Source organism: Diabrotica undecimpunctata, chromosome 2 (genome assembly GCF_040954645.1).
Source record: "Diabrotica undecimpunctata isolate CICGRU chromosome 2, icDiaUnde3, whole genome shotgun sequence".
Taxonomy (NCBI): domain Eukaryota; kingdom Metazoa; phylum Arthropoda; class Insecta; order Coleoptera; family Chrysomelidae; genus Diabrotica; species Diabrotica undecimpunctata.
Window position 1 is genome coordinate 151,233,309 of NC_092804.1, and position 72,089 is coordinate 151,305,397.

General features: G+C 32.3%; 3 protein-coding genes across 3 annotated transcripts; 1 reads left to right on the forward strand and 2 right to left on the reverse strand.

Moving 5' to 3' along the window:
* Positions 1–6,307: 6,307 nt before the first annotated feature.
* Positions 6,308–14,674, reverse strand: LOC140435050 (cathepsin L-like proteinase). Its single transcript, XM_072523738.1, has 4 exons — positions 14,563–14,674; positions 12,203–12,541; positions 11,474–11,756; positions 6,308–6,650 (listed from the first exon to the last, which is right to left on the reverse strand). Exons 1-4 carry the CDS (start codon positions 14,641–14,643, stop codon positions 6,382–6,384), a joined length of 972 nt encoding a protein of 323 aa, XP_072379839.1. The 5' UTR covers positions 14,644–14,674; the 3' UTR covers positions 6,308–6,381.
* A 10,086-nt stretch (positions 14,675–24,760) lies between these two features.
* LOC140433955 (uncharacterized) lies at positions 24,761–31,442 on the forward strand. Its single transcript, XM_072521926.1, has 3 exons — positions 24,761–26,288; positions 26,391–29,132; positions 30,577–31,442. Exons 1-3 carry the CDS (start codon positions 24,761–24,763, stop codon positions 31,440–31,442), a joined length of 5,136 nt encoding a protein of 1,711 aa, XP_072378027.1.
* A 3,815-nt stretch (positions 31,443–35,257) lies between these two features.
* On the reverse strand, positions 35,258–50,213 carry LOC140435049 (cathepsin L-like proteinase). The gene is made up of 5 exons (XM_072523737.1): positions 50,188–50,213; positions 45,907–46,006; positions 38,762–39,100; positions 38,382–38,673; positions 35,258–36,046 (listed from the first exon to the last, which is right to left on the reverse strand). The coding sequence occupies exons 2-5, from the start codon at positions 45,994–45,996 to the stop codon at positions 35,781–35,783; spliced, it is 987 nt and encodes a 328-aa protein (XP_072379838.1). The 5' UTR covers positions 45,997–46,006; positions 50,188–50,213; the 3' UTR covers positions 35,258–35,780.
* Positions 50,214–72,089: the final 21,876 nt, after the last annotated feature.

Consider the following 72,089-nt stretch of genomic DNA (forward strand, 5'->3'; position numbering starts at 1 on the left):
TAATAAAATATCAGTCAAAAATATTCAACAATCCAGCAGCGTGATAGAATATTAAATAAAAACAAGAAATGCTTGGAAGAAAAGACTATGTGTGCCTTAGTATTTCTCGATATTCAGCAGGCTTTTGATGAAGTCTGGCTCAACAGTTTGCTATATAAATTAAAATCTTTACTGCCTAGCGATATTTATCTTATCCTGAAGTCATGTAATAACAAACGTTCGTTCCAAGTAAAAATCAATAATGATTTTTCAGCCTATCACTTAATCCAATCCGGAGTTCCTCAGGGAAGTATGCTTGGTCCCTTCCTGTACTTAATCTTTACTGCTGACATACCTAAACATTAAGTACCTATGCCAATAAAAATTATTTAAATGTACTTAATAACTTATTATCCTACAATATATTTTTTACCTAAACAATAGGCTATATTCATAAATACATTATTTTCTATGTAATTAAATATGTCATAATATAGTCAAAAGTCATAAAGTCAGAAATATCAAAGATATTTCTTTTGTTTGTATCCAGATTTAGCCATTTACACTCCCTCTAAGGGGAAAATTTACTTATCCCAGACACCTACGGTATCAAAAGGATTGAGCTCTAAAGGGGCTCTTTCCGTATTATCGAGCACTAGGTGAATTGGTATGCTTACCTAAACAATAGGCTATATTCATAAATACATTATTTTCTATGTTATTAAATATGTCATATTATAGTCAAAAGTCATAAAGTCAGAAATATCAAAGATATTTCTTTTGTTTGTATCCAGATTTAGCCATTTACACTCCCTCTAAGGGGAAAATTTACTTATCCCAGACACCTACGGTATCAAAAGGATTGAGCTCTAAAGGGGCTCTTTCCGTATTATCGAGCACTAGGTGAATTGGTATGCTAGATTATCTCCCCAAAATTTTCATACACATCTGGACGTCGAGAACATTTTAGCTTTCTGCAAGATCTTATAGAAATGTTCATTCAGACCTAGCGTTTTTATATTTTCTAGGTGTTCTTCAGAATGACTCTAGTAGTAGAAAAAATAATAGGTATCGTTTGGGTACTTTTCATTTTCCATTGTCTCCTTATTTGTATTTGTAGATCTCTGTATTTGGCGATCTTTTCGTTGTATTTAACAACCACATTGAATTACTTGACGCTATATTGTCGATATTATTTTGACTGAATTCATTGGGATGTCGCCCGTGCAGAGGTTTACGCATCCAAGTGCCCTTTTTCTAGATTAGATCTAGAATTATGTAGGCGTTAAATATTGGAAAAACAAACAATTTTACTATAATTAGATATATACAGGATAGTTTAACAAACCTCTTTTCACATAAGCCCATACCAGTGAACAAAAGAGTTGAATGTTCTCAGATGCATATATATTAAAAGCTGCTGCTAATTTACAGATTTTTTAATCCTAACTTAATTCTTTCAACCTGTCTAGCCCACAAGATATATAGAATTGTATGTACAATTCTACTTCAATATTAAAACCGCAAATATTTTATTAACGTTTCATCTAGAAAATCAATTTGAAAACACAATTGACAAAAATGTTTCTAAAACAGTTTGAAAATGATTTTCGAGCTGATAATCAACATACAGATAAATAAAATTTTCCGTACTAAAAATTGTGGGTAGTTTCCATTTTCATATTAATCACAATAGATTTTAGTTATTAAATATGAAGACCACACTCCAAAAACAATTACCTTTAATATTACAAAAAACCAAATAATAAACAGGATCTGTGCAAAAACTCATGGAATTTTATGTGGTAAAATTATTCCGCTACAATATCAAGATAAGTAGGAAATATTAGTGAAATAAAAATGGTTCTAATTTGCAGCAAGGATCAGAGCGCTGTCTGGTAAAACAAGAACGATCAGATGTGATCATTATTATTATAATTATTGAAGACGTTAGCTGATGCCTGGTTACGTTTTATGTTAAAGAATTAAAGTCCAGGAAAAGAAAATGACTTAAGAATGTAACATTGGATAATAAAGCTAAAAATATGAATATACGAATAGTACGAGGAGTACGGATAGTACGAATAGCACGAGATAAGTCACCAAATTGACGAAGAAGTATTGGCAGACCAAGAAAAAAAAGGTGCGATAATTTAAACAATTTAGGAGGCTAAAATTGAAGAAGAAACAGGCCTTAAAACCTACATACAAGAAGGAAGAAAAAGAAGAAGACTTGTAATGCAAAAATGGTACCAGACCCTAAAATACATATGGCAGGTATTTCAAAGTGCGAGTGATTCAGGGTCGTATTTCAAATATCTGCCAATGGTGATATCTAGATATCTAATATCAAAGATCTTTGATATTAGTCTTATTTTGATAGCATTTTGATGTTTTTTATGTACATCATCTCTAATATGCATATTTTGTTGTAGTTTTATTCTTTTTTAAAAATCTGTATATTTTCAAAATCAAACCAGGTTAGTACCGTTGATAAATTTTTCCAATCTATAGTTTGGATTATTCTCCACATAATCTTTGAAAAACATAAACAAACAAAAGTTCGAGTATTAGCAGTTTGTCTTTCAGAATAAATGATAAACATATCACGATAGTCACGAATCAAAAACATTTTCGTGGTGACACTTAACACGATTGTTTGAAAATATCTGTTTACAAAATTGTAACTGTCTACGTTTAGATTTTCGTACTGCATGTAGTTGACAGATTTCTTTTTGCATACTAAAAAATGTACTTTCGTTTTTTGGTCAAACGGTTGAATTTAGAAAAAAATGTTATAAGACTTTTGCTCTACATGGTGCCTTCTACCTATACCTTTAAGGACTGTTAACAGTTCTGATGATTTTAAAATACTATTTTCTTATTTCAGGTTAGTCCATCGTCACGTGATAAGATTACAACACGCAGATCTGGTAAAGTATTTATATTAATTTTGTAGCGATGAGGAGAAAAAAATTTTAGCACACTGTAGAAGAAAACAAAATTTGAAAGTCAACATGTTTGATTGTTTAACATATTGTCTTCTTAACTTGATATAATTTGAAGAAGGAGAATGAGAATTTCCTAACTAAATAAAACAAACCAAAAATCACTGAGTTATATCAACAAACTTGGAATAATATAGCACTACCGCCATGAGGTACGAAGTCAAAAAACACCAACATCCTTGAAAACCGGAGGGATATAGTTACCGTGTTACTAAGGATCACAGTATTTATTATCTTCCATTGGGCATACTTCTCCACAGCCCTACCATAGTCACTGTTTCCATATTCCACAATTAAGTTTATATGTTATAATTAGACTTCGGCAAATATGCAAATAAAAATGTAGAAAATAAGCGCATAAATATGCACGTGTTTACCCGAAAATATGCAAATATTTTACAAAATATGCATACAAATAAATAAAAAAATCGTAAAATAGTAACAATTTTATTTAAAAAAAAAGTGTACATAACTAAATATTTCCTACTATTCATTAAGATTTACATTTATTTTAAGTAACTACATCATTTTTAAGTATGAATAAACTTATTTAGAATTATGGTAACAATAAATGACCAAGTGGTGTTCAAAATTTTCTAACAAAAACTTGTGGCTTCTGTCTGAGTACATATATTTATATATGGAAAAACTTCGTTCAACATCAACTGATGTAACGGGAGCATTTTTCAAACTAACCAAAATATTTGGTTCTAAATTAATTGTTTCCGAAATATTTCCAGCTAGAACACTGACTACTTCAGAAAGAATATGGTAACCTTTATTTTTTTCCATAGTAGCTTCAAATTTTTTTAAAATATCTTTTCCAATATTACCTCTAACGTTCCGAAAACATGACGCAAATTCTTTTATTAATGCTGTACTTTCGAACAATGACAGTTTTGGTGATTCTAACTGAGTAATTGTTTTTTGAACAAAACTAAAATTTGACTTTATAAATGAAAGTTCTTGTTGAAGCAAGTTACTCTGAAAAGTTTGTTTAGAATCCAAAAGAGATTGGGAACTTTCATCTGTTAACGTATCAATTATGTTCTTTATTTTAACAAAATGATCTGCATAAAAATTAGCTGCTTCTAACCATGTTCCCCATTGCGTTAAAATAGGTTGTGGTGGAAGAGGAATGTTAGGTAGCATTTCTTTATAAAGTTGAATTCTTATAGGAGATTTAGGAAATACTTTTTTGACACTGGATATCATGGTATTTACAAGAGGAAACTTTTTTCGTATTTCCTCTGCAACTCTGTTTAATCCATGCGCTACACAAGTAACATGTATTAAATCTGGGAAAAATATTTTTAAATTTTGTCCTGCTTTCACCATATAAGGAGCAGCATCCGATAAAATAAGCAGTAATTTATTAGAAGGAATAGTTGTCGGAAGAAAAAAAGTTGCTAATGTTTCTTGTATAAAACGCGAAATTGTTAAAGCATTTGTTTTCTCAAGTTGCTGGCATGAAATAAGATGAGATTTTGGTAAGGTATCTTCTTTAAGAACACCAATCAATAAATGAGCAATATACTTTCCTGAGGAATCAGTGGTTTCGTCTACAGATATGTAAAAATAATTATCTGCAATTTCTTCCTTAATATTAATTAACACCGACGAGTATAGCCCGTTCACATTATTTCTTCTTAGAGACCGATCACTTGGAACATTAAGTTTGCAATATTTTTTTAGAAACGAACTAAAATTTACATTTGCTAATTTTGAAAGCGGTATGTTTGCAGACACTAATGCGCGACACAAGTCTTCATTAAAAGTTTCTTGCTTATCTAATTTTTTTGAAGTAGATTGGAAACATTTAGCCATTGAAGTTTGATGTTTTCCTCCTATTTTTCCTTTTTTTGCAATGTGTGAAGCAGTTCTCACATGTTGGTCTATCTGAAATTTCTTCTCACATGCTATCTATAAATAAAAATAAAAACCTTTATTTTAACCCAACCTTTAAAATATAAAAATATACAAGGTGTTTTTAGTTAATCAAATAACTGGTTTGGAAAAACAAACACTCGCTAAGTGTTTTAAATGCAGTAATAATCCACAAATTAGTTTTTGTTACTAACCATTAGTACATCATATAACTTATTTTAAAATTCAACAAAAGTTTTTTTTTTGTTAATTCAATTACAATAAAAATAATTGTGTTTTAGAATAGCTGACTTCATAAAAAAAAGTAAAGGTGAAAAATTTTTCTAAATACACACCATTGTATTGTACCATGGACAATTTTTTCTCACTAAAGAAAGCTATTTTTCATTTAAAAACAACCCACGAGTACTAAATTTCAAGTAAATACGTTTATTGGTTTTAAAGTTATTGTTGTTATTAACTAAAAGAATTTAATTTTTTTTAATTTTAACACCCTGTATCTCGAAAAGTAAATAAGTTTGACCCCTGATTAACTATATCGTTTTGTTCAATTTTTCGAGAAGTATCTACAGTCAAACGTTTTAAGTGTCATTTGGAAACACCCTGTATGTATGAAATATTAGATATTTAATAGAAAATATTAGATACTTACAATTTTGCCACAGACTGAACAGTAGATTTTTCCCATATCCATAGACAGCTCTTTATAAGGTTTAATCCAAGTTGAAGCACTGGTTGTTTTAGGCATTATAACATCACAATCTTCCTTTTTGTTACGCACAACGAGTGTTTACGCTTTGAATATCAAAACAAAAATGATTTACAAATCTGAGCATCAAATTAGAAATGTTTAGGTACCTAATTCAATAAACTGGGAGATTTTGGAAAATCCCTAAATTAGGAACAAAACTATTAGCCGTTTACCTGCTGTTAAGATATAATAAATTGTAGATAGATTTGGGGATTAGATCATAAAATGCAAATGAGCGAACCCTTAGCGATTATCCAATAACTGAATGCCTCAGTGACCGAGACTTTCTAAGAATGTTGAGGGCTACTTAAATTGATCTTCATTGAAATTGTAAATGTTTTGTACCTGTAGAGATTACGTACTTAGATCATTTCTTGATTAAAATGACTACAAAATTTTATACAAGAATTGAAATAAATTGGTATGTTTAAAAATTTTCAAATACAGTATAAAAATCTGAACTTTTATGCACTTTATGCAAACTTTTATACAAATATGCCAAAATATGAAATATTTGCATAAAATATGCACAATATGCAAAATATGCAATATGCATATTTGCCGAAGTCTAGTTATAATATATAAATTCCACTCAATTTTTATATTCTTTCTATATTCTATATTTTATTGATATCTTCTATATTTCAAGTATTAACATTAAATTTTGGCAAGAAAATTGAACATTTGTAAAACAATATATTGAGATACTAATAAACATTACTGCAGAAATATATTTCATTTTTTTAAGTAAGAGTTTCAAAATTCTGGGTAGCAAGGATCAACGGCGATGCCACAAAGATTTTTTCCTCTTCTCATTCTGATATAACCTTGTTCGCCAAAGCCGACACCCCAAGAATTTTTGACAATCCAGTAATCAAGTCCATTTTCGCTACCATAACCAACAGCCAGTACTGCATGATTTAAATCACCATCACCATTTGGACAACCATCAACATCAAAAATTCCACCTCCATAACCAACAATAGGTGGTGCATTAATTCCTACACTAAGGGGACCGACAGTTCCTTAAAAAGAATACAAATAATTAAAATGAGTTATAAGGCAAAATTAATAAAGCATTTGTATCGATAAACAATATATATATATAGTGTCTCTTTAAAATTGGCCACCCACAATATATTTTCTAAACCATCTTCTTCTGTTAATGACATATAGGTACCCCTACATTGGCAAGTATATTGGCGAGTTATTCGCGGTTTGTCTAATAAGATATTCGGAATTGCGTATTTCTGTCCAATCGCAAATCTTATTTAGTCATGACGTCTGCTGTATTCTAATTCCTCTATAAGCGTCAACTTTACCTTTCATTAGATGCTGAATTATTATGTATTGACATCCTCTAAGAACATGCCCTAGCTATGTTGTCTTACTTATCTTTACTGTTTTAAATAATTCACGAACGACCTTTCTTTTTATGATGGCTGTTCATTACGGATGTTGGACACTAACATGGGTATTTTGACTTTCTTGGCTGTTGCCCTAAAATGTCCGGTAGTGGTCAAGTAAAACCATTTTTGTAAGTTGTGCAACTAGGATGTTCTTCTTCTTCCTGTGCTTCTTTATTATGCACCTTAATCTTCCTTAACATTCGTCTATAGCACCACATTTTAAATGTTTTAAAGTCTCTTTAGTTAAGGTCCGTGACTCCACTCCATACAGAGGAACTCCGAATACGTAGTATTTAAGGAAACGAACTGTTATTTTTATTTAACTACATTAGACTGCTTTATTTGATATGGCTTTGTTAGTCTATATAGCTATTCAGTGTATTTGAAGCAATATTCTATGCAACTACATCGCAAACTCTTCTAAGCAATTAATTGTATCCACCGTTAGAATTTACATTCCTGTGCCTTATAAAAACAGATGCCAAAATTTAACATTTGGTCATTATTTGATGCAGATCAATTGTTTTAGGGACTAAGCAGCTTAAGTGTACAGCTTGCGTTGACGTAAGTCTTGGAAAGAGTGACTCACGAATTTAAGACTTGTATAGTGTCAAAAGAACAGCTAGTATTTTGAACATTTTAAGTGATTTTTGTAAATTATTATCCTCATATCTGTCTTACTAAATAAATTTACCTATTCTCAAAATGTTGAGTTTTTTATTTGACATCAATATGATGTTCCCATTATTACAGTTTAGTCGATAAGACCAATAAGTAATTTAATTCTAGCTGAACTTAACTAACAGAATCTATTACTACTAAGTTACACTCTTTAGCGTTTTTAGTTTTAAAATCTTAGTTTGGTACACCACTTAACGTGTACCCTTTACACCGCACCTTTTCGTACTTTAGTTAAACACTCACTTTGTTAGATCAAGTGGTTTCGTTCGTTTTAGTCGTCTAATCACGTTAGTATTATCTAAGATTTAACGAATTTCTAAATTTACGTGCTAATGAAGATTTTTTTCATGGCGCTTAACTTTTTTTTTTATTATCTAGATGACGGTTGCTATATTTAAGTATTGGTGGAGGTTATCGTTACGAAGCAGGGAGCATGGACTATGCCTCGAAGTACTTTGTTCTCGAATCTTTGTATGAGACTTACACTGCTTGTACTGGTACATCCCCATAATTGGATACGGTAAGTCTACACTTGTTTGAGGACTTATTGAGAGATCAGAAGCCTATTATATACCGAGCAGATCAAACATGATATAAACCCAATAACCAGTACATTTTTTTGTATTTCAACTTAATTTCTTTTTGCTTTTATATATGTGCTGATTTTAGTTCATTTAATTAAAGACGCTATTTGTTTGTCCACTTCTCCACTTTGGCAATTGCATTCTATACCTTTTCTGTTGATTCAATTACGTTATTACCAACAGCCGTAATTGCAGAATGAAGTTAAATGTGTCGATAGCAATTAAAGTAAATTGTATACTCACGCTTAATCAAGCCATTAAGAGCGATGCTGGGAATATTTATATTCCACTATGCATCAACAATTTACCCATATAAATTACCATCTTTCTTGTACTCATTGCGTCGAGTAAGAACGATAAATATACGAAAATGGTTGCGTTTCGATTTAATTTGAGTTTCTCACCACTCCCTAATACGTGTTTCTGGGTCTACCCGTCATCAGAGAGAGTTTCAAACTCTCTCTGATGACGGGTAGATCCAGAAACACGTGTTAGGGAGTGGTAAGAAACTCAAATTAAATTGAAACGCAACCATTTTCGTATATATAGCCGTAATTGCCGTATCATCAGCAAACATGGCTACAACATTTTACTCTGAAACTAGAAGGAGATATTGGAAGGGTCTCAGTACACTTCTCTCCTGTAATAATTGTCCTTGGTTCAGAATAAACATCTTCCTGCTTAATCCTGAAGTATCTCTGTAACAAATATCAAATCAAAATCTTTGAGTATTGGGCAGGAAGGGCCATTTTTATCTTATGCTCCAATCCTTCGTGTCAGAACCTGTCGAAGGCCTGTGCTACATCAAAGATAATGCTAAACAAATCTTTTTTTCTTTAAGTGATTTTTCTATCACGTCCGTAATTCAGTGGACTTCATCAATTGTATAGTGCTCATTTCGGAATTCGAATTGGTGATCGAGGATGAGTCGTCTTATTTCGATAATGGGTTTCAGCCTTTTAAGCAAGAGCTTTTGCTTGGTTTTGGGATCGTCATGATCTCAGCTACGTTCCATAGTTGTAAAATATAATTTAACTGAAACGATGCGTTAATTATATTGGTAAATTTAACCAGAACTTTTCCAGTTAGCTCCTTAAGGATCTGTCCAGTATCAGTGTCTATTTCATTTTAAACTTATTTTGGTGCGGTTGAAGAAATAACCACATTATCTTGTCGAATAACCTCTATTATTTATCTGTGACATTTATCTATGTCTACTATATATGGTTGGACAACACTTTTGAGATAGTTTGCAAATACGAATGCTTTTTGTTCGTTGTTTTTTGTTCTTTAAATTTATAGTGGCTTTCCATAGTGAGCATTCAGTACTAGAATCATTTGTCAAATGTACGAGGAGTTCGCTAATCTCTTTTTTTAGTTTTGAGGCAAGTTGGTTCAAACGTATACCTTGTTTTACGGTCTTGTGGTGCTCTGATTAGTTGCCATTTTTTTCTTGCTTTTCTTTTTTTAGACTAGTTCTAAGATCTCCTTGGGGTAGTTTTTTCGTTTAATCTTCTCAGTAGTTCAGAGGTATTGTCCCTGGCTGAGTATTATTAGATTCCGTTTCCCTTCTAGTCTTAGTACCTTTAGCAGTCTGTGTCTTATTAGCTCCTACTATTAAGGATTTTATGTTTGGTTATTCTCAGAATTTTTATTAGTATTTGTTCTAGCTTTTTCTCCTGATTGCTCTCGGATTATTTGTAGTATTTTTAGCTCTTTTCTTTTGAACATATTGGGTAGGACTTTTTGAGCGATTTATTTTAATTTTTTTGTAGTTTCTTCGCCACTTTGTATCCTCAAGAGTAACCGAGGTGAGGTTCTCCTCGGTGAACGCATTTAGGCTTCTGGTTTACGGGTTTACTACATTCGCTTGTGAGGTATTTACAGGCACATTTGACAAATCTAAGCGGCTAAACACAATAGCGCCTTGTGTTACCGTAGCCTTGGCATTTTTGGCACCGAGGAGTCAATTTTAAATTCTTAATTGCATTAATGGTAACTTTAGTTCCTAAGATATTGGTAGTCTGAAATATTTTGTCAATGCTTTCTTTATTTTCAATTTCCAGCCTAACCATATTTAGTGATTCCTTAGTTTTTCACTTAAGTTTGCTTACAGCTTAAGTTATTTTGAAGCCCTTTTTGCGCAGGTCCTCAATCCTCATCTTATTTGTGCTACATGTCGATTTTTTTGCCATTACCTTTATTAGCCTTGCCTGTTTGCTTTCAAATAAGTAATATGGAAGGGTTATTTCATTCAATATAGATATCAATTTTCTTCAACATATTTTATACTATCTGTTACAATAATTTTAGTGCTATTATTATTTAAGATTTTAAATTGATAGCTAACAATTTCCATGCTCATCTCTTTATAAAGTGCGTTAAAATTTTCCACTACATCTACTATAACAGCTGCTGGTTGTTTTTGTCTTGGCTTATTAGCCACTTTATTTTGTTGAATGTTTTGGTGAATTCTTCCAATTCTGCTAATTGTTCCCTTATTCGTGTGGTATTCTATTGATTTCTCATTTTCTTTTTACTTATTTACGATTTTTTCCAATTGAGCGTTTTTAAAGGTCAAGTTCCTTATTTCGTTGAACATTAAATTAAGCTCGCAGTTAAGCTTTTCACATTCTTCTGCCAAGTTATCATTTTGACTCTTTGTTTGTCTCTATGTCGCGAATAATTGCTGTTCGTTATTTGATCTTGCAGGATTTTTCTGGAACAATTTATTGTTCCTTCGCATTATTGTTAGTGTTTAAGGATTTATATCTCGTTTTAACAAATTTTTTCTTCCAACTTTGGTATGCATCAATTTCAAATGAAAAGTTCTTTTAAAATCTCCAAAATACAGGGTGTCCCATGTAAATTAATTAAGCTAAGGGTATTTCCGGTAAAACTAGAAGTAAAGTGGTAATACAGATTCATGAATATCGTGTTTTTGTTTAAAGATATTTAGTTGTAGTGTGTGTGTGTGTGTGTGGTGTGTGTATATGTGTGTGTATGTGTGTGTTCTGTTCGTAAACTATTGCGGTGATATATTTCGTTTTAGTTGCTAAGCATTATTATTTGGAGCTTTAAAAAGTTAAACTGGTACACAATAACTGTTTTATCAATCATGGTGTTGATACTATTTTTGAAACTCTTAAATATTTATAAAATAGAAGAAATTACCTGAAGCTTGTAGCATATCCCATTCATTCATTCTCTGAACATGAGTTTGACCACTGATTCTAGTAACAACTCTATTTGCGTCATATCTGCAATTTCCTTGTGTAGCTACATAAGAATAATCACCCTCTGACATAATACCGTTATCACGAATGTAATTCAACGCATTGTTGACCCAACCCCCATTGCAACCGTTGTCAGATCCAGAACAGTCCACTAGTTGTTGTTCACTTAGAGAGATTTGCATGTTCTTCTTAAGAGCAATTTGTCCTTCTACAGATCCAGTCTGTAATATAAATATTAATTTATCAAATATCAAAATTTGTACAGCGTCTTGGTTTCATATTAACATTTAAGTAAAAAAAGCTACTTTTTCATTCATTTTAATATTGTGAAAAAACTACGCATCGTGGTTAAAAAGAATTGCTCTTTAAAACGAGATTTTCTAAATTAAAAAATGTTTATAAACAAAAAAGTTTTTGCTAAACGATAAAAATATTTAAAAAATATTGCACTACGTCTGTTTTTATGTAGATAATATACGCACAGAGAAAAAAAAGTCATTTTCAAATGACCTCTAAATCTTCAAATAATAGTGTGCCAGAGCTTGACTTCAATACCGAACTAATAAATATATTTTTTATTACATTAATAGGGAATTAGGTTTTCTATCTAAACTTATTTCATAAAAATGCCCATTTTTCAATCTTAAATTATTTCCTATATACTTACAGTGCTGAATGACCAACAGGATCCACAATTACCTTGATCCTTCACTTCGCGAACAGCATTGTGTTGTCTCCAATCCATCGAGTCTGGAACCTTAAGATTTTTTGGAAAAGTAGCGTAGGTTACGTTGGTCAACTTTGGTCTGCGTGTTTTTTGATTGTTAAAAAAATGGCGAATTTCTCCTTCGGTCCAATCTGAGAAACGGTCTACTTTCATGAACCAAGTTACCTCACCTTTTTCATATCGGGCATTGTGTTCTTCAATTTTTTGCAAATATTTTTGAAATACTTCAAAACGAAATGCATCTTCTTTCACATTTTGGTAAACTTTGTTATGCGTCGACTAAAAGTTAAACCATATTTAAATTAGCTGAAGGAAAATGATGAAATAATTATGAATTAAATGAAAGAATACTATAGAATATTGGTCATAGTCCTATTATGTCAAGTTTCGATACATTTTATGGTATGATCAATAATAAAAGAACTTTCTATCTTTCTATTAAACTTTATTATTGGGTATTAGGTATGTAAAAGTATGTATTGTATTGGCTAATTTCGAAATAACATTAGCCTAAAACGCCTTGTCCTTTGTCAAAAATTATTTTTATTTTATTGATCTTTTGAAAAACATTTTTATAACACAAAGGTGCCTCAATGGGATCCCCCCTCTCTCCCATGATATCTGATTTCGACATGGAATATTTCAAATCAACAGCCATGTCCTCATCAAATCTCAAACATACCTGCTGGTTATGATACGTTGATGACACCTTTGTCATTTAACCCCATAGTAAAGATACATTAGATCTCTTCCTCTTCCACCTGAATGGAATACATCTTAGCATTCATTTTACGATGGAAGTTAAGTTTGAAGCGTCTGTCTTTGTCATGTACCAGAAACCTAGCCATACAAACCTTTATCTCAATGCTGTCACCTCAATACCCCGCCCAACTCAATTCAGTTATCAACACTCTTGTTTCCCAATCCATAAGACTTAGCGACAATAATCACAGATGCTCCAAAATAACTTCAATACCGCAAACACTCTTACAAAACGGCTACCAGAAAACCTAAATCAATGGCAGCATTGTAAAACATCTAAACGACAATCCATAAAAAAATCCTTGCCTGCTGATCAACCCAAAATCTTTCTATTTTTTGTCAATGGTGTCACTAACAAGATCAGTAGAACTCTTAATCCTCTGAACATTAAAACCTTCACTACTTACTCCAAGTTGTGCAATCTCGTCAGATCCGTAAAAAACCAAGTCCTCAATGAAGACCACAGTGTCTACGAGATACCTTGTTCCAGTTGCTCACATGCATATATAGAACAGATAAACCGACGAATCCATAACCGTATTTACAAACATTCTATATCTGTAAAACATTCCGATACTACTTCAGCCCTAGCCCAATATCATATTCAGACAGGCCACAAAATAGGTTCGAAAAAGCACAAACCATAGATCCCATCCGTTCTCTTAAATCGAGCATTATTCGTGAAGCCATCGAAATTGAAAGACGGCCCAACAGCTTAAACACGCGCGATGGCGCTAAAACTCTACCGGCAACTTTGCGACCGCTGCTTCAGCCACTCCCTGCCCCAACCCATCCCTCTCAGACCGTTTCCGCAAATACTGTTCCCATGCATACTGAGAGACCATAAGACTGGTCGTCACTCGACACTAAGGAGTAAGCAGATTGAGACTTCATTGCCGTTTGATGGTTGTTGTCTTTCTACAGAGCAAGGTATTGATACGTCAGGAGTGAGGGAAAAAAATGTCTCTTTTCACAGACCATATCTCACTTGGTATTGTATCTAGAATAATTTTTAAAAAATAAATCTCTAAATAAATTTTTGTTCAAAGTTTTATTTTTTTAAACATAGTCTTTAACTCAAATGATCTTTTTTAATTTATTTATAAAAACCCGTTAAAAACCTTGAAATATTTCAATGAAAATTCGCTGTTTTTACTTATGAATAGCTTAAAGACTACTAATTTATCTGAAAAAACTCTATAAAATAAAAGCTACTAAAAATTTAATTCTCTGCCGATTTCCGTGATTACTTTGAGCAAAAGAATTTACACCCTTAAGAAGGAGTGGCAACCAACCCTTTTTCCTAAGCACATATCGGCGTTATATAATTTTGTTGTATAACACCGGTATATCGGTGTTGCTTAAGCACTTGCCCATCAACTCAAAAAATTTTAAGTAAATCGGTTTGGTCCGACAAAATTGAGGGGTGAGTAACAGGAGTGACTGAATTATATGTATCTATCGAGCCTTTCATTGTCTTCTTTCATGGTTTTAATCCAGTGCTACCAGTTAACAAAAAAAAAACTTTTGTTACTTACCTTAAAACTATCCCATTGTCCTTTTTCAGTCAAGGCATGAACAGCCAATAAAGTTACCATAAAAACTAGGATTTCTCTCATGGTAAAATATCTTAAAATAATACAATTAAAAAATGTAGTATTTATTAAATATTAAACTTATTTTTATTGTTGCAGTTTAAAATGTAAAAAATATCTTTTTATAAAGAAACCAACAGATTGTTGAAATCGTATCCTTGTCGGTCGTTATGTCTATCTCTGTGTCACACTTCGTTTCTAAAATAATATCTCAGATAATCATGTAACAAAGCACCCCAGCAGTTTTCCTATGTAAAAGTGGTTTCAGTAAAAATGGTTGAAAATTTGCAGAGAGGTAGGTTTAGTCATTCTGATCAAAAGTTTTTTTATCCTAAGCCTCAAAAGTCAATTCTTTATGAGTTACTGAGGTTTAAAGGTCAATTTTTAGTTTATTTGGATATTATAGTAGGATCGTTTTAGCCTGTCGCATAAGTAATAAAAGTGTCTGTTCAGATTTGCCTTAGGTAGTCAGCGGTTCTCAAATTAAAAATGTACGGTTTTCTTAATTTGATAATGCGACATTGGGGATTTTTTTAATAAAATAACGTTGTATTATGTTGTATAATAATTGAATATCATAATGTAAATTAATAAACATTGAGTATGAAGTATACAGGGTCATTCACGAAACATGTTGGTTAAAAGTTTTTAAAGTTCTGGTCGTGACTGTTTTTTGCAAACTTGGTATAATGGGTTATGCAAAGCATTCTTCATTTTTTAAATTATTGCATTCTTCTAGCACTTCCGGTTGTACCGGAAGTCGCCATTAAGTTTCTTATTTTAAATAGAAACTGTGCCTTTTGTTATTTTTTTTAGAATCTACGTAAAATTACGGAACGATTTTTATTGGGATACCATTCTCGAAAAAATAGCCGTTTTTGAGATATTTAAAGTTTTTGAAAAATTTTTCATATTACACATGCAACTTCAAAAATTAATATTGTGGTTAATATTAATGCTGAAAAAACCAAAATTCTTTTTCAGCGTGTACTAAACTCTATTTTTATTCAAGCATAAAAAAATTTGCCAATGTTAATACTGGGTGTTCAAAATTTTGTATTATATTTTTATTTTTATATATTTTATAAATATATCTATTAAAATATATATCTATATAAAACAAAGACTTATTCCTACTTCCCACACACACCTTCCCAAACCCACCGAGGTAGGTTGTCCTCCTGCGGTACAATCAGTCCCGGCTTTCCTCCGCCCCCTTGTCTTTGGAGTCAGGTCTCGACTATTTCGCGGTATCCCCCGTCAGGCAATGGGAGATTTCCGTGTATTTACATTTAAGTGGTAGGTTAGCCCATTTGGCTTTATCACTACCGGTCAAAGCAATTGTTCGGCGATCTAATGATGGTTGTGTGTGCCGATACTTGCTTTCCCTAGAGCGAGAAAGCATCGAATCCTTTCATCCGTCGTCTAATACCCAGTCATTCGTCCAGTCATGTCCTTAATCTACCTTACTTGCTAATCTAATTTTTTTGGTGCTTGCATTCAAGAGCGTCGTGCGGCGTGCCTATGGCTCTCTCCTGCATGCGGTTTTTGTTTTATTTTTTTTTGTTTTTTTTTTTGGTGGTTAATACCCTTTTGTGTTAATTTTTCCATCTACGTCTTAATCTATACAGGCATCATCACTATCTGACTCGCTATCCGATTCATCTGAATCTTCATCATTACGAATAATTATAGTGCTTACTTCATCAATAACTTGTTCTATTTCATATGACTCTAAAAATTTTTTTTCAGTATGCCCAATACATTTCCGCCATTGTTCCTCATCGATTTGGTTTAGTGCATCTTGCCAGAGTTGTAAAACGCTGGCTTCGTCGGTGGTCTTACATGCCTGTTTATGATAGTAGTTTTTTGTGATGCCCCACACCAATTCAATTGGATTGTACTGGCAGTGATATGGTGGTAGTCTTAGGACCTCATGACCATATTTTAGTGCCATTTGGTCAACGATAAATTTTTTCTCAGTAATATGTTATTTGCACTTATTTAATAATTCAGCTTTTAAAACCAGATGTTCGTGTTCTATATTTTTCTCCGACAGCCACTTTCTTAAGTCTTCTTTTTTCCAGCTGCATGTGTGAAACTTTTACTTCTCTCTGGTGTGATACGAAGCATTGTCTAAGACTATTAATGACGGATTTTCCAGATTTTTTAATAATTTTTCCTCAAACCAATGTTCAAAAATATCGGCGTCCATATTTCCGTGGTAATCATCAGTTTTTTTTTGTCGAAGAAAATATAAGAATAGCATTGGGTTTTGCAATAGCAAAATTGTTTTGGTAGCGCTGATTTATCCTCAAGTACTACAGCCGACCAGTAGGAGGTTCGGTACCACAAAGAAGGTAGAAAAGGGAAAGCATAACAGAGTGGCTGTAACTAGAGTCATAAATTATTTTTCGGGCGTTAATCCGAAATACGACAGGGTAAAACGACTTCACAAGTGCAAAAAACTTTAGGGGCTGATTTTTCATGAAACATAATGACAGTTTGCTATATAAACATAAAATATATCCACAAATGCTTCATTTTCTAAGATACAGATTTTAATTTTTTTTACAAACTGACAAAATTTATTTATTGCCACGGAACCGATTGCGATACGAAAATGAAATTTTGTGGGTTTTAAGAGGTAGTTATTACCCATTTTTTACAGTAAAACTAAGAATTTTATATTTATTATTAAAAATTGCTAGTAACAGATTTTTAGATAGGGGCAAAGAAACGTGACACAATATTCAATTATTCAACTTCGCCTTATTAGTTCTCGTATTCGTTCAAATATTGTAACGTTTGAAGTGTCTTAAATTTAAAACTTTTGACGGTTTTGTATTGAAATATTTCGTAACAGGTTTTTATATTTTTTGTATTTTCAGCTTCCGCTATAATAAATTGTGCCTGGGTTATTACGTGCATACTTACCCCGGAAAACGAGCAGTTTTCATCTTAAACACTCAACTATAATCCTACCCATAATCTCCTTTAAAATTAAATTAGCTTTGGCTATAATGAAAGTTAAAATATTAAGATTCTCTCATGGGAACAGAACAAACACTTTTTTTAATTAGCTCTGTTCGAAGTTATAACAGAAATAGTACGACTTATCTTCGGTCAACCAGTTTTAAGTCTTTCATCGAAATGCATACTGAAGTAAATTTACGTTTCTTTAATTGTGGTAAAACCCACATTTTTGTGGTAAGTTTGAAAGCTTTTTCATCTCAAGTTAATTTAATTAAGCCCGATATTAAGAAATATTGTTCTTTTTGCATAGAGTCCCACTGGAGGCCTCTTTTTATCACTTTTTTTTTTTTTTTTTTTCACTGACGGCCTTCAGTTTTCGCCCTTTTCTACTATCTGATTATTGCCAACGATAATATGAAGAGAATTTGAGAGCATCAACTCTCATCCCTTTTCAATAAATTAGAGTATTCACGTGTTTTTGGTCGTATCAGATGGCCTTGTAATCGAATGTTATTAAACTATTATGTAAGTTTTCAATAGTTATTGACTATACATATTTGTTTATATTTTTTAAATATCAATAAACAATTTTTTGAGAATTATAAAAACAAAATTTTAAATATTTTATTGAAGATGTAACCTTTCTTATAGATTATAGGTATATATGTCGATGTTTATAGTTTTGTATTGATAATTCTTGGAAATGTTAATCTAATGTTTAATTACGTTAATCTCCAGTCTTAAGTCTCAGGCTAAGACTTATTGGTGTCGTTTTTATTTTTCAGTTTAGGTTTATTCAGTGTTTCTGGTTTTTATTTTTTTGAAAACGTTATATAATTATTATTTATCGTTTATCTATCTCTCATTTATATATCTGTTACTTCTCTCATAATTGCATCCCTACCCACCCCAATAAAGATCCCGAATTGAGCAACGTCTTTGTAAATCTTTTGTGGACGAACAGCTTTTCATCATTTTCTGTTGTTAGCTTTTTCTATACAATATTCCTAGTATATTTTTTAGTTACTTATGCAAATTGGTGTTAGTTTAATTGATTGAAACTTTGAGGAGTGGCTTTGGTCATGTCAATCAAAAGTTCTAAGTAACGTTAGACTCAGAACTCAGAAATCAATTGTTTCTGAGTTTCTGACCATTTTTCAAAATCTTGATCAACATACGATCTCACATTCAGTATACGGCAGCCGATTCTCAATAATCAGGAGTATGATATCGGAATAATATTTCTTCATGTTTTACTATTTAAAACAAAGTTAAATATCCTGGGTAGAATATCCATAAAGATATATTGATGGATTATATTATAATATATAATTTTTTTACCATCTATCTCTTTTAGTGTTAGAATAGATCAACATCAATCTTATATCAAAAATAAAGAATTTGGTAGATCTCAAATAAAACGCATGGTAAAGTAAACGTGCATAGGAAAACGAACATAGGGTGCAATAAAAAGATTCATAGCAATCAAGGTACCAGATGATATCTCTTCTTCATAACATCCTAGGTACAGATTATCTCAAACTTGACCTTTTTGAGGATTTGGAGATCGTCAAGGAAAAGAAAAATAGTCCCAATTGTGTTAATCGTCACACCAGCCTCAATAGAGACTTCGTCCCACTACATCGACACTTATTCTCCTGATCTAACTTTCTTTCTTTTAACTACACATCCAGTTTTACTTACTTCTACATTGCCTTCTCTTTTCCCATAGCTTAATATCGCCCTATATAATCTGTCATACTAACACTATTCTTGTCACCATTAATACACTAACATCCTTTTTCCAATATCCAATTCTCCATCCTCTCAAATAATTCCCATCCTAACTAATCACACAGGTTTTCTTATAAATACTCACTTTACATCTATCATTCCCTTATCACAGTCAACTTCAGTATCCCCAGCTTACATCTTCACATACATCTCCTATTTAATTTTCCTTGATTCATCTTCCATAATTTTCAAATCAACTTTTATCTTTACTTACTTCATACAATGAAACAATTAGGTAATAACATTCTTTTTTCACTTTTGAAATGATTTATTAATTTTCAACTACCTAACTTAAATTTTGTCTTACCCTGGTACACCAAATTTATTTTAGATCACAGTCACTCATTGTTTGACATTCTGCCCTCTTTTTTAAAAGTACATACCAAAATTTGCTATTGATCCTACTACACACAAAACACAATTCTTCACTAAAAACGGCCTATTCACAAACGGAAGCACAATGACTTTTGCTCTTACTACATCATTCCACTTGACATTGACGGGTACTGACTGATTTTTCATATCATCTTTCTATCAGTTAGCCCTAGACTCCAGCACAGATCAGAGGTAATTTAAGTCGATAAAATCTCACCAGCTCTGGGGGTCATGTAAGATGCCCCCATGTTTAGTTTTTATTAATTAACGAAGTTAACAGTCTATTGCATTTACCTTTGTAAATTCCATGAGGATTGTTTGTGTTATTGATGTCCTTCCAATCTTTTTCTGTGGCCAGACAATGTTTTTTAACAACTTTTTATGAAAGTAGTAAAAAACCAACGTGTTCTTTCTATATATTTAAATTTAAACTTACGTGTTTTTTTAATATTGGTAATTTTACTCTCTCTTTAAGTAAACTGATGATGGAATGATTCAATTACGAAAATATCTTCTTTAAAATAAAAGTTTTAAGCTTTTAATAAGCATTTTTTTATACCTTGATACACACGAACACCACGTGCTTTGTATTCAACAGGTATACTAGCCACTCCTGGATATCTCCACTTCATGGTTTTGTTCCAGTTTCACTTTTAATTGAAAAGATTCATGTATAGTCCTTGAAAACATAAACAGAAAACTTGAAACAAATGATAAAAAGAGAAAAATCTAGAAAGCTGATCTTGTTATTTATTTAACAAGGAATTCCTGGGCTAAATTCAATAGAATCTGGTATCAATAATGAAAGAGGAGATCAATAGAAAGAAAATACTACTATTAGTAAGTCAATAACATATAGATGATACGTAATTTATGTTTTAAAGTACCATACATACCATACATAAAATAAGAGTTTGATATTGATTGCCACCTTCGTAACGTTAGTCCCGTATTATTGCAGAGTCCGCAGCTTTGATCAGTCCTCTCCACCTGGTTCCATCCAGACCGTCATCTAGCGTGTCATTGACGGTTTTTTATGGCTATGTTAGTTAATTTTAATTAAACCAGCAATCCTTTATCTCCCTTGTGGTCGATGTCCTTTAAAGCTTAGCCGCATTGCTGTTCTTGCCACGGAATTATCGCCACTTACCACTACATATCCATATCACTTTACTAAATTTTCCACATTTTGTCTATAATTGACACAACTTTCATTCTTTTCCTGATATCTAGTTCTTGATATATCACTGCGGGATATGCCTAACATCCATCGCAGCATCATTATTTCCATGACATGCATAGACTATTCTTGTTTTGCTGTGACTAGCCATCGTTCTGTTTTGGACAACGGTTATGCATATTTTTTCAACGACCACACGTCCCAAGTCCAGTTACTAGGTGCCATTTTAGCCATGTTGCGTTAATGCCGATTTAATGCCATATGGCATTAATATGGCAATTTTAATGGCATTTTAATGCCAATAAAGATCGTTTGTCGACGGTTGTGCTTCTATTGGTAGAGCACAGATACTTTTTGCCATTGGCTTGGTATCATTGGTTAATAATCTACATTCCACATACTCAGGCATGTTAAATTGAGGTCATATAATCGAGTGAATTATGTATCTTAGAATAAAGTCGTCCCAGGAACGCAACTCAAGAATATTGATAATATCATTGAAACTACTATATTTTAAAATGTATAACATGTATCTAAATTACTGTCAATATGAATAAGTAAAAAAAAATTAAATGGTTTTGGAAGAGTTTTTTTACCTAGTAACAAATACACAATTTGTTTAAGTAATTTATTCATATTTTTGAATTCCAGAATGATTTTAAAAATGGAAATCGAACATATTTTTAACTAAAATTGTGGTTTATTCCCTCTATAAATATTAAATTGTATTTAATCTTATGGCTAATATCTAATATATTAAGAATTTCTATTATACTCGGTTCGCTATCTCCAGTCCGAACTATCTAGTGAATTTAGTAATTATTTTTTGCGAAGTTAGTTACTTTTTGACAGACTCGAAGTGGCTGGAAATTACTATACAACCAAGCACACGTACTTATAGCCAATATTAATAGTAAACAAACTAAATAGTATATAAAATAGAACTTTACAAATTACCAACAATCAATATTTATTTATTTGCACCATATATAATAAATAGTTATGTTAAATTTTAACAACTAAAACATATCTTTTAAATATATACTACCCAAAATGTTATGGGTTTAGTATACACTTCCACTATTTCGAATAATTCTTCTTTTTTCAAAGAAAGAAGTCTGCAATAGTAGGATACTTGAGCTATTAATACTGAGAAGTAGGAATTGTTGTGTTGTAGGTTTTCGACAATGAATCTGTCAAAATGTGCCCAAGCTAAGCGAATGAAGTATAACTCTCCGTTTATATTTGTAAAAATAGACGGTAATTTAAGGAAGTTTTAACTGTTCTAAATAAGGTTATTTATTAGGAACTGAAGTACGAGTAAAATAAACTTTCTATAAGAAGATCCCACTATACCAGAATTAAATATTTTAAGTGCAACACCAACAAATATTAAAATAAAATATTGCAAACGATTTTATGTAAAATGTAAATTATGCAGAATATACACTATTTTGTAATTTTATTTTGAATTATGTTTAACAGTACAAATAAAACAGCATCAACTGCTGGCTGGGTTTTTAAATTTTATTTTGTGTTTTATGGTAAAATTCAGATAAAATATAAAATGGTTTTACTTAATATATATACGGAATATTGTTGAGTGTACATACCTGCCTAATATTATATTAATAAATAAAAAATGCAATTGTTCCTTAAATACTTGAATTCATTTAGATTAAAATTATAACGTACGACAAACGTTATTGTATTTAAATTTCTGTTTTATGATCATACGATACTTGAGCATTTGAACGTGATATTTATTTGTAGATTTTCGTTAAAAAAACATAATAATTAAAATTAATTTAAGCATTTAAGATGTTTTAAATATGTACTTATTTTAAGATATGAAAAAAATTATTTAACTTGAGAAAGGGAAAAATAATTCCGCTTATTAAGTACCTTAACTTTGAGATACTCATAATTATTAATATTATGCATCGTGAGTATTAAACACAATATCGTCATATCCCGGCGAAAAGTCACTAACTGACATTTTGTGAAAAAACTCATTAACTTCGCCGATCACATGAAATTCATCATATCTTTCCATTTTAAAAGTCACTACTTGCTAAATGTGGTTCTAAATGGCTATTTTTGTGTGTTAAAAAATCACTAACCCGTTAATACAGAAAATATTAAGCAGCCAAAAATACCTAAGTGACTTGGTAACTTTTTACATACGAACAAATTGTAGAGATATGCGTTAAAATTCATTAATGGTACTTAGTGACTTTTTCCAGAATAATAAATCACTGCTGTGTTTGATTTTGCACTTCTACTTCTCAGTTATTGATATGCAGTTAGTGATTGAACACGTATTATTTCGCTAAAATAATATGGATTATGTTTTATCTTACTCTCTATTTTATTATTGGACGTGTGCCGTTGGTTGCTTTTACTTGGAGGGTGAAAGTCACCTCTTCTCGGGGGTGAAAAATATACGTTTAAAATAGTCGTGGATAAATTGACTAATTCTAAGTAACTTTGCTCTATAGAGTTTTTTAACTGGCAATCATTTTTCGAGTTGTTTGTGAGTGAAGATGTTTATTTTTCAACAAAAAGAAACTCGTTTTCAGGCGGTTTTTGGCAAGTAAATCAAAAAGTAAGCATATTATCGAAAAAAATATTCTTAGCAAAAATATAGCTTATTATTACACGGTATCGCCGTATTTCATGTTTACTTACTGGGTTATTAATGTTTTCACTGACTTAGGTGAAATCTATTATTTGAAATATAATTTCTGCTGTTAATTTAGTTTCAAAAACAATAAGTAATAAATACTTATTTGTAGGATGAATCAGAAGACGACTACGTTAAAGATAAGGACTGGGTTCAAACTGATATCTCAAAAAGTAATAATGAGTCTATACAGTATGAAGAATTAACTATATAACATATGAAAGGAACAAGCGACATAAATAATTCTGTTGGGAATAATAATGAGAATACACCTCTAAAGAAAGTTTCTTCTCGATGTAGAAAATGTGATCCCTCTAAATGGTCAAAAAATATTGGGATGAAAAATAAGTTTAACTGTTTGCCCTATAAAACAAAAAAAGGTATAAAGCCAGCAAAGATTACACGACCAGCAAACTGTCAATCTTGTAAATTTAAATGTGGTCAAAATTTTTCGGAAGTGGATAGGATCAGCATTTGTAAAAAGTAATGGTCTCTTTCTAATTATAAGAGACTGTTAGGACATTTTTAGAAAATTAGTTTAGTGCGGCAACATAGAGCCTGTCATATGTCCGTGCGTTTTATGTTCAAGATCAAACAATCTGACGGGATCAAGTCGGCAATTGACAATTTTGACATTAATCAAATAATTTCCAAGAAGACGCCACGTTTTTCCAGTATTTTCACAAATTCACATGTTATAATAATTAGTTTGTATAAAAAGTTAATAAATAATTCTATTTACTCACACAGAAGATAATTTACAGTCCACACCTTTAATTAATATTATCTACCATAAGATAATCCAACATATTTTGGTCAATTCTAGCCGGATAGTGTGAGTAAAATAGAATCCATAGTTGTAGCTAGAGGCTGTTCAGAGGTCGAAGACAGTCCCATTTACCATTTAGAGGATCCAAATCCATCAGTACATGTGAGTTTGTTCCATTTCTATTATCTTTAAGATTTGATCAAACAGTGTATTTGAATTTAAATTACCATAAGCAGATTTTTCCATATTTTGATTGTATAACGCCATAGATTATCAATCAGCTAGTATTAGTATTCTAGCAAGGTATTTCTAATTATTATTCTTAAGTGTTGTTTTTGAAAGATTGCCATAAATCTTAAAAATGAGTAGCTTAGCCAACAATATAAGAATCAGAGGTTCTTATAAAGCCAAACTAACAAGTTTAGAGAACTTTGTGAATATATTAAAAAATGCTACACCATCTAGCAAACCTGAAATATCAGAAGTTCAGTTAAGACATGACTCTGGTAGCAATTTGTTAGTTGAATTTGATCAGATCCAACTACAAATTGAGATTGCTACCAGTGAAGATAAACTACAAGAACAAGTTAATGAAAGAGATGCTTTTGAAAATAGGTATTTTAAAGCAATTAGTTTTTTAAAAGATTACATTAACACTAATACAGTAATTAATACATTGCCTCCTAGTTCTACACCACATGTAGACTCATTAAATCATCTCTTGATGCCAAAAATGAAAATACCTGTTTTTAAAGGTGATTTTGAACAGTGGTTGGAATTCAAAGCCACATTTACCAGTGTAGTTCATTCAAATACCACACTTCCAGATATTCATAAATTTCAGCTCTTGAGACAATCTGTGGATGGATATGCCAAACGTATTGTAGATAAAATTGAATTCTCAGGAAATTATTATCAGACTGCATGGGATGCACTCTGTATGCGGTATGATAATAAAAAATTATTAGTCAATAAACATATTAAAGCCATTTTCAATTTAGATTCCATCCAAAAAGAATCACCTAAACATTTAAGGCATTTATTAGATAGTGTCTCAGATAGCATGTCATCCATTGACAGTTTACAGATTACAAAAAGTAGTTTAACTGACCTTTTATTGATTTATATTATTTCCAATAAATTAGATAAACAAAGTTATAGAGAGTGGAAGGAATGTCATATTAAAGAAGAGCTTCCTACTTTAACTGAATTTTTTAATTTTCTAAAAGTAAAAGTGGACACTTTGGAAGAAATTCAAGACCAAAGTAGTCAAAAACCTAATAACAATTATAGTAATAATTCTGGTTTTAATTATAAACATGCAAACCGTGATAGTCGAGGTGAATATCAAAAAAGAGTTTTCCAAGTTAATGTTGCAGAAAGAAAGTCTTGCGTTTTGTGTAAAGGTAACCATTTAATATATTCATGTATTGAATTCCTAAAATTAGATACAAAAAATAGATTGTCTAAAGTCAATAATTTAAAGTTGTGTCATAATTGTTTGAGACATGGACATAAAGCTGCTGAATGTACTTTAAGACCATGTATAAAATGTAATTCCAAACATAACTCATTAATACATTTTGAAAATAGTCAGCAACATTCAACTGACACTGCTTTAAAATCTCCATTAGATTCATCATCAGTTAACTGTGTACAAAGTGATGAGATGCCACCAACGGTAACCCATCAGTTTTCTGCACAAACAATGAATATTAAACATACCCAAGTTCTTTTATCAACAGTGGTTTTTAATGTTAAATCCAATAATCATGAATTAATTCCATGTAGAGCAATTTTAGATAGTGGTGCTCAAACAAACTTAATAAAAGAAAGTTTTTGTAAAAAATTAAATATGTCCATGATTCCTACTAACCTAGCCATTAGTGGTATAAATCAAACAGTATCAAATATTACCAAAAAATGTCAAATTACAATATGTTCCAGAGTTAATAATTTTAGTATTTCATCCATATTTTATGCTGTACCAGCTATTTCAAATCAAATTCCTTCAACCAGTTTTGATATTAAAAACTTTAATATCCCATGCAATATTCAATTATCTGATCCTTTGTTTAATGAATCTGGTAGCATTGATGCTATTATTGGTGCCCACCTATTTTGGGACCTCCTTTGTGATGGAAAAATCAACCTAGGAAAAGGTTTGCCAAGTTTACAAAACACTAAATTGGGTTGGATAGTAAACGGAGCTGTCCCCTATGAGACAACTCATGCAGTGTGTCATTTCACTAGAACTATAGCCGAAGATGAGCAGTTAAAACTATTTTGGGAAATTGATTCAATCCAAGATCCCATACCACCATCAAAAGATGATATTTGCTGTGAGCAAATATTTGAAACCACTACCACTCGATCAGAAAATGGACACTTTATTGTTCAGCTTCCATTTAAGTTTTCACCTGAATTATTAGGAGAATCCTTAGATACAGCAATTAGCAGATTTTTGTTACTAGAAAAAAGATTTTCGAGAAATAGGGAACTTAATGATTTGTATAAACAATTCATTAAGGAATATCAAGAACTAGGACATATGGTTAAAGTTAACCCCACTGTTAGCTTACATCCTTCTAGAAAATCATATTTTTTACCCCACCATGGAGTACTAAAAGAAACCAGTCTTACCACAAAACTAAGAGTAGTTTATGATGGTTCATGTCCCACTACATCTGGATGGTCTCTTAATGACCTACAGTACACAGGGCCAAAAATCCAAAATGATATTTTTGACATCCTCATTAGATTTCGGCAGTACACATATGTGGTGTCTGCAGACGTGTCAAAAATGTATCGACAAGTAATTGTACATGAAGAGAATAGACCACTACAACAAATTGTCTGGAGAGACAATCCAACAGATAATATTGACGTGTATCAATTAACTACTGTAACCTATGGCCAAAAATCAGCTCCATTCTTGGCAATGAGATGCATGCGTCAGTTAGCCTTTGAACATGAATCTCAGTTTCCTTTAGCTGCAAAATCCATATTAGAAGATTTTTATGTAGATGATCTGTTGACAGGATCAAACAATTTACAAGAGTTACAAATGAGATGTAATGATATTTTTAAAATTTTAGAGTCTGGAAAATTTATTTTGAGAAAATGGATTTCCAATAATCCTGAAACCATTCTTAACATTAATTGTAATGATATTTCCAACAATGTTATTAACATAGGAGATTCTGATAGTTTTAAAACTCTTGGAATCCAATGGATGAGTCAACAAGATATTCTTTGCTTCAAAATTTCTCTTACTGAAAATTCCAATCATTTATTTACTAAACGCCAAATATTATCTATCATTTCCAAAATTTATGATCCTTTAGGTCTGCTAAGTCCAGTTATATTAATTGCTAAACTAATAATTCAAACTCTATTTCGACTTCAAAAACCATGGGATGAAATAATCCCTCCAGAATTAAATAACAGTTGGACCAAACTGTATAATCAACTACCATGTCTAAATAAATTACACATTCCAAGACCAGTACTTGGATCAGGTCATAAAATTACAAGCATCCATTGCTTTTGTGATGCTTCAATGCATGCTTATGCAAGTTGTATTTATGTATGCAGCATAGATCCAGAAAGCAAATACCATTCTCACATTCTGTGTTCAAAAACAAAGGTCGCTCCTATCAAATCAATAACAATACCTAAACTTGAATTGTGTGCAGCTTTGTTAGGTTCCCAATTAATTGACAAGGTCACCAAATCTTTATCAATTCTAAATATGCCGATATACATGTGGTCTGATTCAAAAATTGTATTAAGTTGGCTAAAACTGGAACCTAGCCAGTTACAAGTATTTGTTGCCAACAGGGTAACAAAAATACAATCACTCACCAGTAGTGATAGTTGGCATTATATCAATACAAAGGAAAATGCCGCAGATATAGCTAGTCGTGGAATCTTTCCTGAATTCTTTCTTGAATCACAACTGTGGTTCCAGGGACCGCAGTTTTTAAGACAGCATCCTGATTTGTGGCCTAATGATTCAACTGATGAAGTAATTGAATTACCAGAGCTTAAACGATCTGTTCAAGTATCACTTCATTCCACTGTTCAGAACAGCTGGATTACTAATTTTATTACCAGATTTTCCAATTTGCATAAAATGAAAAGAGTTTTTTCATATGTAATGCGTTTTATTAGAAATATTAAAAATAAGACAAAAGCCCCAAGCTTACTTTTAACTGTGCATGAAACCAATGATTCTTTTCTGCTATTGATCAAACTTGTGCAAGCAGAATCCTTTCATGATGAAATTTTATGTTTGTTAAATGATAAACCATTGAGCAAAAAATCCAGATTGCTTCATTTGTCTCCCATATTAGATAAAGGATTAATTAAAGTAGGTGGTAGACTTATGCATTCAACATTGCCAGAAAATGTAAAAACACCAATCCTATTGCCGAAATTTCATGTATTAACCAAGTTAATTTGTACACACTACCATGTCAGTAATTTGCATCCTGGACCACAGCTTCTATTGTCATTAATCAGACAACAATATTGGCCTATTTCTGGCAAGGTATTAGTAAAGCAAATTGTAAGACAATGTGTTAAATGTTTTCGTGTGAAACCTCCTCACAATTGTGTAAAAATGGGACCTTTACCCAATGAACGCATTACTCCAGCCTATCCTTTTGAAAATGTAGGACTTGATTATGCAGGTCCATTTCCACTGAAAGAAAAAAAGGGTCGTGGAAGTAAAATTTTAAAATGTTATGTTTGTGTATATGTTTGTTTTGTAACAAAAGCTGTACATTTGGAATTACTCACTGATATGACAACTGAATGTTTTCTTGCATGTTTTAAGAGATTCTTATCACGAAGAGGAATTCCTACCAATGTTTACTCTGACAATGGTTCAACCTTTAGAGCCGCTAGTAAAGAGTTAAAGTTTATCAAAACCTTTTTATATAAAAACCAAAATAAAATTAATGATTTTGCTTTAACAAAAAATATAATTTGGCATTTTTCCCCACCTTATAGCCCAAATTTTGGGGGTTTATGGGAATCAGCAGTGAAACAAATGAAGTTTCATATGAAAAGAACGCTTAAGAATATAAATTTGACATATGAGGAATTTCTCACCTTGCTTACCCAAATTGAATGTATTTTAAATTCGAGACCATTGTTTGCCAAATCAGAAGATCCATCTGACTTGGAACCAATAACTCCTTCCCACTTTTTGACATTACGTCCTTTAGTCTCCATTCCTGAACCAAATCTCTTACCTATCCCAGTGAATCGACTAAGCAGATTCCAACATGTTCAACAGCTGCATCAGAGATTTTGGAACCGCTTTTCCAAAGAATATATCAGCCAGCTACACCAATCTTATAAATGGCACCACAGTTCTACCAACAACATTGTACCCGGATCCTTAGTTATCATCCGTGATACCAATCTACCTCCATGCAGATGGATTATGGGAAGAATAATTAAATTATTTCCTGGTAAAGATGGAGAAAATCGAGTAGCTGAAATCAAAACTTCCAATGGACTCATCACCAGATCTACACGACATTTGTTTCCACTGCCAATAGAAGATTAATAGTGTCGCAGTGTTTTATCTCGGGACTAAGTTTTTTTTTGCTTTGATATTTACTTGTTTCCTACTATATTTTGAAGCATACTTCAACGCCGGGAGTATGTTAGGACATTTTTAGAAAATTAGTTTAGTGCGGCAACATAGAGCCTGTCATATGTCCGTGCGTTTTATGTTCAAGATCAAACAATCTGACGGGATCAAGTCGGCAATTGACAATTTTGACATTAATCAAATAATTTCCAAGAAGACGCCACGTTTTTCCAGTATTTTCACAAATTCACATGTTATAATAATTAGTTTGTATAAAAAGTTAATAAATAATTCTATTTACTCACACAGAAGATAATTTACAGTCCACACCTTTAATTAATATTATCTACCATAAGATAATCCAACAGAGACATAAAGATTTCATTTTAAAAATGGTTCAAACAAAAGAACCGGCGAGACCTTTGGCAAATGTTTTAATTAATAAAAAGAGAAAGTGCAGCAGAGCATACTTTCTTATAAGCAATGACAAGAAATATCGAGTCTGTCAGAATTTCTTTCAAAAAACTCTTAATATTAGTAACGGTCCTATTAATAAAGCCTTTAAGGTTCTAACGATGGTGTTTTTACGGCAGAAAATAGACGAGGTAAAAAATCTCCTTATAATAAAATTAAACCAGAAGATGTGGCTTTTGTGAAACAACACATCGAGATGTTTCCTACAATAGAGTCTCATTATTGTAGGAAAATTACTCACAGATGTTACTTAGATGAAAAATTGTCTATTAGAAAAATGTTTTCCTTGTATACCGTCCATTGTAACGAGAATAATCGAGTTCCGGTGAGTCATTCAAAGTACAGAAAAAATTTTTGCGAGTGTTACAATTTATCATTTTTCGTGCCAAAAAAGGATCAATGCACCCGTTGTAATAAATTTAGGGACGCAATACGAATAGATTCTGTAACACCTGAATTAAAACAAAAATACAACGCCCACTTAGAAAAAAAAGGCAGGCCACAATTGCTAAAGAACGTTGTGTCTGCAACGCTTGACTTACAGAGTGTTCTTCAAATACCGTCTGGTGAAGAGTATCTGTTATATTACTGTCGTAAACTTTGCCTTTATAATTTCACTGTTTACGAGTCACGGTTCTCAAATGAAGCATATTGCATGCTGTGGTCTGAGGTGAACGGTAGAAGAGGCAGCAATGAAATTGGTACAGCTTTAATGCAGTGGATTAATGGATTTTCAAAGGATATTAAAGAGATTTCATTGTTTTCAGACACTTGCGGGGGTCAAAATCGCAATCAGCACATCTCTGCGCTTCTGCTCTATTTAACCCAAACTACTCCTATTGAACTCATAGAGCAGAAATACCTAGAATCCGGACATTCTTTCATGGAAGTTGACAGCATGCATGGTGAAATTGAAAGGGAAAAAAGGCATGTGTCTGATAATTCTGTTATGGAGTAGATGAACATAATGAAAAGAGCCAGATCAAACAGAAACAGAAGCTCCGCTAATCCCTACCATGTCAAACAGCTGCATTTTTCCGATATGTTGGATCTTAAAGATCTCTCAAAACGCACAATTAAAAATCGTCTGAAAGATGAGAATGGTAACACAGTCAGATGACTTGAAATCAAATCTTTACGATATGAAAAATTAAATCCAGACATAATAAAAAAAAATGTGCGAATGAAATAAAAAGAGCTTATAATCAACTATTTCCTATTAGTAACAAAAAAAATGTATATTTAATGAAGTTATGCAAAAAAGGAATTATACCAGAGGAACTGCATGGATGGTATGCATCTCTACCAACAGCCAATAATATACCAGATACAAACTAACCGAACCAGCCGTTGAGGATGACAAAGAAGAGGAACTTTTTTAATATTCTTTTTTATTATAACTTATTACGATGTATTATGTAATAAATATAATAATATGTAATAATTATATTATACGTAATAAATAATTATTACTAAAACTCATTATTGGTGTTTGTGCAAAAAATCACTAATTACACCTAAAATGTTTGTTATAGAAAATTTTAAAAACCTGATTTATAGTGAAGATTTTATCTTTAACTTCAAATATCTCCATTACATCAAAATATTAGTTAGTGACTTCTCGCTGGGATATGACGATATATAATATAATATACAACAGCAACATTTCTAATCAAAATATTCCAGGCACTCAACTGTTTCTCTACGCAGATGATACTGCCCTCCTCACAACAGCGAACGGTTATTTTCCTGGTGTTATACTTAATGCTGCAAAAACGCAAACCATTGTGTTCCGCAACCCCAAAACATCTGTAAGAGTCGTTGTCAGCGATGACGACTAATTTCCCCTGAATTTGATAAGACAAAGACTCTATATCCACCAGACAGCTTCCTATTTGGGTGTTCTTTTCACCAAGACACTCAACTGGGAACCTAATCTAAAGGTTACTTTAGATGGGGTCAGAAATCGGGCCCGCCTTCTTATACCACTTACAGGGAAAATTAGAAAAATACATATAAAAACTCTCGTACACACTTAATACATTCATTTGGCTCGCTATGGAGTATAAATCTAACTTATATTGCCTTCTAATAGATTATCAAAAGAATAATCACTGCAGTGAGCAGGATACTGCTCAACGATACCTGACCGTCTCTACCCGTCTGAGTCTACTAGAGACTCGGTCTTTGTCACATCTAGTTTAAAAAACAAACACTACATTCTGGAACAAACATCACATCCAGACAAGCCTTCCATCTTTCATTGAACTGGCGACTCCATCTCAACAGCCACTAAAATGCTTCACTACACACGCCACTGCCACAGTGTATTCTTTAGGCTACTCTGCTTTGTAGTAGAATTATTAAGCTTCACCACCACTTCTGTTATTTTCATCTAGTTTAAATTATAATGCATTTGTACTAATAATTTTTTTAAAAATTTAGTTTGAACTTTGAAATAAATTAATTAGATGAAATAACACAGACCTGGTTTATTAGAATTTTTTCCCAAAACTGTAAAAATGTTTGCCCCAATCGGGGCAAAGTTTTTGAAAACTAGTAAAATCCAAAATCATAAACATTCCCAGGATAAATATTACTTTAAAGTTTGATGTGCTGTAGTTGGACATGATGTAAATAAATAAAAAAATAAAATTTTAATGATTTCAACTACTAGAATTTTGTGAAATAATAGCAAATAAATCATTAGGAAATCCTAACGATAGCCTGGCGGCCGTTATGACATTATCATGTGATTTACATTTTGGTTTGACATTTCAGCATGAATAGACTATACCTAAATAGCTTGAACAACGGTTCCAAATTGTGCAAATTTATTTTGAAGATCACGGTCCTGTTCAAAATACGTATCGTGCACTACGTCCAATTTATGGTCAACATAATCGTCCATCAGAGCAATTAATTCAAATAACCATGGAACACTTTCAGAAAGGACTAATCTGTATTTGTGGTGCCAAACATTTGTATGATATGATAAAACTGTCGCGCTATTTGCCAAACTATTTGAAGAATGTTATTGATCCAGTCATACAGAGAAATGCAATATTTAGATATGTAGAGATTCTACTACTAGAAATGTTAGCCGACAACAGATAGTACGTAAAAAACTTGCACTCCGCAGAATATCGAAGATTAGAGAGATACCGAAGCGCATTGGGCACAAGAGAGGCGATCTTCAGTCTGCAAGTTTTAATTCAAAGATGCAGAGACATGCACAAGGACGTCCACTTGTGCTTCATCGACTTCTCCAAGGTCAAATATGATAAACTCATGGAAATGCTCAGGAAGATGCATATTGATGGCAAGGATCTGCGCATAATAACCAGTCTCTATTGGAACCAAAGTGCTGAGATAAAGATGGGCAACTTACACAGTGGGAAGATAGATAATAAAAAGGGTGTACGACAGGGATGCGTCCTCTCGCCGCTCCTATTCAATATATACTCTGAACAATATATACTTCTTCAAAGAAGCACTGGGAGAAGTTTCGGAGGGTATCAAAGTAAACGGAGAGGTAATCAATAATATTAGATATGCTGACGACACAGTTATTATCGCAGACTGCAACGAGCTTCAAAGACTCATGCAAAGCATACACACAGCAAGTCAAGAATATGGTTTATAACTCAATACAACCAAAACTAAATGCATGCTCATCAGCAGAACACAACAACCTCCGATGCAATTGACATTAAACAACCGAAAAATAGATCAAGTGGAGACATACACATACCTTGGAACCACGGTCAACACAAAATGGGACCAGTCAACAGAAATAAGATCACGAATTGAAAAAGCGCGAAATGCGTTCAACAGTATGAAAAAGTGGTTCACAAGCAAAATCTCAATGGAACTAAAATTAAGACTGGTCAAGTGTTATGTCTTCCCGGTCTTGTTCTATAGAGCAGAGGCATGGACTACAACGGAAGCCACCCTGAAGAAACTAGAATCCTTTGAGCTGTGGATATATCGCCGTATTCTTCGGATATCCTGGACAAACCACATCACTAACGTGGAAGTAATGCAGAGAATAGGCCAAAGCAAAGAAATAATCTTCACCGCAAAGAAACGGAAGCTTGAGTACTTCGGACATGTCATGAGGCATACTAAGTACTGGCTGCTACAGTGAATAGTCCAAGGAAGAATCGGCAGAATGAGAGGACCGGGAAGAAGACGACACTCATGGATGCATAACCTGCGACAATGGTTCGGACTAACATCGACCGAACTGTTCAGAGGTGCCGTAAACAAAGTAAAAATAGCCTTGTTAATAGCCAACGTCCGAAACGGATAGGGCAAAGGAAGAAGGTATTTTTTAAGTACCTACGTTAAATATGCTTATAAAGATGCTTATGATTATATCGATATATTTGATTCAAAAACCAAGACAGAGCCTCGAAAAATATCAGTACTGAAATAATATCTCAGGCCATTATAGAGCCACAGTTTGTGGAAAATGAAATCCTGGGAAATTCCATGTCACACACAATCCACTGAAATGTGTGTTAAATTAATTCTAGAAGCAAGTGCTGCCATCTGTGTACTACAGAGAAGAGAAGGATTCATTAGGAATAATCTCAAATCATATCTTTTTATTCCTAAATTTGATACTAAGAAAGACTATCGTTCATAGTGATTTTTATGCTTCAATTTGTAAGCATAATCTTTAATTTTATATTGACTATTTTTTCTTTGTTCTTCATATTATAGACCCAGCAGCTGAAATGAATGAATAAAAAACGGTATCGTTAGCTCTATTGAATTTTATTTTTGAAAAGAAACTCACAAAATCTTAAAAATTTTCTCAAAGGTTTTTAATTAGTATCTTAGCAAAGCAGCTATCCTGTACGCTGCGTAAATGATGATGAAAAAAATTTTAAGAAAATTTGTTAAGCAAGTTTTTCATTCAAAAATGGAATCAGCAATAATTCCGTACCCCGCGAGATTGAAATTCAAAAAAATAAATTTTTTCGAATTTCGTTCGAAATACATATTTATTATTTTGGTAAATAGGAGATATTAACTTTTATTCTCCCGTAAAACAAGGACATAGGAATTGTTTATGGCATATATTTTAAACCAAACATAATATCTTATCTTGAAATTAAATTATTTTATTCAATTTGATTAAATAGTTGATTATATGAGTGATAGGATATCTGAACTTTCCAGTTATGGGTTAAGTGACTTAACTATGTGAAGTGAAACTACTTTTAAAGAAAATATTTTATTAATTTTATTTTTAAATATTTTGTATTTTTTCTTAACGTCAACCTCACAAAACTGGATATAATGGATCTATAGCAATTCCGCAAAGATTGATGCCTCTTCTCATCCTAATAAATCCTTGCTCTCCCCATTCTTGTCCCCACGAGTTTTTAACGATCCAATAATCAACTCCATTTTCATTTCCATAGCCTACTGCTAACATGCCGTGGTTTAGATCGCCGTCACCATTGGGACATCCTTGTTTATCAAAGACTCCTCCTCCGTAGAAATCAAAATCAGCATTTACCCCAACAGAAATTGGTCCAAGGGTTCCTGAAAATTACGATTTAGTTTATTATTATTGTTATTAAATATTACGAAAATTAAAATTAATCCGAATATTTTACTAATGTCCTGTTTTTTAATTGGTTAGGTAAAAATAAATTACTCAAGTATCAATGCGAAGATTTCTTGATTGACGAAACCCAAATTCAGATTTTTGCTTTAAACTGTGCCTTCTATATATTGCAAGGCAAAACAGATAATGAAAACGGTGTAAGAAAGAAATGGGAAATCTAAAAATTGCGTGCCACAACATATCCACTCATCTAAGCAAAAATCCTTGGTGAACTGGTTTCTTCCACTCAGAAGGAGTAAACCAACATAAAAGAAAAGACAGTTAAGATTTGATTCCACCTATAGTGCCTCTGTATATTCCATTATGCGTATTTCATCTTACCAGGATTCAACCATTCAACCATCTTGTTCTTATTCTGTTCTTAGGCAAGAGACAAGAACCTCTGATATTTCAAGCCAGGAGCCTCCCTACAGAAAGTTTAAGGATCACCACTAGGAAGTCTAAGATTCATTTCAGATCACACAATTAACTTACGTTAGCCAATGGCGTCTATCTCAGTTTTCTTTCTCTTAGGATTAGGTTTTTTTTTGAAGTTGTATCTCAGTTGACTTAACATAGTCTTTTGGCCTTCCTTTTTAACTCTGGGTAACTAAGTGTAAATTGCTTTGAAATTTTTAAGATTCTTTGTACAAATTTGCACCAATTCAATTTTTTTTCTGACGTAAGATTTATTTTTGGACTCAGTTTTAGCTAGTTTTGAATAACAAGTATGCAACCTAAGTATATTTCTTTAGTAATCTCACAAAACAGCTCTAGGTCCACAAAGGTTTCTGTCGAGCCTGGTTTTGCTAAGAATACTGCTTGGTTGTTCCTTTCCTTTTATTAGGGCTGGTACCTATAAAGATAACATGTTTTCTAATTTATTTCGTCAAGACGATCCCTAATAAACTTTTGAGCAAAGCTGTATTTTTTTGCGTTAAGTTGTCTGTCGAAAGATCTGGACTTTGGTCTGTTTACCCTATACTGCCAAAATGTTTTATTATATTTGAATTATATTCGAACTTATAAATTGGTCCTTCGAGCCAAAATTTTCAAAAAGAAATAACTGAAAAATTAACAACTTATTTTACTAAATTTAGCGACAAACACAAAACAAACCAACAAGAGTAAATTAACCAGAACGACAAATAAATACAATAATTTTAAATAATATTTTTAATAAATGTAATAATACTAAAGAGGAAAGCGGACATATGTCAATAAATAAATAAGGTGAAGTAATAGGGTCTAAAATAAAACAAGTTGAGCATTTCTCAGAAGAAATGAAAGAAAAAGAAGCAGAAAAAAAATTAATTGAAGGCATTGAACCGATGAACGCTGGACCTGCTGAAGAACGTTTAGGTGAAATAGAATTACTCAGGGAAAGCGCAGGAAATAAAGAGACAGAAATAATGGAAACTGATCGATCAGGGCAAGAGCTAATAGAAACACATTACGAAGCCGAAGGTTTTACAAGAGTTGTAACACTTCACAAGGCATAAATTATCATCCTATACACAACTTAATACCAGTAGTAAGAGAATCAACTTAGAGTATATAGCTACACTAGGATTGGTTAGGATGGTACTGAAATCCCATTCGTCAAGAATCCTGCAGTTATAGCCCGACAATACGGTATCAACATTACATTATCTGCAGGACAACAAAAAAATTAAGCACACATGCATTCAGTTGGAAAACTGTTTACAATTTTGCCAGATCTCTTTAGTTGACGGTGAAAAGTGACGTTGTTTGCTGGTTACTGGATAAAATTAATCTACTTGTAGTAAATTAAAATAAAAACAAATCAACACGCTCAAATAATATATAGATATTCGGAGAGATAGATTGCTAAACATAGTAATTCACGCAGAAAATATCGACCAAGGCACATCCGTTCGTACACGCTTGGAAAACTATTGCCAATCATCAGTGAATTCCGTATTTAACCACAAAACTAGTAATGATACTTATTGTTGTGTATGTAGTTATGAACTTTATCGTTATTGTGTAGAAGGTAATAAGATATTTGCGGAATTAAAAGAGAGCTAAAAACAAGGATATCAGATACTCCGTATCAAAACTTATTTAACGACCCGTATAAATAATATACGACCACCAAAGTTAGGTAACTCTTTTAAAACTGTTCCAACAGATACAACAGTGGACTAGAAAAGGCTGCCAACAAAGAAAAAAAGCTTTTTTAAATGTATGCTTACTAAGTTTCTATTTAAAATTTATTTTAAATAAAGAAATTACTCTGAAACTTACCGACAGCTTCTACTAGGGCCCATTCGTTTAATCTTTCAACGTGAACTTGACCACTGATTTTACCAACAATTCTGTTGGAATCGTATCTACAGTAACTTTGCTGGCCTTCGTATGGATAAGCGTCGGTAGCCATAATTCCATTATCGCGTATATAGTCGAAAGCAAGACCCATGCTGCCACCTTGGTCGCAGTTTCCATTTCCGTAGGATGAAGAACAATCCAACAGTTGTTGCTCACTAAGAGATACAGGGTTGTTCCTCTTAAGAGCAAATTGGCCTTCTAGCGATCCTGTCTGTGAGGTAAAAAAAGTTTTATTAAATGTTTGAAATTATATTAGAATATAGCAGTCAAACTCGAAGGTATTACTCGAATATACTTACAGCACTGAATGCCCAACAATCTCCGCAATTTCCTTGATTTTTAACTTCACGAACAGCATTTTGTTGTCTCCAGTCTATAGCATTTGGAGCACGTAAACCGCTAGGGAATCGGTAGTACGTTACGTTGGTTTCTACTGGTCTCATTGACTTTTGTAAGTTTAACATATGTTTGAATTCAGCTTGAGAAAAATCGGCAAATTGGTTTACTTTCATGTACCATGACACTTCTCCTTTAGCATACTTTTCGTTGTGGCTGTGAATTTTATACAAGTTTGTTTTAAAATGTTCAAAGCGGGTTTTTTCTTCGACAATGTTTAGGTATGCTTTATTGTGGTTTGCCTACAAAAAAGATTACTTTTAAAATACAATAATAAAAAATCGGTGACCGAGTGTCTATTAATCATGTATTATTTGAGATAACGGTGAGGGAGATAGACGATATCATTTTTGTTATAAGTTTAAGAAATAAACATTAATTTTAGACATTGTATGAATACGGATTATAAAAGGAAAAAGCCAGGTTACACAACAAGCCAGTTGTTTTGTTAAAACAACTTTTTGATATATTTGTTATTAATTCCACACTGATGGAAATATGAAATAAAGTGTATAAACCATGAATTTAATCATATCATTTGAACTCGTGATAAAAATATTTTACACCCTTTCTTCTTCTTTTTCTTCAGCCTTAAGTAATCCAACTTTGGACATAGGCCTCCCCCAAATCAATCCAGTGTCTTCTATTTTGTGCCACTTGCGCCCAGTTGTGTCCTCCAATCTTCTTAATGTCATCAGCCCATCTCATTTATGGTCTTCCGCTTCTTCTCTTTCCTTACCATGGCCTCCACTGTTTTATTTCGTGGTTCCATATCTTATCCTTCAGTCGGGCATTGTGTCCTGCGAAGCTCCATTTTAATTTGGCAGCATATTCTCGCTAACCTTATTCTTCTGGTAATTTCGGCAGTTTGATTTTCTTTGTTAATTTTCATTATCTGTCCCAGGTAGATGTATTCGCTTACTGTTTCTAAATTTATGTCGTTCAATGTTATTTCTGGAATGTTCGGTGTATTTGTCATTATTTTTGTTTTTTCCAAGTTCATCTTAAGACCTACTTTTTCCGAAGCTTGAAATAGTTGCGTCATCATGGTCTGTAGTTCTTCGAAACTTGTAGCGAATATTACAATGTGATCAGATCTCAAATGACTCAGTTTTCTTACATTAACATTTTTTCCCTTATATGCCCAGTTAATATCTTTGAACACGTCTTCAAGTCCAAGTGTGAATAGCTTTGGTGAGATAACATCTTCCTGGCGAACTCCTCTGTTGATTGGTATAGCTTTGGTTTTCGCATCAATTTATATTTTCATTGTACCTTTCTTGTAAATATTGTGTTTGAGCATTCTGTATCGGGTCTATCCTGCAGTTGTTCATAGCTCTCTCTATTGCCCAATGTTCTATGGAGTCGAATGTCTTTTCATAATCAACGAAGCCAATATATAAGTTCAAGTAATATTCATTGGCTTTCTCTATTAGAGTGAATCCTGCCTGCTCTACCGGTTGATAGCTATCGAGCTTCGACGTTAACCTGTTAGTTATTATTCTCATAAACAGTTTGTACTTTTGGGACAACAGGGAGATTGGCCTATAGTTCTTGAGATCTCCCTGTCTCTCTTTTTGAAGAGAAGTATTTGTCAAACACCACTCTTTACATTTACACCATCATTTACAGCCTTTACCATGATCAAAATGTAAATTAGGCAAAAGTTGAAGATAAAAGAGATTTGAAAATTTTATTCACTACAGACAAAAAAAATAGTATGTACCAACAAATTTATAGCACGTAAATTCTACGATACGACTACGCCAATTGATACCATATAATTAAAAGCTTGGATGGATCTGACACGTATCGCCTTGCGATGTCGCTAAATAGATTCCCGTTCATTACAAGACACATTAAGTTTGATAATAAAACTACTAGAATACAAAGGCAAGAATTCGATAAGTGATATGTAAGATTTTTAAGGAATATAATTCCAATCTTTCGAAGCACAATTCATTCTTGTAGCATATGCTTAGATAGATGACAAGCTAAAAGTCTTTTGCAGCAAATCCTCATTTAAAGTATATATCTTGAATAAACTAAATCATTACGAGATAAAAATATATGCTTTAGCAGACGCTAAGATGTATATAGACGCTAGTTATAAATTAAGAATAAATATTTATATGTGAGTAGACAGCCTGCAGGATAATTTTTTGTTGATAGTTCGAATTTGCCTCTTATACCCCGCGTTCCATTATATGGCTCTAAACCCAAATGTTGCCAGTCTCCACCACGAACGAGGTGATTTCTGGCGTCCTTATCCACATCATCCTCTCATCGCAGATGGTACACTAAAGCATGGAGATGTATGGAAAAATATGGTTGCTTAGGAGTTTCTACTTTTTGTTGACTTATTCATATTAAGAGGAGTTTACAAATCTGATAACGAAGGAATTAAGAATTTGTGAAATATAGAAAAAATGGACTCAGGGTGGCACAGTTCGCAGCAGCAAATAATTACGTAGTTGTCAGTACTAACTTTCAGAGAAAAGATATCCATAAAGGAACATGGAAAATACCAGGAAGTAACGAAGCTCATCAAATTGACCATATACTTATCTCAAAAAGATGGGCAACAGACATAACTAATGTCAGAACGTATCGCGGGGCGAAGTCTGACTCAGATCACTATCTTGTAGGGGCAAAATTACGGCAGAAAATAGCGACAGTAGCAAAAGGGAAAAATATTCAAATCAAAAAATGGAATGTCGAAGGATTTAAAAGCGCAACAAAAAGACAAGATTACATAAATGCTCTACAAATAAAACTCAACCGAACTAGAGAGGAAGATACTGCAGAGGAGGAATGGAGACAATTAAAAACAATTATAACGGAGTCAGCCGAGGAAACTGTCGGAAAAGCCAAAAGGCAAAGAAATGCGGATTGGTATGATGATGAATGCAGAACTGCAGTAGAGGAAAAAAGGCAAGCTAGGCTTAACCAACTTTAAAAAGAAATACAAGAAATAGCAGTGAGATTTATAACGAAAAAAGAATACAAGCGACCAGAATATGCAGAAGAAAGAAAAGAGAGGCTATGAAAAAACAAGTACAAGAAATCTTTAAGCATAACAACAGACGCGAAAGCAGAAAATTCTATAAATGCATAAAAGAAAGCACACAGTCATTTAGACCAAAACTAACGATATGCAAAGACAAGGACGGAGAACTACTAACAGAGAAGCAAAAAATTATAATGAGATGGAAACAATATTTCGAAGAAAATCTAAATGCAGACAACGAAAATGATCAGAACGAGACAATATATTATACGGCGGAGCTGCACATCGAAAATCCAAGTTATGAAGAAGTAGTTCAGATAATAAATAAACAAAAAAATAATAAAGCACCAGGAACGGACGGAATTTCGGCAGAATTATTAAAGCATGAAGGATCCGAACTCTGGGAAAGAATTTATTACCTAATAACATTAATATGGACGAAGGAGCAAAATGCCAGAGGAATGGACAGTTGGCCTCATACAGCCAATATATAAAAAAGAAGATAAGAGGGAATGCCAGAATTATAGGCCAATTACATTGCTAAATGTAATATACAAAATTCTTTCTGGTATAATCTACAATAGATTATTAGAATACTCCGAAAATATAATTGGTGATTATCAAAATGGATTTAGACCAAATAGAGCCACTACAGATAACATATTCATACTAAGAACGATACAAGAAAAAGCTTATGAATACGACATAGACCTATATAATATGTATATAGACTTTAAACAAGCTTTTGATAGTGTGAAAAGAGACAAAATGCTGAAAGACCTTTGTAATCTAGGTATACCTAAGAAATACATCAGCCTCATAAAAATGACATTGCAGGGTTCAAAAGCCGCAGTCAGAGCAGTCATCAGAAAAACCAATATAACCGGCCATATAAACACCAAATCAGTACAAATTACTGCATATGCAGACGATGTAGCCATCATTAGTAGGAATAAGCCACGACTAATGGAAGTGTTCAAACAAATTGATCCTGAAGCAAGAAAAAGAGGTCTCAAAATAAACGAAGCAAAAACGAAGTATATGACAGTCAAAAGAATAACTGACAATGAAAATAATATCACAATAGACAACTATACTATCGAACGAGTGGATGCCTTTACATATCTCGGCACAGAAATCAATCAGAATAACTCCGTAAGTAGCGAAATTAATGCACGTATTTCCAGCGGGAATCGTACATACTATGCTAATAAAAGATTGATGACATCGAAATTATTAGACAAAAGAACCAAAATGACTATCTACAGAACACTGATTAGATCCGTAGTAACCTATGGATGTGAAACTTGGGTAATGACGAAAAAAGATGAAGCCCAACTCAGGACATTCGAGAGAAAAATACTGAGGAAAGTATATGGCCCGTTACAAGAGGAAGATGGCACATGGAGAATCAGGAGAAACGACGAGGTTAATGAGTTAAATGAAGGTTATGACATTGTAAGATTTGTGAAAAGTCAAAGACTGTCATGGCTGGGACATGTGCAGAGACAAAACGATGCAAAAACAACAAAGAAAATGTTACAATGGAAGCCCATAGGAAGGCGAAAAAAAGGAAGGCCCAGAACGAGATGGTTGGATGACGTGGAAGACGACCTGAAAACAATGAACATAAGACAATGGAGAAGAAGGGCACAAGAGAGATCTGAATGGAAGGACATAGCCAGACAGGCAAAGACCCATCCAGGGTTATGATGCCAAAAGAAGAAGAAGAAGAAATATAGAAAAATTTAATTTTTAAAAAACAGATTTACCACAATTTCTCAAAATGTACGGTTTAATATTGCTGAATCCAGAAAAATAAATCCATATTTAAATACCCTTTCACCGATTAGAAATTGTTCTGAATTATGGTTATCCACATTACAAGGTTCATACATACCCTACGAAAATTTGACCGTCGATAAGCAGCTGTTTATTTTCCCTAATAGGTACCTATTAAAGCAATATATACCTTTAAAACCAAGGAAGTACGAGATAAAGATCTGGACAGCATGCGATAGTCAAATTTATAGACTAACAACAATTTTTTTACAAGCCTTGATCTTGCAAAAAAACTAAATAAGTAAAACTCAACATTGTTTGAAACAATTAAAAAAAAAACAAACCAAAACTCCTCAAGAATTAGTATACGCACGTAGTGAGGATGTATATTCAACAAAATTTGATTACCAATATAAAGTTATGTTAGCCTCCTACTGCTAATACACTACTGCTAATAGTGATAAAATTTTTGAAGATGGAAAACAAAAGCCGCAAATAATTCTTAATTACAATGAACCAAAGCCAGGTGTAAACACCACGAGCAAACTTGTCCGGATGTACACAGTCACCAGGCAAACAAAAAGATTTCAATTTTTTTATATGATTGGCATTAGCGCATTGAATTCTTATATTGTATGATGTCGTCTTGTAGAATTTTCGTTTCACCTGTATATCATAAAAACCGAAAAATATTCTTAATCTTTTTGCGTGTCTTAGATTGATAATGTAAACATTTTGGAAGTCTGATTGTAATAAATAAATTGCTCTTTCGTTTAACATCTAGATATTCATGCAGGAAATAAACAAGAATCTTTTCGCGTATGCTGGCAAAGAGAATGATTTTAGATAGATTACTTCACTTCTTGGGAAGCGGAAGTAGGATATTGACAGCAGTGAGAGTAGGAGGAAGTCCCGCTTAGGCTTGGCCTGCTTTTAGCTACACCAATATTATGTATGTTGAAATTAATTTTAAAACTTGTCCGAAAGTTGCAGATAACATCGGTCTTCTTTCTGATCAACTAAAGAAATATGCAGTAAAGTGCCAAATTTTTTACATATCAAGTATGCACTTTTAATTTTTCTGGTATCCCTTAATAATCTTTGTTTGTAAATATAGCCTAAAAGTTTGCATGTCAGTGCTGTGGTGATTAAACAGAGCTTTGAAGCTCTCTATCTTTTGGAAGCTTATCATCAAACGGATCCATAACGGCTGTCCAGCCGCTCATTTGTACCCCATCAATGACTTCTTTCTTATCCGATGATGAATAATTTCTGTATGAATCGCTCTCGAAGTCACTATTAAACATTTTATAACTCAAATCACTTTTACATTTTTTTAAAGCGCTTATTTGCCTTGGTTTAACCTCTTACTCGTTTCTCAACTGTTTGATTTGCCAGTACTCATAATGAAGTTTTCGTGTCAATGCTGAAACTTAATCCTTTTTAAAGGGAGTTTTAAAACCAAATTTAACTAGTAAAATACAATATCTCAAATAATTGCCTTCAGCAAAATCCACTTAGTCACTCATGGATTTTGCCTGAACAAAAATTCTTTGTTAAAGACTTGATGAATGTAGAATTCTATTGTTTTTGTTGTCAAGGATGAAAAAATACTTATTGGATATTGCTAGTACATAAACTAAACAAATTGCAATATCAATATGTTTAAGTCAAAAATAACAAAAACTGACTTAATGTATTTTGCTTGTAACTCGACGATATATTCTATTTCATACCTAGTGATTACCTACCAACAGTACCTAGTGTTTCATTTTTAGTTTTTGTTAAGCATACGATTTTTATTTTGACTAAACAGTTTTATTTCAGTTAGGTTTCCGTTTCTATTTGCATTGCCGAATATAGAAATAAATATCGTATTTTTTGAGTTATTTATTGAAACAAGTTGATATAGAAGACTTGACGAGAATGACAATACTGGATCAAGCCAAAAGCTCTTGTTTTATTTATTATTACCGCAAATTGTGAATAAAACAATAGCAAAGTTATTGTACCGTATTTCCAGTACTTTTTGAAGCATAATTGTTACTTTAAGGTAAAACTGGTTACGTGGGTGTTACGTAACGTTCAGGTAGGGTATATACAGAAAAACGTTACGGTGTGTTACATGGAGTAGGAGGTCAAAAATCTTCAAAAATAACGTTACGTAATACTCGAATGCCCCTTTATTAGTTATATCTATATTTTTCGACTTTTAAATATAATTTTTAACGTTATTTATTATATATCATTACTTACTTTGAATTTAGTCCATTCCTGTGCAATTTGTGTATCAGAAAGAGCACTGATTGTCACGATGACACACATAAAATTCAAAAGACCTTGCATGATTTTGTTCCTAAAAGTTTAAAATATTAAATTTTTATTTTGTTAAGATAAATTTTTTATTGATTAACAAAAACCAAAACCGTTTATAGGGGTATCACAAGTTTAAAAAATAGGTAAATATTAATCTGAATAATATAGTTCGGAAATTCTGAGTCCACTTTTTGTTGCTGTTTTTGTCTACTCTAATTTAGAGGAGGAGACCAGTGAGACGCAGTTCGGGTTCCAAAATGGAATGGTAACTGTTTGCTATCAACATAATAATTCAGATATGTCGTAATGTTAACATTGATCTACATTTGTGGTTTCTTGACTACGAAAAAGCTTTCGATAGAACACTCTCTTAATTTCTCATCAGGATATTCTTCTTCGATGCGGAATCCTTCGTACTTTATTGTTTCCCCGCATTATATTTTGTAGGAACGTGTTTTTTTTAGATGTCCCCGCTTTAGATGGCTAAAGTATTCCAATTTTCTCTTTTTCGTGGTAGTAATTATTTCGAACCTTTTGCTCATTTGACATATTTCTTTTTCATTTGTGACTCGTTCTTCTCTTCTTCTTGTAGTGCCTATCCGTTTCGGATGTTAGCGACTGCGACTATCATGGTAATCTGTATTTTGTAAACTGCGGCTCTGAAAAGATTTGTGGTCGTTGTGTTGAACCACGTACGGAGATTTTTCAGCCAGGAAATCTTTCGCCTTTCTGGTACTCGTCTTCTTTTTACTCTTCCTCGTAGACCCGTTCAACCGAATTTAGTTTTAATCAGGGACGTATAAACACAGATAGACTCAGTTATTTACATAAAAATGTGAAGCCAAAATTATTTGACTAGGTCACATTCTCAGCATCTTCAAATGTTGTCACATTTTTTTATTAAAATATCTTATTCAAGTATCGCTGAAAATATTACTATATTTATTTTATACTCTACAGGTGCTATCAAACCAAAATAATAATTTACTACTTATATTAATATATTTAATTGTAATTAAAACATCAAATGTGCACATAGTGTGCATATCATTTAATAATAGCGTATAACAGATATCAACCAATTATTTTATATGTAGAAGCACTGAAACCTATTTATTAATGGCAACGATGTTTACATTTCTCTGTCTTATGGCTCTACGTCAAACTTCAAATGCTGTTCCATGTCATGTCCATGTTTGTTTACTTTTTACCCAAAGTTGGGAAAAGTTACCCAAAATGAGGAAAAGTTGTTTTTCGATATTTTGGCTGTATTTTAAGTGATATTTGTAAATATTGAAATAAATAAATTATAATAATGGTGCTACAGTTTTGCATTTGCAAAAAAAAACGAAATATTTACATCCCAATGTCTCATTTAATTTGTAAGTACTGTTTGTTTACATTATTTAAGATGAGGAACTGAGGAAGCCTGTGTATTAACATTTTAAAATATGTCTTTCATAGGCGTACCATTGGGTTTATTCATATTAATTAATGTATTGAACAAGATATTAGTTCATGAAATTAGTATAGACATTTTTAAATTGTAGGTAGACCTCATCTGATTAAAAAGATCTGTTTAGTAGCTTTTTAATTTAATATTTCTCATGAATTAACAATAAATTAGTGAAATGAATAAAACTCATTTATTTTTCTATGTAGGTTTCCAAATAATATTGATTAATGATGAAACTTACTCTAAACTTCAACAGAGAAAACAGTATAAAAAAAACCTTTCAAAAGCATCCTTTTTGGTTATTTAAACTTGTAAGGAAGCTGAAAAATATTTCAGATTTTTTAATAAAACTATAAATATCTACAACAGACTAGTTAAAAACCTTATGAATATTTTGATTAATAAAACCATACAAAATGTCCCAAAATCAATCTATGAGCATTTTGGTGACCATATGTATGATGAAGATGCAATCGATGGTCACTCTATGCAACTTTTAAAATTGGTTCTTGAGAAATATTTTAAAATTGGAATTCATCATGAAACGAGGACTACTTTAGATGCTAAGACCGTGCGCATAAGAATCGTTCTTACTAAGACTGTTTTATTTCGCAATCAATAAAAATTTATTTCTATACCAATGTCTTCTATTATGTCTATTTACCATTTTTACTTTAATATTTCTGTTCGGTAAATAGCTTTCCAATAATTTATACATTTTCACGCCTACTTTTTAATAAGTAGGTATATTTGCAAATAATTTTATGTCAAATGCCAGCTTTGGAATGATCAATAAATATTTTTGTAGCAGAAACCCTTACTACGAGGAATGTATTCATATTGTATTAAAACAAATTTGTCACAATTTAAAAAAATATGTTTTAATACAATTATCAATAAATATAGGTATGTACTTAAATTTGACAAATGTATATTTTTTAATTGTTTTTTTTTTATCGTAGGATTATTTGATACCTTTTAAAAAATTAACTTGAGCTCAGCTATATTTTATTGTATTAATTTTAAAGCAAATAAAATTGTATTTTATTTTTTCTATAAAAACGCGTTTTTATACATTATTACTACTTCCAATTCTTAACGTCTGAATAATTATCCCCGCGAGTAAAAATTCAAGCACGCTTATGCTCATTGAGGAAGTATCACAGTCTATCGATACCCGTTTTACTCCCCTTTACCCCCTTGTCTAGGAATATCGAAGCTTCAAAACAGTGTGTGTTTAAGGTATCTTATTGCTGGGCCCATCTATGTTTATACGTCCATGGTTTTAATATTCGTCGATAGCACCACATCTCTAAACTCTCAATGCTTTTTATATTGTTATGATTAAAAGGCCATGCCTCCACGTTATAAAATAAGTTACTAAACACGTATGATCTTAAAATTCTTATTGGTAGAGGGAAACTGATAGCAGAATTACCAGTTCCTTAACTTTTATAAAAACGGACCTAGCAATTTCAATACGTCTTTAATCTCGATATTTTGATGAATTGGATTTTTACTACAAATCATCATCATCATTTTGGCTTTAAAAACCAAGCGTGAGTCCTAGCCTCCTCAAGAAATTCTCTCCAGTCGTCTCTACCCATCGCCTTTCTCCGCCAAGCATGTATTTCCATATTTCTCATGTCTTCATCGATGTTATCAAGGAATCTTATTCTAGGACTCCCTCTTCTTGTCTGACCAATGGGTGTGTCAAGGAGCGTATTTTTAGCTGGGTCATTTTGTTTTATCTGCATTACATGCCCTATCCAGTTGTATCGTCTTCTCCACACATTGTCATTCAGTGCTTCCTATATTCGCCTTAGTACTTTTTTTTTTCGAAACATCCTACCATGTTTTCATTATTTTTTGTTAGAGTCCAGGTCTCTAAACCATATGATAGGACTAGGCGTATTATTATGTTGTAGAGTTTTATTTTTTATTTCTCGATATAATTGTCGATCTAAGAAGGAGCTTGAGCCAAAAATAGCATCTGTTTGAATGCCTAGAACTTGCAATTATTGAACCGGTGGTTGTAATTTGTGACATACCTATTGCTTTTTCAAGATACAAATTCAATAGTATACAGAATATATTGTCTTCCTGGCGCAGCCTGTTATTTGTTTTAAAATGTTTAAACTGTTCCCCCTGGATCCGTACTCTACATTCAAGTTTTTCAAGAGTTAGTATTGTTAAATTTACCAACTGATTTGGTATTTTGTTTTTTTGATAATCTGTATACTGTAGTTATTGCAGTATACTATGATTATTCTCTAGTAAAAGTGGAAGCTCTACCAATGTTCTTTGGCTATTATTCCTTCATTTGCTCTTGATAAAACTTCCTGACAAATTAGTTTACTATAGACGATAATCTTCCCGTGTTACTCTTATGACGTCTAAATCAATGTAAATCTACATTATATTATTACTTAAATTAAGTAAAATAAAATAAAATACATAGAAACTAAAAGAAAAAGTGAAATAATGTAAAAGCAATATCAACTACAGCATCTAAATAATGAAAACTATTGACAGAATATAGAAAAGCTAGAATGGATTCATGTTTCTAATCTTATGTACCTCTTTAACGATCTCCTGAGTATTGTGCATTCTACATTAATTTTAAAAGAATCGTAACGACCTAGTAGTAACTATCTATTTTTATTTGTTTCTATATTTGACTACCCATCCAACATATTTATCATAAACTAATACTGATATTGCCAAAAATGTAATTAAATTAAAAATATAACCTAAATTCTTACCTTTATCCAATATCACATTAATATAGTTTTGTTGATTTCGATATTTATATATTATTTTCATATCTGATCATTTCAATAGTTATCAGATTCTTAATGAGTTATTTTAAATAAGTACAATTAAAACCCATAATTTGTGATAATGAATAAAAACAAACATATCGGATGTACGTTTTAGGAACAGCTGCTCGGAAATTTATCTGATTTTCAAGTATGATCTAGTTACCATGGAAGTTTGATTGACTGATTTGATTGTTTTAATAAACAACCAAATATTTTAATATCTAAGTTTATAAGCTGAAACAGTAAGGCCATTATGGTATTTTCGCCATGTTCTTTTTATAATACAGCTGTGAGATTATTTATTCCGGGTGATTAACTTCTTGCTAATTTTCTAACTGCGTCTTAAACTCCAAGAATCGGTATTGGTTTTTCTACTCTCTCTACTGTTTTGCTTATCTGATCTCTTTTATCTTCCTGGTTTTCTTCTTCTTCCTCTATATTATTTGCCAGGTTAAAATATTCCACCCAGCGCTTCAATACTTCTTTCCTTGTTGTTAAAATGTTACCATTCCGACTTCTGCATTGGTGTGTAGTTGCCTAGAATTCTTTTGTGTTAAAGTTCTGTTATTAAATGCTCTAAATTTTTTACCTCTGTTAAGGAAGTCTTTATATTTAAGTTCATTATTTAGGCGTTTTCTTTTTTTTTTTTCTTTTCTTTATCATCTTTCTTTACCTTTCCGCTATCTGGGAATTATGTACAGTTATTCTAGTTCTACAGGTAAACATTTTTCTGTAGGCTTTATATTTTATTTTGCTCCATTCTTGCTTCTTCTTCTTAACATGCCATACACCAAAGTACGTAGGCGACTATCTCATTACTAGAATTCTGTTCTTGGCGGCGTGACACAGCTCGCCTGTATTGTGTATTCCTGTCCATTCTTTAATATTCCTTAACCAGGATAATTGTTTGCGGCCGGCTCCTCTCCTACCTTCGATCTTCCCTTCCATTCTTGCATTCATCGTCAAATCAATAATTTTTACAGACACAAGTTTCTTTTTCTATTTAAACTTTTGCTGCTGCTTTAATATCTTTAATATCCTTTATTCTGTTCCGATTATATAAAATTTACCCATATTAAGTTAAAGATTTTTTGGAATATTATATGAATATTATTAAAAGTACGTATTTATATCGTGTTTATCCAAACGCACCAGTATAAGTATGATATGTAAATGTTATTATTAGTTGACACCTGCAAAATCTTGTACTACAATGATAATAAAATATGTTCCACTTAAAAAAGAAGCTCCCAAAAATCAGTTTTTAGATGTAAGTTTTTAGTTAAATTAGAAACGGGGATTGTGCTTACTGCTGTATTTGGCAATTTAAATTGTTCATACGTATGAATATATTATATAAATATACTTGGTATATTTTTTTCTTTCTGTATACGTTCTTTTTGTTCTTTTTGTATACGTTTTCGTAAATTCTGCCTTCTGCTAGTAAAGGCTAATATCCCTAAAACACGAAATCTTGAATATATTAGATCGTCATTTGGTTTTATTTTTCTTTGCACAAATCAAATGCGAAATGTGCATAAATATACAATTCTAATAATTGTATTACAGCAAAAGGTGACAAAATCCACATTTTTGATAAATCTTTTTGTGCAGTTAGTGAAAATCCAGTGTAGTAGGCTGTATTTCTTTGTTTCGTTAGGACCTCTGTAATGTAGCTTGTAGCTTTATCTTAATATTAGTGTTTGTTGTAAATATTAAATGCGTAATAGCAGTTGTAACTAATAAAGAGATACAGGTTTCGGGGATTTTCTTATATTGAAAAACGATTTTCGACGTCTTTCTCTTAGAGCGGCTAAGCTAAAGAAACGGCTCTAATTATGCTAAATGAGACCAATTGTGTCGCAAATTCCTCGGCAGAATATAGTAGGATCTGGTTACTCATATCAAAAGAGGAAGTTATTAAAAAAAATACTAATTTTAGCAAGTCATTAACATATAGAGGATACATTATTTATGTTTTTTAAATAACAAACATATAAAATCAAAATTTGGTGTTTATTGAAAGTAAACTAAATGCACGACCAAATACTTACCATGTCGGGATAGTATTATGAGGTTTTTTTCCTGGTTTTTCCCTCATAATTTACTATGGAATCACTAACAGGAGATTTTTACTGCCATGATGGCATGTGTTTGTCTTTTTAAAGACGAATTACATGCTATGATTTTTTCTGACGGATATTCTCAAGTTACAGTTGATTTCATGTAATCGAATGAACTATCTTACAAGTAAAGTCGTCCCAGGAACGCAACTCAACAATATTGGCAATATCATTTTAAAGTCGTCTACTTTAAAATGTATAATGTATGTCTAAATTGTCAATATAAACGAGTTAGATAAAATTAAATTATTAGAAGAATTTTTTACCAAGTAACAAAAAAACAAAGTTTGTTTAATTTACTAATATTTGTATTTTGAGAACAATTTCCGAAGTGGAAATTGAAACGTCAATAAACGTACTTCACCCTTTATTTGTGGCTAATTCCCATTTAAATAGTAATTAATTTAACTATCTTGGTAAATTCTTTACATTTAATTTGGAGACTTGCAAATTTAAGAACTTTTTAAACTGCATAAGAAATGTTCTATTGTCAAAAAATTACTTTTTACTATTTTAAGATTATTTAAAACCAAAACAAAGCAAAATTAGCTGTACGTCTACACGAATTTTTCATCAGCTACTTCTTATATTCCTTTTAAAACCTTCAAATATCTGTATAAGATTTTTACGTAAAACCAATGATTTTTTCACAGATAAAACGGTGTAATATCTTGATTTATTGTGAAGAACTGTTTCAAAACTGAATCAGTTTCAACTGATTCCTTAATTATACAATACGTGTGTTATTGGTTTACTAAACTGCGATTTTCATAAGCACATAACAATGCATACCTACTACTGTTTCCTTTAATTACCGGTGTCAGATAATGCCTGTTAATTTAATAACGGCTTACAGAGTTCTGGGTCTACTTGTTTGACGAGAGAGCTTGTTTACTGTTGCCGGGAGAACAAATTACTTCCAAAATAAACTAATGCGATTTATAGCCAGAAAGCTTTTCTCAGGATTATCTTTGTCGGAAACATCAAAGGACGATTAACTTCATTAATTTACCATATCGTAGAAGGCAGTAAGGTATTTCAAAAACGATGAGCTTCATTCGTAGGCTGTGTGCTAAATATTATTAAAAGGAAATTTTATGATGCTTACTTACATCGTGTAAGGTTCGTTGCTTTCTAATCTTCAATGATATACCTTTCACATTATCACACTTTATGCTATACTTAGATTATACTAGGTGAACTCAAAATTACTTAACCTCTGTTAATCTAATTTTTTTTTGAATATTTAGGTTATGCTTATGTAAAAGGCTCCAAAAAATATAATTAACGCAATAAATAGTACATATTTTAGAAGTAAATATTATAGCATCTTTTTTCTCAGCCAGAAATATCTTCAGAAGACACCGTTTCACCTATGCGGGACGGTCTTACCAACTATTTACCTAGGGTAACTCGCGAGAGATGGCTCACATTATTTTGACAGTCTAAGTCTTAGCACAAAAAAGTCTATACTCTGAAACATTTATATATTTATATTAAAATACTACAGTGATTATAACTGATAATTTGGAAGAACAGCAGTTATTACTTGATAGGGTGAATAGCATAGGTAAAAAATATGGCCTCAAAATCAACATTTTGAAAACGAAATATATGGTCATTAGCAGAAACCCTCCAGAAAACCCGATAATATGCATACGTGACGATCGCATAAAACGCGTGAAAACTTTTAAATACCTTGGCACCACAATCAATGACCAATCGGATCCACAACAAGAGATAAAAACCCGAATACAAATGGCAAGACAAGCTTTTGTGAAATTCAGACCGCTCCTATGTAATCAAAACCTAAATTTCGAAATACGCTACAGAATGGTCAAGTGCTACATATGGTCCATCTTGCTTTATGGCATGGAAACGTGGACTTTGAAAAAAACATCTATCAACAAACTTGAAGCATTTGAAATGTGGTCATTGAGAAGAATGATGCGCATACCTTGGGTGGATAGAGTTCGAAACGATGACGTCCTTAAGAGAGCCGGCGTGGAAAGAGAACTCTTTGAATTAATTAAAAAACGCAAGATTGGTTACCTTGGGCACATATTAAGAGGAGCAAAATATGAAATACCACAGTTAATCCTACAAGGGAAGATCGAAGGTAGGAGAGGAACCGGCCGCAAACAATTATCCTGGTTAAGGAATATTAAAGAATTGACAGGAATACACAATACAGGCGAGCTGTGTCACGCCGCCAAGAACAGAATTTTAGTAATGAGATAGTCGCCTACGCACTTTGGTGTATGGCATGTTAAGAAGAAGAGGAAGATTAAAATACCTTATATTTGTAAGCCAAATACTTACAGACAACAGTAAACATCAAACTACAAAAATCTGTAAAAGGTCAACTCGCCCGATGTTAATGAAATGCAGTTAATGAAACCAAGAATTGCAATGCAAGCGCTGTACCCAGTATCTTTGTTTCGATGTGGTTGAATAGATTTCCATAAAGTCGGCACAGTCTTAATTTGTTTCATCTTATATATCATCACTGAAGTCTTTAGTAATTTCCATATAATCGTTAAAGTTTACGAAGAAGATAACTCACATAACATCTTCTTGGGGTTCTTGGGTTTCTTAACTTTTTTCCAGATGACCTTTTTTCTTTTTAGCATGATTTTCTTTCCTTTCAATATCTTAATCTTTGCGTCAGGCCAAATTCACTGAGCTAGTAAGTACTGCAGGATTTTACATGGGAGTGATTTTTCCTTTAGATGTCAACTTATTATCAGGTATAGATTAGTTTTAATGATAACGTGTGGGACGGCGTCGAACTGCTTGTAGGTGGTAGGTTTAGACGTGGGAGATCATCTATTTAAGTAATTTGTGTTGTTGAACTCTGAAGAAAGGCGTACTCTGGTATTGCGTTCGGATCAACACCACATGCGCAAAAACCAGATACGGCATTTTGTACTAAGGCAGCTGTTTCCAAGCCTCTTTAATAATTTGGAGAACTACAAGAGGTTAATCTTCGTTAAAGGATTCCACAAATGAATTGCAAGCATTGTTACAATGTGACTTCAGCGACTTAAAAAATGAACGATTTAATGGTTACAAGAACTGTGTTGTGTGGCTCTGTAAACACAGTAGAATGATCTTATTTTTTCATCTACATACTCTAACATTTAATCATAGTTGCAATTACATGCATAACCATCCAAAACCAGTAGGACTTTTCCTAGAGGCTTTCTAGATGTAATGTGTTAATCAAACAGTAAATATATCTTTTTATTCATGTAAACTTTTGAACCTGGTCTTATGTTTGCCTTTAAATATGTAGGTACTGGAAGGAAGTTACCATCAGCATTGCAGCAGGTGATACACATAATTGTTTTCTTCTTCTCCAAAGGTGTTACTGATGCTACATTTTTATATCTCCTTTGTGCTACAACAAATGAAGGTTTATTATTCAGTTGAAGTCCTGTTTTGTGCATGTTAAATAAAGTCCCGGGCTTTTCCATTAACTTATTTTCTAGAATAACTTTTTCATACAGGACAAAGTAATCACTTACATCTTTTTTGTTCATGCCTTTACTTCATGCTAAGGATACGACTTCCGATTTTCTTATACTCAAGTCAGAGTTTCTTCTTAAGAACGATTGTAACCAGTCAAAACCTGGTAGTTTTTTTTTTCTTGTTGAAAGTAGATTTATTATTTAACTCTTTCGCTAATCTGAAAGCCATTTTTTTAAGCCCAGCTCTTGTACGTGTAAAACCAGCTATCTGCAACTTTAGGATAAGTTTTTTATTTTATTTTCATTTTCGTTGCCGAGGACATTACTTGCTTCTAATGAACATTCATCATCATCCAGCCTCAAGAGTCCACTGCTGAACATAGGCTCATGTTTCCTCATGTTTCCAACCCCGTCTATCTTGCGCCGCTCTCATCCAGTTTTTATTGAGTCTTCTTAAATCGTCAGTCCATCTTGTAGGTGGTCGACCGACGCTTCTCTTGTCTTCCCTTGGCCTCCATTTCAATAACCTCTTTGTCCATCGCCCATCTGTCATTCTGGCTATGTGTCCTGCCCATCTCCATTTTAGTCTGGCTATTTTCTTGATGATGTCAGTCACTCCGGTTCTTCTCCTGATGTCTTCGCTGGTTATTCTGTCTCGCAGAGTTATTCCTAAAATGGACCGCTTCATTCTTCTCTGCGTGACTCTCAGTTTGGTAGCTGCTGCTTTTGTTAAGGTAAGTGTTTCTGCTCCGTACGTCAAGACTGGGAGGACGCACTGATAGGACGCACTAATGAACATTACTTGCTACTAATTCACTTTTTCTAAAATTGTTACTTTTCATTCTTCTTCTTAATGTAGGTGCTGGTACTTTAAATTCCTGGCGGCAGCATTGACTTCCATTTCTTCATGTCTTACGGCATGTATGACTGATTCGAGTTGACTTTTAATCCATTCACCACGTTGGCATGGTTTTTTCTTTTATATTTCGTTTAAATTATGCGTATCGTGAAAATCAAAAAGATAACATACTTAGGGCATGGGATGCACAATGAGAAGTATCAACTAATTCAACTAATTTTACAAGACAAGATAGAAGGCAAAAGATCTCAAGGGCGCAGAAGGACATTGTGGTTAACTGTAATAACTTTGGTATTGTTTATGCTACATGCTTATGTGTATGTTTTCACCAGCTTTTGATTGTAACACAATGTAAACCGCTGATCTGTCACCTAACTAAAACAGTAGGTCAGATATATACTCCTAAAAGCTAGCCAAATGTCTCAAAATGAAATAGCAGCAATAGTAGAAGTAAAAAAAAGTTCTATAAGAAATATAAAACAAAAAATTGCGCCTGGAGTCAGTTTGGATCCAAAGCGAAAGGGTCACAGCGGAAGGGATCATGTGACTACTCCTAGGACTGGTCGCAAAATATGTATGGTCGTTAAAATAGTCGTAAAATGGTTTAATATCAGCAAAAGACTTAAATTACGAAGCTGTTTGCCACTGAAACTGTTTAAAATCCATCTAGAAAAAGCTTTAGAAATTTGGACACAGGAACATAAAAATATGACTTACATGTTAAGCTAAGCAAGGACAGACTTTTCAAGGCAAGGGCCAATTTTCCACGCAAACATAAATAATTACTATTTAAATGGGAATAAGACACAATTAAAGATTGAACTACGTTTATTTACGTTTCAATTTCGACTTTCAACTTTCGACTTTCGACTTTCGACTTTCGACTTTCGAAATCTTTCTCAAAATACAAACATTAGTAAATTAAACAAATTTTGTTAAAAAAAAAATCCGAAGTGGAAAAAGAAACGTCAATAAACGTACTTTAACCTTTAATTGTGGTTTATTCCCATTTAAATAGTTTTAAATTTTATTTAAGATTTTAAGATGTTTTGACATCATACAAAGACCTTAAATTTTTAAAATCTTTTAGTTCCATAGTATGTACGGTATATTTCATTGTTGTTTGTCTGACTAATAATTGCTGTCAGTCCCAGGGCGTGTAAATAGAAATGTTTTTCCCTTTCGCTCTATCAGCGCATGGACAGTGTCCGCCTCCCTGTGGGTATTACTATTTAGTAGAAACTTCTGGATGATAATTTTTACTTTTTTAAACAAGTATTAATGCTAACATTTTTATTCTGGCCGTAACATTTGTAAGACCGTAGTATGATTTCTTCTATGTTACTGTCAGGAATTATGGTATCTGCCCATTTTAGTAATGCAGATCTTATTTCATTTCCAATACGAATAGTTTATCAGAACTTTTGTCTATATCAGACTAATCTTCGTTATCAAAAGTCAAGGTATCTCTAATAATATGCTCTTCATTTAAAACATCATTGCTTGGTGTATTATTTGATTCTGAAATTAAACAAGGCGTATAATATTGGTTGTAAAAGATTTAATAATATTGCTAGTCTAAAGTTGGTATCAAATCACTACATTACCCTTTTGAGGTTATGTTTTTTTAATAATTTAAAAATAATGAGCAAAAAGGTAGCTTACCTGTAAATGCAGTAGAAGAATTAGCAGAACTTTTTAGTAGGTACTTCAAGAATCTTTCTCCTACTAGAATTATGGTTCATTGTTCTTATTATTAGCAACAAACCACTGTAAACACACCATAAATGGCAAAAGTATTATTATTAGATCACTAACAGTCTACCTCTCATCATAGAGATATGCGCGGCGGTAATTCACATGCGTAGAGGGACAAAACATTAAGTCCACATGGTGTTTTATCCCTTTAAGTAAAAAAATTGACTTAGTGTTCTTTTAAAGGTCACTTTCTTTATCAGCAAATGGTTTAGGACCTAGTGCTCTATTCCTTTAAATAAAGTTTAAAAAGTTAATTCTTAGTCTGTAAAAGTGTCAAAATTGAAAAATGGACATAGTGTTGTATCCCTCCGAGGTACAGATATGAAAACCTGTGGTTTGACAATTTTATGTGAATATGGTGTTAAATTGTTTGGAACTGTAATAAAAATCTTCTCAGAATTGTTTTTAGATGTATTTAGACACCCAGGAACAAAACACCACTTATTTGGCTTCATTATCAGTGATTAAATACTTAAAAAACTGGTCACACTTCGTAAATACGTATACACAACAAGTTGTCGATACGACTGCTGATATCACACACCGTAGCCTTGCTGCGAGGAGCCGTTTTTCTAGCCTCCATCAGAATTGAAATTAAGAATTGATTTATCTTAAGAAATATATATTTTTAAACAATTTTATGTTTGCTATGTTTTTATATATGTTATAACCTATTGAATTTAACAATATTTAAAAATTAGTGAACATCCCTATTTAAACTAATATTCTGATTTGTCTTGGTTATATTTATATAGTTACCTTTGTTAGTTTGCGAATATTTGTTATTATTTTCTGGATCTAACAACTTTTCGATCAAAATTTATAATTGCAAACTACCCATAATATAAAAATCCATTTCCAGACAAAACTAGCTAACTGTACGAAATAACCCTTTTTGTATATAAATTTACTGGCATATGTGAGTAGTGGCGTCCAAATAAGACGAAGTTCAGTTGACAGGATTTAATTCTGAAATCGGTCTCCCGGTGGATTTCATCCGTGAAAGTCCCTTAATCCGGAACACTCGGCGTATACAGTAGTTGATTTTGACCAGGAACATTCGCTGAAACTGAAGTGGTTTTCTGCTCTCTACCGTTCAGTCCTTTCAAAGCCTAACATCTTATAAATAATGTGCTTTAAGCCGATTTCTACGCACAAATGGTTAGCTTGCGCTTATTTGCCATATCGACATGTATCAAGTAAGATCTCAAAGGATTTATTTAGGATTTATTTGAAAGCAATGGTTTCAAGAGTCAAATGTTGTTTGTTTGTGCCATTAATAAATTAAATTTTAAAATGAAGAGTACTAACAAGAAAAAATAAAAGTTTTAGAATAATTTTAAAAGAAAGCTTGTAAAAAATAAAGTTATAACCTTGTTTAATCATCCCACGGAAAAAATAAATTCAAATCAAAGAGAGAGTCGATATATGTTACTATTTTTTAGGGTGTTTTTGATAGGAATCAATGAATGAGCATATGAGATCACACTACTCCTCCATCAGTTCGATTCACACGCGAATTTCAATTAAAAGTCGCCTATTTACAAAAAATGTTCGACCAAAGTGGAGTTCGAACCACGAACCTGCTAAATTACTTACAACTAAGTAAGTTCGTTAGCCCTTTGAGCTGTAGAGCCGTCATAGAGTGTTGATTATGCTCATACACAGAGTAGAAAAGAAATAAAGAAGTACTTACATGTAGTGTACCAAAAGCGCAATACAATGTTTAACTAAATTCCATATTTAAAAATTAGTATTTTTACAAATAGTAGAAATGGTGCAAGAAGTACAAGAAGTGTGAGTTCCAGGTGAGTGACACTCCATCCGGATTTCGAAACGGATTGGGAACACGAGAGGCTCTTTTTGCTTTAGATGTGTTAACGCAACTATGCAGAGGCATGAATTGTAGATGTATTTGCATGTTTTATGTACTATCGAAAAGCATTTGACTGCGTTAACCATCAAAAGATGATCGAAATTCTGAGAACAACTGGAGTTGACGAACAAGACTTGCGAATTATCTCAGAACTATACTGGCACGAAACGGTAACTATTGAAATAGAGTATACAACATCCGAAGACATACAAATCCGACGAGAAGTGAGACAGGGTTGCGTCTTATCACCGCTACTGTTTAATTTGTATTCGGAATCTATATTCAGAGAAGCATTAGACGAGGTCCAAGGTGGAATTAAGATTAACGGAATCAGCATAGATAACATCAGATATGCTGATGATACCGTCTTAATAGCAAGCAACGCACAAGAACTACAAAATATAATAAATGCGGTAGTTCACCACAGCGAAATGTTTGGTTTACATCTAAACGTTTCCAAAACTAAAACTTTACTATTTTCAGACACCAATAAACGTACAGGTGTATGCCAAGGGTCAAATAATAGAACAGGTAAATTGCATAAAATATTTGGGAGCAAATATCAATAGTCAGTGTAATCAAAAAAAAAAAAAATCCTATCAAGAATCGAACAAGCAAGGAAAACATTCTTGAGCATGAAAACATTTTTTACAAGATCAAACCTTAGTCTACAGCTTAGAATAAGAAATGATCAGATGTTACGTTTTTTCTGTCTTACTGTATGACTGTGAAAGTTGGACAATGGACTCTGAAATAGCAAAAAGAATATATGCCTTTGAGATGTATATATACAGACGAATGTTGAGAATTTCATGTGTACAAAGAGTTACTAATGTTGAGGTACTTCGTCGCATGTGTAAACACAAAGAATTACTAAGAATAATCAAAGAGAGGAAAATGCGATACTTGGGTCATGTGTTGAGAGGCGAAAGATATGAATTACTTCAAGTTATACTGGAAGGAAAAGTACAGGGCAGAAGATCAGTAGGGAGAAGCCAGAACTCGTGGCTGAAAGATCTGAGGAGATGGTTCGACCGCTCATCCGCAGAAATCTTTCGCGCAGCAGTTTCCAAAACTACAATTGCCATTTGGATCGCCAACCTTCGAAAGAAGACGGCGCCATGAGAAGAAGATGAAATGTTGCACGTTACATGGTCAGGCCATGGAGTTGGGGTGTCTACAGTGTAACAAAATGGAACGGCAGCCGGATCTGTAGACTAGCGCGAAGCTTCATATTATGTTTTTTTGTATTTTTTAAATTTAAATAATATTTTTAAAATTAAATAAAGTAATTTTATTATTTACTTTTTTTATAGTATAAACAAATTCAAAAAATTATTACGTTTGCTCCTAACGCCAGCTGTTAACGTATTAACAAAGCATACGTTGTTTACTTATGACAAACCTGTCAAATTCAGACCAAATATTTATGATAAAATGTAAATAAACTATTGTTTAAAAATAATAATTGTATTTATATGAAATTATTTTAAAACAAAAATTTATAATAATTTAATTAATGTTGTTATTAATCGGCTGACATTTATGTCGTTTAGTAAATTTTGACAATCGTTACGAATCGAATCTTTTAGTGACTATTTTACTCATCTTAAAATTTTCACATAATCTGACCAATCACAAACCAAAAACAGCTTGTGTTATTGCGAAAACACCAACTGTCTTTCAATTCTGATTGGTCTATCAGCTTCGTGTTTTCAACGACGTAACCATACCGTTTCCCAAAAAAATTATTGTAGCTGTATACGTCAAAATGAGTCGTTTCGGTGGTACTTCAAACGAAGTTATAAACCTAAACATTGAAGAAAATATAGCGAGTAACACAAGAAAATCTAAATCTTATATATGGAGACAATTTATGATGTTCTGTGTGGATCGCAACTACAAATTAGATGCAGAAAATAACAACTAAAGACTAGCATTCATTCTAAAAGACTGAAAAAAAGACAAAAAAGCAGTTAGTCAGTTACTACAATCTGGCGTTAGTGAACAACAAGCTATGAAAATTACTGGACATGGAAGTTCGAACTCGATGAAACCGTATTTACATCTTAGTGCCGAACATCATCAGAACATAGTGAATACTTTTAGGAATACTCCAAGTACATCAAGTAATAATAGCAAATTGTATCCACCTAATAACGGTCATACTATTCAAAATTTTTACAATTGCACCGTTTATAATAATTATAGTCGAGAATAATGTATTTTTTTCGTTTACAAATTATTTATTGTTATAGGTAAAAAATAATTATAACAAATTATTTATAGTTATAATAAATATTTCATGATTATGACTAATTGTGAATTATTCAAAAAATGGGTAGATTTGAGTTACCTAGATTAAATGTATTATTATTAAATTCCTTCCTCTCATTCTACTGAATTTTTGACCTATCACTTTGTTCATGGAATAGTGTAATAAAATACTATTCCAAAGCTCAACTGAGTTTCTTAAAGAAAACACCACTCGTCCTACGGACTCGTAGTGTTTTCAAGCAACTCAGTTTCGTTTATAAGTAAATCGACAGACTTATCGCGAAAATTGAATCACTAGTGGTATTACTATTGACAAGATATTTTTTTAATTTTTTACTTTTCATTTAATGTCTATATTTTGTTAGCTACTTTTCAAGCAGATTGTTTTGTAAACCTGCTTAGAGGAAGTATATGATGACTAGAAACGAATTGATCAAAAGTAGAGAATCGATGTCAAAAACCGCTAGTCTATGACGCTACCCATGACTATGCCATATTGTGGCGCTAGTTCCGTGACGTTCGCCTCAGTATTTTACTGTAGACAAAAAAAGTAATACAATGCCAGTATAGAAGCTTCACTTCCAAAAAAACTGCGGATAATTTAAATTTAGTCGTGGATCATGTGATCATCACATCAGTAGTAGAAGCTTAAACTACTCGAATTGACACTAAGTGTTTTTTTTTCGAAGAGTTTGGGATGCAATCTAAAAGTGTTCGTCTTTCAAATATATTTATAAGACGCAAGCTAAAACCTTATACAAAGTTGAAGAAAAAAATTGTATATGTCTATTGCGCTTTTATTGTTTCATTATGCTTCAGTATTGTATTTTTCTATACTTTTCTTGTGTTTAATTTTTGTTTATTTATGAGTTTTTTTTTAAGAAATCCAGCTAAATGTCTTAAAAAAACTTAAAGCTTTCGCTTTTGTACAAATAAAATATATCAGTAAGTTGTGTATGCAGAACTCGAGTACTGTCTGTCATGCTAACGACAAATACTAATCTACCCATTATTATTAAATAAATTTTCTGCTATATAAACTTTATTGAGTTTTGCTGAGAAGAGCAAAAGAGATGATATGCGTTTTGTAGTGTATCTAAATTTACAGAGGCTGGTAGTATACGCAAAGTTAAATTCTCTTTCAAATTAACATCCAATTAAAATGTATGCACAAGAAACGCTGCGTCATCCAATTATTCGGTTTATGAGAGTGGCGATCATGCTGATGTGGTTTACTCTAAAGTTAAATAAACATTTTCATAATATATTTTTTGTGTGTACAGTGCTGTTTCTGGTAGTATTTGAAGTTTTTATTTGTATTTTGATGTGTTTGTCTATAATTTACTAGACACATTACAGGGGCTAATTTATAACAAAGAAACTCACTTTATCTATTAATCAATGCTTAATTGATGCGATTTACCTGAGTGTTACATTTAATAATTATATAGTAAAATTAATTATTTTGGATAATTTGAACAACTATATTTGCAACGACGGTTTGCATAGAATAATGTCGCGTATAGTCTGTCCCAAACCCTTCTTTCAGTGCGTCACTAATTTTGACGCCATATAGGATTTTAAGAATGTCGAGAATTATTGCATGACATTTTAGTTAAATCTGACAGTTGCAAGATTGTAATCGGCTAAATGTGAAAAGATTATTTTTTTAAAATGTGAAGTAAAAACTTTAAGAATTCAAATTTTTTTTTACTTTACATATTAGAGGTCCCGTCCTGTATAAAAATTTTTATTGCGCATTATATTGGAACGGCATTTTGTCATAATTGCTATTCTATACATTCCAAAGAAAGTGCTTAATTATAAATTAATTATTATAAACACTATGAAATTGGAATGTTTGTTTATTTAAAATAATGCTTCCTCCTATAGAATCTTTTAAGAGTTGACTGCGAGATAAAAAAATTTACTGGCAATTGCAAGGCATCAAAGCAAACATTCCTGTGATAAAATACATCGATTGAAATCAGTCATATTCGGATAAGTAATTTTCGGAAAGTTTCTGTGGCAGCCATTAGTTTAATTTTGTGAAGATTTATCATAAAATAGTGAAAATAGTTTAAATAGTGAGTTATTCTAATGTAAGTTTATGTAAATAGTTTAAATAGTGAAGCAGTCGATTTTTGAGTTAATCTACCAGTTTCGGTATGCAGATAATATAGTGTTAATGGAGTTTAGTTAAAAAACAAGATACCGAATGTAAGTTTACCTTCTTTTTTTATGAATAACAAAAATGAATATTATATTTCAAACAATCCACAATCCGATTCAAAACCTAATTCATTAAAATCAATGATTACAGGGGATATGTGGCTGGCATCAATTATATCTTATATTTTAATAAAATGTGGTTCTAAAAAGAACCGTTTTAATACATATGAATATCTTCTTATTGAAAATAATTTAATAATTTTAATATTAGGCTTTGTTCTTTCTCGGTATATCTCGGCATATTTAAAATATTTTTATGACAATAAATACAAAATTAAATTTTCACTGTAAAATGTCTGAAAATACTAACCTGGAATGACAATTATCATTTTATCAGTTGACATTATCATAGTACTGTCACTATTGAGACCATCTGCGTCAAATTATATTTATGCGCATCATTGATTGGATATCTATTTAGCGCATTCTAAACTCCAACCAATTATATATCCGTAAGTAGAATTCGCTTTAATATGCAAATACCCGTGAACGATACATAATTTTCTAAGTTCTATGTATAATAATCACAGACTTACGTTTTTTTCTGTCACTTCTAGCTTAATGCGTTAGAGAGAATTCGATCAACTATGACGCACTGAAAGAAGGGTTTGGGATGAACTGTATATCAGATATAAGTAGAGAACACGGACTTGATCTTAATACAAAGAAAACAAAGTACATGGTAGTCAGTAAGCGCGAAATATTAAATACACAGCTTTTGGTTAACCAACATCCAATTGACAGAGTGGACAGCTACACATACCTTGGTACCAACATTAACAGCCAATGGGATCACTCCAGTGAAATAAAACAACGCATAGGGAACGCGAAATCGGCGTTCATAATGATGAAGTCTCTTTTCAGAAGTCACGATTTACCACTTGCTACCAAAATCTCTCCCATTAGATGCTATGTATTTTCTACGTTATTATACGGAGTAGAGGCCTGGACATTTTCCGAAGCTTCTTTAAGAAAACTCGAGGCATTCGAGATGTGGGTTACAGACGTATTTTAAGAATTTCATGGGTGGATCGTGTGACTAATGTTGAGGTCCTACGTAGAATAGGCAAGGAATGCGAGATTATTAACACCATCAAAGAGCGCAAACTAGAATATCTTGGCCATGTTATGAGGAACGAACAGAGATACGGCTTGTTGCAACTCATTCTTCAGGGCAAGGTATTTGGAAAGAAAGGACCAGGGAGAAGAAGAATATCTTGGCTTTAAAACCTGAGAAAGTGGTTTAATACATCGACAACCGGACTATTCAGAATAGCAGCAAGCAAAGTTAGGATAGCCATGTTATCGCCAACATCCGGAACGGATAAACATCGTAAGAACAAGAAGATATTTGCAATGATGTAATACCATCGACAAAACAACCATTTAACAGAAATATACTAAAAATGGAGATGATGGACTTATATGTAGCAAAAATAAAATTATACACACTTCTCAAGTCTTCGATGAGACTAAAGGGTGGTACACGGACGAGTTTAGAAGATAACTAGCCGGCTTACGGCAAGTGCGTTGTATACACAAAAGTACTTATTTCTTCAGTATCCAAATCGCTGGCGTATGCCATATACTTCAAGACCAATGCTACTAGCCATTTTTGCACAAGTTTCTATGAGTCTACATGACTCGTTTATAAGCAAGCTCGCCCCAAAGCCGACGAGTGGCTTGTAAAGTCGATGGTAGTTAAACTTTTTTTATTTTACAAGCAGCTAACGGTGCGAGTGTATTGAGTACCCTGGACTCGTCTATGAGCTGTAGTGAAAAAGCTAGCTTGTAGTGCTAACAGCAGCAGCAATTTGATTAAACTCAGCCTGAGAGACTTGCCCACCCCTTAGAATGACATTTATTAGTCAAAATTTATTGGTGCGAGTTGGATTAGCTCATGTAATGAATACTACAGATCATCTCTTTTCCGCATATAGCACTCTGATTTACGATAGGGGCTCTTGATTAGCCAAGTGCTTGTCGTGTGAGATGAAGGGTATAAGAACTCCAACAAGGTATCCTAACCCGATCAATTAAGGCTATCGTGAGACCGGAGAGAAATTTTTAAGGAGGATAGGACCCATACATTGTTCTCGTCATTGTTCTCATCATTGTTCATGATGCTGATTATTGTTTATGGAGAGAAAAAAAAAATAAATAAAAAAGAACGTACATTCAAAGTCATGAAAAATATGTGAATATAATTCTGTGTTACATCTAAAGAACCTAACCTAACCATAAATAAGCTGAAAATGGACTTTTATACAAATAAAACAATACAATGCAATAATACACAAACAATTAAGAAGTTTTGTAAAAGAAGTATATGTATATGTAACGAGTTCTGTGGTAAAAAAGCAGGTAGCAAGCAAATAGGCGATCAATTCACCCCTTCAAAATGCTTTGAAATAAAACTTACTGACCATAAAAATGAGCCAAAATAAAACCTATTCGAATACATTCGTTATACCGTTCCTAACAAAAACCTAAATAAAGGTTTTGTTTTTATTCTAGTGGTCCTTAATTTGTTATTACACATTTTGCTAAATTAAAAAAATTGAAAAAATGTTTTATACCTAACTTTTTTAAGGTTAACTAAGGACACACATTTACTTGCCATTTAACTCGCATATTATGTCGTAAAAAGGCAGGGACCGACAGAACTAATTTGTGTACTTCGATATTCCTATCACATGTTAGTATATTATTTTATATCTCAATTTATTATTTGATGCTACATCTTTTCCACTATTTTTATTTATTTCTAAATGTGTTGCTTGAGTAAATCATGTTTAATAATTCTATCACAGTAATTATTTCTTCTTTGTAAAAAATTAAATATTTTTGCTATAAATTTTAGTAATATAAATTTTTGAAAGTAGAGCAGTCGCTTTCTTTTTTCTTGATAAAATAAAAAGAGCTTGTGATGACTCAACCAGTTAAAAGGTATAATATCATAAATAATAACCTTTCTTGTTTTGTTTTATACATATATAAATTAGTATAAATCAATGATGATCAAATTTTTGTCTACAGTGAAACTTCTCCATAACGGACATCAACGTCGAAAGGTATTTGGCCGTTGTGTAGAGGTGTCCGTTGTGTAGAGTTATCACTTAATCAATCGAAATAAAAAAAGGTTTTAATTTGCTTGATCTTTAATTATACATTTTCGTACATATAACCATAAGCATATACACAAATACAACAAATAAAATACTAATGAAAAAAGGTAGGTAACGAAACTTTTTAAAACATCGAGAATTTTACTTTTACCAATCACCAAAGGTTTTTCTTTTTTTCTATTTAAATTTGCACACAATAATAGGGTCAGCCTTTCATTAGCATGTTTATTCAAAGTGCACTTTTCATTCGAAATGTAAAAGTTTTACTTAGTAAGGCTCGATAATACAGACCAGTTTCGTCAGCGTTACAAATATCTTCAGATAAGTAGCCACTTAACAAACTTGCCACTCTGATATATCTTCAATGGTAACATTTGCAACTTCTTCAGAAATTTCTCTTAATTTATTGTTATGTCTTAAGCAAAACTGTCAAGCCAACCATTTTAAGCTTTAAAATTCAAATTGAGTTTTTTCGCCGCCCTAAAGCTCTTTATTTTATTGTCTGTCCAGATAATGGAATGTTCTTACTTCTCACTTTACAAAACCAATCGTAATCTATAGTATCGATGGCAACACCTTCAGTTTTAATCCTCTTTATCTGCTGAACATTTCCACTTTCACTATACTACTTTTTTTAATCGTCCTATTTTTTTTAAATGCACTAACTTGAATTTTTCCTATTTGAAAGTTTTAGGCCAAAACTCCTCATTTTACCTTATTTTTGTAAGATGCTTCTATCACCGATATTTTTTCTTCCAAATTTAAAACATTCTTTTTGTCGAAGACATTGTTTTCCTTAGTTCATAATATCGCAACTAAGTTAGAAATGTATACAAAGGATGAATAAATCGAAAATGAGTTTTTCCAAATCCAACTCCATGTACCTAAAGTACCTAGTTTTATGATCATAAGTACCTACTATTATAATTAGCTTTATGGCTACAATAAGTTATGTACATATTTGGATTTCCGGAGCCCCAATTTTAATCTTTTTAATTGCTTTAACCTGTGTCCATGGTTGGCAGGTAAAATTAAAATAATTTTTTAGAAAAACTGAATCTAAATTTTCGTTGGAAGTAAAGTCGTTGTGAAGAGGGTCCGTTGTTCGAAGGTGCCTTCCTATTTACCTATTTACGGAGGTGTCACATATGAAATGTTCTGTGGCCTAACAACTATCCGTTCAGTAGAGGTTTTCTTTGTGGAGAGGTGTCCGTTAACAGAAGTTTTACTATATCAATTTAGACTAGTGGCCAGACGTTCCACAAAAGAAACATTGTTCTAAAGCTATTTTCTTGTGGCATTTTAAAGTAATTACTATTTAAATGGGAATAAGCCACAATTAAAGGTTAAAGTACGTTTATTGACGTTTCAATTCCACTTCGGAAATCGTTCTCAAAATACAAACATTAGTAAATTAAACAAATTTTTGTTTTTTTGTTACTAAGTGAAAAATATGGTTACCCATATTAAAAGAGGATTTTATTAAAAGGAAAATACCATTATTAGTAAGTCAGTAACATATAGAGCATACATTATTTATGTTTTTTAAATAACAAACATATAAAATCAGAATTTGGTGTTTATTGAAGGTAAACTAAATGCACGACCAAATACTTACCATGTCGGGATAGTATTATGAGGTTTTTTTCCTGGTTTTTCCCTCATAATTTACTATGGAATCACTAACAGAAGAATTTTACTGCCATTATGGCATGTATTTGTCTTTTTAAAGACAAATTACATGCTATGATCTTTTCTGATGGATATTCTCAAGTTAAAATTGATTTCATGTAATCGAATGAACTATCTTATAAGTAAAGTCGTCCCAGGAGCGCAACTCAACAATATTGGCAATATCATTTTAAAGTCGTCTACTTTAAAATGTATAATGTATGTCTGAATTGTCAATATAAATAAGTCAGATAAAATTAAATTATTAGAAGAATTTTTCACTAAGTAACAAAAAAACAAAAATTTGTTTAATTTACTAATGTTTGTATTTTGAGAACGATTTCCGAAGTGGAAATTGAACGTCAATAAACGTACTTCAACTTTTCATTGTGGCTTATTCCCATTTAAATAGTAATTATAATATTATTATTATCTTTTTCCCATTTATTATTAGTTATAATTATTATTATCAACTTATTTAAAACTTCAATTGTTTTTGTGTTAAAAAAGTTTTTCCAAATTATATTACAAAATTTAGGAACCATTTATTAGATAAGAAAATTTTTAGAATATTTTTTTTGAAATATGTTTAGCAGCAATTTATTAACAAAACTAATTTTATTTGCTCTTGAAAATAATTGTAAACACGATTGAAAGCTCGAGATAAAAAATAGTTAGCCAATAGCCCCTTTTATTGACTCCAATCCTATTGATAACCAGATCCTACTACATTCTGCCGAGGAATTTGCGACACAATTGTCTCATTTAGCATAATTAGAGCCGCTTTTTTGATTTTTCTCTTTTTACCATCCGTTTCTTTTAGGAGTATATTTCAATCATTCCATTGAATCCTATGTTCAATATCCCATGCATGTTTACATATTTGAGATCTATCAAATTCTCTATTTTTAATATAAGATTGATGTTCGCGTATTCTAACATTTAATGGCTTTGATGTTTCACCTAAATAAAACTGATCGCATTCACAGGGTATTTTATAAATGCAAATCTTTGTCTTTTCCTGTTCATTGTTAGGTCTGGTTTTGGACAAAATAGATCTCAACGTGTTTGTTGTTTTGACTGTTGTTGAAATGTTGAATTTATTTCCTATCCTTTTAAGTTTTACTGATAATCCTTTTATGTATGGTATTGTTATTTTCCTCGTATTATTCCTTGTGTATGCTGTAGTATATCGTTTTAAGTTGTTCTGTTCTATTCGATCGATTGTTGAAAACTCCTTATTTATAAACGATAAAGAATAATCATTTTCTAATAAAACAGATGTTATCAAATGTTTTTCCTCCAAGAACGAATTTTCGTTAGAACAAGTAATTTTGGCTCTATCACATAAGGATTTAAAGATTCCCCTTTTAATATTAAAATTGTAATTTGATTTAAAATTTAAATATCTGTTGGTGTGTGTTGGTTTTTCTATACACCTGAGTCTCATATCCAGTATAGTTCTTAGAGATTAAAACATCCAGGAAAGGTAGTATGTTATTATTCCTTTTCCATAGTAAATGTTATTGTCTCTTCTTTATCGTTTATATCATTTAGGAATGTGTCCAACAACTCTGATGAGGCCATATTGAGAATACATCATCTACATATCTCCATCATACTGTGGGTTTTAAATTTTGTTTAGAAATAATATTTTATATATATAATATAGTTCCGGAAACTTTAAAAAATTATTCGAGCAACACTCGTCTCAGGATCGTAATTTCGTTTATCAATACAATTACATTTTAATTTTATTGTATTATTATTCTTCTTATGCAATTCTCACTCTATATACCTATTTACATTTACATTATTGTTTAATAAAATATGAAAACGGATTCAAGAGAAACGCCGAAAATTCGATATTTGTGAATGGCAATACTTTATCGCTTCAGAGCTTAACTAGGCGGTCAACGACGAGTGGCATGATTTAGTCGTCCAATTGGAAGCGTTTAGTTTAGTTTCTTGCGACTTCCAGTGTTTATTAGTGACTTCAGATAGTTGTTACTAAAGTCTTCTTCTTGTAATTTCGATTGATTTCGGATGTTGGCGACCATCGTGGTAATCTGTATTTTGCAAACTGCTGCTCTGAAAAAATTTGTGGTTGTTGTGTTGAACCACGTATGAATTTTTCAGCCAGGAAATTCTTCGCCTTTTTAGTCCTCGTTTTCCTTCTACTTTTCCTTGTAGAATTAATTGCAGCAAACCATATCTTTCGCTGTTCCTCATTAAGTGATCGGGGTATTCGATTTTGACTGTTTTTATTGTGGTTAACAAATCTTTTTGATTTTGCATTGTTAATTATACGTCCTAGTTAGGAACGTGGTCGGTATAGGGTATTTTTAGGATTAAACGATAAAGCCACATTTTAAAAGCCCCAATTTTCTTGCAGATAGCTTCTGTGAGAGTCCACACTCAACTCGATACAACAGTATAGGAAAG

Bases quoted from the DNA above. Each gene is read 5' to 3' on its own strand.
- LOC140433955 (XM_072521926.1), top strand. From the start codon at position 24,761: ATGAGTAGCTTAGCCAACAATATAAGAATCAGAGGTTCTTATAAAGCC. The intron at 26,289-26,390 runs GTATAAATCAAA...ATGCTGTACCAG, and splicing joins TACTAACCTAGCCATTAGTG to CTATTTCAAATCAAATTCCT. The intron at 29,133-30,576 runs GTAAAATTTTAA...AAAGCCTTTAAG, and splicing joins AGAAAAAAAGGGTCGTGGAA to GTTCTAACGATGGTGTTTTT.
- LOC140435049 (XM_072523737.1), bottom strand. From the start codon at position 45,996: ATGCAAGGTCTTTTGAATTTTATGTGTGTCATCGTGACAATCAGTGCT. The intron at 38,674-38,761 runs GTAAGTATATTC...TTTACCTCACAG, and splicing joins ATTGTTGGGCATTCAGTGCT to ACAGGATCGCTAGAAGGCCA. The intron at 36,047-38,381 runs GTAAGTTTCAGA...CGTAATTTTCAG, and splicing joins GGCCCTAGTAGAAGCTGTCG to GAACCCTTGGACCAATTTCT.
- LOC140435050 (XM_072523738.1), bottom strand. From the start codon at position 14,643: ATGAGAGAAATCCTAGTTTTTATGGTAACTTTATTGGCTGTTCATGCC. The intron at 12,542-14,562 runs GTAAGTAACAAA...TTTAACTTTTAG, and splicing joins GACAATGGGATAGTTTTAAG to TCGACGCATAACAAAGTTTA. The intron at 11,757-12,202 runs GTAAGTATATAG...TTTATATTACAG, and splicing joins CCTGTTGGTCATTCAGCACT to ACTGGATCTGTAGAAGGACA.